Source organism: Lissotriton vulgaris, chromosome 9 (genome assembly GCF_964263255.1).
Source record: "Lissotriton vulgaris chromosome 9, aLisVul1.2, whole genome shotgun sequence".
In the NCBI taxonomy this organism is placed as follows: domain Eukaryota; kingdom Metazoa; phylum Chordata; class Amphibia; order Caudata; family Salamandridae; genus Lissotriton; species Lissotriton vulgaris.
Genome location: NC_141697.1, coordinates 208,912,089 through 208,984,177, shown reverse-complemented (window position 1 = coordinate 208,984,177; position 72,089 = coordinate 208,912,089).

Sequence of the window (72,089 nt, the reverse complement as noted above, 5' to 3'; positions counted from 1 at the left end):
ACCATCCAACCCAACTAATAATACACTTTCTCACAGTAATGCCATTTTCTTCAGCCACAAAATTGTTTTGCAATTTCCTATCATTCCTTGATAAGTATAGGATCAATTCAAATTTTTCAATGTTACTTTGTTTTGGGATTTAGAAATTAGGTAAATCATTGATTCCAGCGCATATACATAATGATGAACTTTTTGACAGGAAATCAGTGCATTTATTGCAGGATTTAGCTCCTTTTACTGAATAGAAAACCATAGTTTTGTTACGAAAAACGAATTTTCCTATACCCCTTAACTTTAATGTGGTATAATTTTTTTAATATTATGCGGGGGCACACGGCCCCCCTGCAGCCCCTGGGACAGGCACCTCCAAGGGGCTTCTTTAAAAAATCTGCTGCCCCGGGGACCCCCACTTCTGAAAGCTTTTTAAATAATATGAGGAGCACGCGTCTCCACAGCCCGGGGACCGCCACCTCCCTGGGGAAATTTTAAATTAAGAGTGGGGGTCTGTTGCAGACTCCGGCCCCGGGGACAAACATCTCCCTGGGGCCATGTTTACTTTGGGAGGGGTCCCCCCTCCTGGAGCCCTCCATGGCCCAGGGCCGGCTCTAGCAATGTCCTGGGATTTTAGCAATGTCCCGCGGTTTCACTGAATTTCCTTAAAACCTCTGTTGTGATCAGTGAGTTTCTAAGGTTTTTAAAATGTTATTTACTAACTATATTATTACTGAAACCTGTGGGTTTTGCAGTACATTTCTAAGAGTTTTTAAATGCTAATTTCAAACTATGCCTACACAGGTAGAACATGCACAGAAAGAGGAAGAAAGGCGCAGAAAGAATCAAGAGAAGTGCAATAAGAGGCACAGAAAATGCAGAAAGAGGCAAAAGAAGTCCTGAAAGAGGAAGAAAGGTACAGAATGAAGCAAGAGCATTGCAGAAAGAACCAACAGGGGTGCACAAAGAGGTCTACTTTGACCTTACCTTACCGCTGTGAGGGGAACGGCTTTTCCTTGCGCTAGCACACTCCGTGAGGGGAACGGCTCAAGTCTTCAAACATAGCGCTGTGAGGGGAACGACGGAGCCAAACCACAAGCCCCAGCAGCCCCTGCTGACAGCGACATCTTCCTCCTCCGTCCATTTGCGTCCATAAGTGCTATAAAAGTAACTGCCATGATGGGAACGGCTTTTCCTTGCGCCAGTACACTCCGTGAGGGGAACAGCTCAAGTCTTCAAACATAGCGCCGTGAGGGGAACGGCCGTGCCAAACCACAAGCCCCAGCAGCCCCCTGCTGTTTACAGAAATGCCTTCCTCCTCCCTCCACTTGCGCCCGAAGGCGCTTTAAAAGCAATGAGGGCCCCCCGCAGCGTGGGACGCCCTTACTGCCATGAGGGGAACGGCTTTTCCTTGCGCCAGAACATGCAGTGAGCGGAACAGCTCAAGTCATCAAACATAGCACCGTGAAGGGAACGGCCGGGCCAAACCACATGCCCCAGCAGCCTCCTCCTGATAGCGACGCTTTCCTCCTCCCTCCACTTGCACCCGGAGGCGCTTTAAAAGAAATGAGCGCCCACAGCGCGGGATGCTCTTACTGCAATTAGGAGAACGGCTTTTCCTTGTGCCAGCAGATGCGGTGAGGGGAACGGCTCAAGTCTTCAAACATAGCGCCGTGAGGGGAACAGCTGGGCCAAACCACAAGCCCCAGCAGCCCCCTGCTGACAGCGACGCCTTCCTCCTCCCTCCACTTGTGCCCGGAGGCACTTTAAAAGCAACGAGTGCCCCTGCAGAGCGAGGTGCGTGCAGGCGGCGCCCGGGCCAAGGTCAGGCCGTCCTTCCCCATCAGTGGCCGGAAGAGGCTGGGCTAGGCCATCCCTCTTGGCTCTGACATTTGGCACATGACATTTTGCTCATACTCTGGTTAGTGACCTTGCTTCCACCGAGTAGGTGTATAACTTAAAGTGCTGTGGTATCGCCCTTTTATGTGGGAGAGGTAGACTTTACTTGGGTTTTTACTGTGGCTATTCATATCTCTGCTGCGGTAAAACTGTTTGTGGTTATTTGTATCCCTGTTGTTAATCTATTGCAGGCCTTGGGGGCTCACCCTAATCTATAGCCATGGGGAGGCAGAAGACTCAGGTCTATCAAGAGGGGGCAAAAACCACAACTAGGTCTACTGTTACAACTATGGACGCCTTCTTGTCAACAGCCGCATCAGTTTTTGACAAGGAGATCGAATTAGTGCACCAACATCTCTCTAGATCTCCCTCTAACGGTCTTTTCACTTCCCGGGGTGGGCCAAATAAATCATCATGGGATACTGCCAGCGACATAGTGAGCACGTTTTCATCACAGGGGTAGCGTAATGTCTCTCAGGTTGTCGAGACCTTATCCCCTTGTTGCGTGTTTATCTAGGGTCCTGATCGATACTGTGACCTTATGCCCCTATTCGGCTATAAATCCATTTTATTCCCTATATTGGCATAACCGTTCAAGTGCGATATTCAGAAAGTCATCTCTGACCTCACACGAACAGAGCCACGTTCAAGGATATCTCTCTCTGCCACTTCCTTTGCGAACCAATTAGTGCAATGACAGAGCAGAAGTCACTATCTGATATTCCTAGATTAACACTCCGAGTTCTTCAACAAGATAAAAACTCAGCAAACTGGGAAATCTCCCTTGCTATGTTTTGATTAGTAATAGAACTCTAATGAGCAACTGATAGCTATCACTTCCTAGTGATATCTTTAATTGACGTCATATGTCCAGCAAACTTGCGTCAAACCCGGCACCTGTCAGGTATAAATACTACCAACGTTGCCTTAAGCAATGAGAGCTGTTGTGCACCCTGTTGTGCATACCGTTGCTGTTGCTGAGCACTGTAGCACTCTGTCGCTGCAGCCTGCTATCCCTGTGGTGGTGAAGCTACTGATACCATCATCGCTGCTAAAGCGCGAACGATGGTGCAGTACGCTTAGGAGCCGAACAGACGTCCCTCTGCGAAGAGCCTAGCAGATCCAGCTGCCCGCGGACGCTGTCCCCCGCCTCCTCCTCTCGACGCGCTGAAGAAGATCTCTGAGCTAGTTGGTAACACACCCAATTAAGTTTAGCATAGTCAGTGGAGGCCTGGAATATCCGCAGTTCCGCGTCGATACTACTGTTTATGTTATTCCAATGCGCAGGGCCTAGTGGGAAACTAGGAACTACACTACATGGCGCCCAACGTTTGGTAAGGCGATAAACTAACGCAAGACGTTAGAGTAACTCAGTCGTGCATATTTCACACAGACCCCTTTCTCCCGTAAATACTCCAATAGACGTCTGGAGTGGGTGAAAGGTTAAAATCCGCCCGACCTTAGTAGGAAGAGATTCCTATGTAAAGCTCTGGTTTATTCAATGTTGAAGGATACAGTGTTCCAAAATATTGTGCACCTAATCTTTGTCTCCTTGGAGACCTACTCTGCAAACTTCGCATTTTAACAAATGTCGGTAGAAAATAACGGAACCTCTGGGGCCGCAGTAGATGCGACTCAGCAAGGTCCCGAACAGGCTGACCCGGATGCTATCGACATCCCGGTCCACTTAAGAAGATCTATAACTTTAAAACTTATAGAAATCGGACTGACACCTCAAGGTGGTACAGTAATTTTCGTAATAGAGGCTCACGAGTATCGGCAGACAGAGGTATTCTATTCATGGATAAACTTTCCAGCGGTAAACGCTAGAACAAAAGAGTTTCACTATTACAAAATAGAGAAACCTCCGGAAGAGTACGCTCCTTTCGAGGAGATTGAAATTCCACTTAAATTTCAGGAGCATCTGCTCTGGTTTAATGGCGCCCTAAAACACAATGATCACATAACTAGGCTCGGTCCTCTAGGTAGACCAGGAGCCACGTGGCCGGTTCTAGCCAGCTACACACCACATCCTGACATTGCAAGAATGTCTAAGGAAGAGCTGTTAGCACAGCTCAAAACACTAATAAAAATACATAGGCAATTAGTCCAATATGTAATGCGGACTGCAACAGTCCAGCCAGCTGTTAATACACCACAGCTGACCCCTCATCAGGGGAACACAAATAAAATTACACCACAGAACATACAGTCATGTCTTGGTAAAACACCCGTAAAACGGGAACAAATTCCTTTCTGGTTAGCACAGAAAATCACTCAAATAGAGGCAGTATTTCCTGATACTACCCCTATTGAGAAACACAGAATCTTGACCATCTTCCTTCCTATGGCAATCGCACCAAACGTGGAGGACTGTGACACTTGGGGTACAGTCTTTGCTTCCATTTATACAAAAACACACGGTGTTCCGTCTATGGCGGTAATACCAGAAGTGCTTAAACAGATTCAAAATGAATTCGGTCCAGAGCCCGCTTTAAATCTAGGTATGAAATTACTGAAAGACTTCAAGCAGGTCTCGGCTATATTATTAGCCAACATAAAAGGGGAAGCAGCATCTGTGGCGATTCGCCAGAAGGTGAGGGAAACAGATATAAAAGATCCTGTTGAGCTTGCAAAAATCATAGAAAAATGCTATGAAGAATTAGGTAGAGACAGCTTGGGTGGGAAACCGGTAAAGCCCCAACTGCTCGAAAATCCTGAAAAATTATTTATTAAAAATAAGTTAAACACTCCTAAAAAGAGCTGGGATGGAAATAAACAATCCACTCCCAAGGAAAAAGTTTTCCAGTCCAGGGGAAGGTCTCCTCGACGGAGGGAAAGAACTCTGACTCGAGAACGCCAGTCTCCCCAGAGGGAGCCCTCTGAGAAAAGATATAACCTTAGAAATAGGGATAATCTGAAAAAACCCGATAGATATCAAAGTATTGATACACGTCCCTCTCGATCTTCTCCACAGAATTCGGAAAGAAGAGGACGGTCAGACCCAGGAGAGCACACCAAGTCCAAAGACAAGGAACCTGCTCAAAATAAGAAATCTCAATTTCAGAAAAAGAAGGTAGCCAGTATTAGAGTAATCAACCATGCCGAGAATACTGAGGACACAGTTGAAAAACGGGGAGTGGGCATTGACAATGTTGGACAGTGCAGCAGAAATCAGTATAGCACGCAAGATCTTGATGAGTCATCTGGAGACAGTGGACACGAATGAATACATTCAGGTTGAAACTGCCGACACCAGACTTAACGAGCCCCATAAAATATACGAAATAACATTGCGTATGGAGAGTGATAAGACTAGGAAAATTAAGGGTCTATTTTGGGATAAGCTCTCAAAAGGCGATGATATTCTGTTAGCTGAAAAAGATTGGCCCCCAGAGTTTGTCAGGGAGTGCCCTCGTGGCGAAGAAGTGATTATGCCTGCCTTCTCGAATCACATTCCGATTCACAAAAAATACACATATGCAAGGAAATGGGCAGTAGCCCAGGCACCTGCATTGTATAAAAATCATGTAGGATGGGATGAGGACTCTCCTCCTCACAAAATCCAACTAAAAAGTGAACCAACTGCCCAACGGCAGTATCCCATAAAGCAAGAAGCTAAAAAACAGGTCAGGGAGATCTTAGATCAACTTGAGTACCAGGGGGTGATTGAAACATGCACCTCTCAAATGAACAATCCTTTGTTTCCTGTCTCCAAGCCAGACAATTCATATCGTCTAGTTTTGGACTACAGACATCTTAATACATGTTGTAAAACTTTTGCAGTACAAAACTCGCATAGTGCAGCCCTAATGAATAATATAGTTAGGAAAAAATATAAAACGACATTAGACATATCTAATGGTTTCTTTTGTCAAAACATTGCACCAGAAAGCAGATATTTGACCGCTTTCTCCGCATTTGGGTCGCAGAAAAAATTCTGTCGACTCCCACAAGGGTTCAAGAACAGCCCAGGACTATTCTCAGCTAGAGTAACAGAGTTACTACAAATATATGATGATGAGGCATTATCTTACGTAGATGATATCTATCTCACAGACGACGACTTGGATACTCACTTGAAAAGAGTGAACACCATTATACTTGGGTTCGCAGCAGAGGGTTACAAATTCAACTTTAAAAAGTCTCGAATTGCCCATCTGACAGTACTATTCTTAGGGTACGAATTATCAAGTGAAGGGAAAAGCCTAGCGGACAACTTCTTAGAGAAGTGCGCTGTATTCCAAGCTCCAAAAACGCTGAAGAATTTACAATCCATTCTAGGTTTTCTGAATTTCGGAAGAACTTACATTCTGAATTACGCAGAGAGGGTTAAACCTCTCTACGAACTAATTAAACCCGATTTTAAACAAATAAATTGGACTCAAAAACACACAGAAATTTTGAGATCACTGCAAACAGACATGTTAGCAAAAACAAAATTAGATACACGTGACAACACACATGATCTTGTAATCCGAGTCATCCCAGGAAGATGCGGATTCACATACCTAACCTCTAATGAGGGAGAAAAGGTACCAATTTCAATTAAATCTCACTTGTACACACAAGCAGAAAAAACATTCAGTCACACAGAAAGAACTGTGAACGCAGTGCAAATCGCATTAGCAAATGAACGAGAACTAGCACATGGCAAAAGGATTAACATCCTCACAGCGGAATCTGCCTTTGAAGCGCTATTCAGCCCAGTAAACCTGCCTACAGTGTCACTGGATCCGAAATGGATACAGTGCATAGATTCTCTAGGAGCGGAAGACGTGAAATACTATTTCGCCCCACAATACGAAGAACTGAACGATTTAGTGTATGAAGAAGAATATCCTCTGCCAATCGAAATTCTGCCTCTCCCACAATATGCCTGTATAATCTATACAGATAGCTCTGTACAGCATTTCAACGTAGAGAGAAAATCCTACGATACAGCATGTGCGATCATTAAATGTCGTTGGCTGTGCGGTAAAATCAGACCGAAAGTAACAAAAACCGAGTCAGTAAAGTACTGTTCGGTTCAGAGAACTGAAATTAGATGTTTAAAGATGGCGCTTGAAAATGCAGAACGTGAATTCCCGACACTTATCGTGTGCGATTCTCATTTTTGCGTCAACTCTTACAATAACAAACTGCAGAGTTGGATTGAAAACGACTACAAAGATGACACAGGTGCCACAATAAAGCATAAATTGCTCTGGAACGAGGTAGCTCTTTTAAGTAAAGAACTACAAAAGACTCACGTGATTCACGCACAGAGTCTTCAACGTGATGGCGTTCACGTTGCAGGGAATTCATTGGCTAGTACAGCCACCGCGGAAGCAACTAAACCGGCTTCCGTAGCCACAAAAAAGCTTACAGATAAATATATTGACGGGGAAACAATGCTGGCAGTAAAAACGACCGTAAAAGGCGACTGTGTAGCACTACCCGTAAACTATCCACTCAATTATGCATACATAATCGATGCAAACTCCGTTCCTTTTGCTCGAATCCCTGGAGTGGGGGATAGAGTAATTCCAAACAGGAGCAGGAGGGGCTTCCTCTTACTGGAAGCACACATGGGGTTGGGTCTGAGACACCAAACAATCAAAGCCTCTCTGAAAGAATTACAATCAGAGTACTGGTGGCCAGGAATGAGTATAGACATTCAATGTTTTGCTCAAAATTGTGAAGACTGCAACAGAGATCACAGTAATGAACAGGCCAGTGTAGTTTCAGGATCCCTGCTAGACAGCATAAGGCGGTCTATCTGCGCAATCAAAGAAGAGAAGCGCGTCCCAGTGTACACCATTAAGACGAAAAGCACTTAAATAATGAGGCCCCAGCGCTCGGCTGACGCTAGAATGGTTATAAAAGATTTGTGAGTCTTTATCGGCACATACGCAATTACCACGTTCCATTCTGACCAGGGTCCTGCTTTCAGCTCTCGAGCTTATAAGGAGGCCATGGCTAGCATGGGAATTGGGTTGCGGTATTCTTGTCCGTCGCACCCCGAAGGGTACAGTGTGGTAGAAAGAAAAAACCATGACATAAAGCAATCTATAACAGTGAAGGTATTAGGTTCAGGCGCTGGGTGGGTCAAACATTTAACAAGTGTCCAGACTAGTCTTAATAACATGCCAAGAAATTCTCTAAAAGGTTTCAGCCCATACGAACTATTGTTCGGAATTAGAATGCGCGTTCAGGACCTCGATAGTCAGATGTCAGTGGTACAAGAAGAAACAACGCACTTTGATGTAAAGGATCGTTTGGCTGTTTTACAGGAACTGACCGAAACAAGAAAATCCTTAAGCAACACAAAGTTAAAGCAATAGCCACCTACCACTGACGAGGCACCACCAGCAACAGCCCCAGCAAGGCCTGTCTGGATTCCAAAGATTGGGGATCTAGTCAGAGAAAAGATTGCGGTTAAGAAGGAATTTGGGCCTTCTTACAGAAAAGCAGTACCTGTCTTGGCAGTCACCGGAACAAGATCAGTTGTGCTACCGCCCCTTGCTGGTAAAAAGGAGAACAGAGTCGTGTCTATCGATCTGGTAAAACCACAAGCATGTGGCCTATAATCAACAGTAGGCCCAGTGGACTCCCAAGAAATAACAGAATACCCAAACTTGCAACAATCCAAGAGGTTCAAACTGAAAGACTCATCACATTCGATCAGCCTGCAGTGCACAATGAAGGACTATGCAATAATGCCATGGAAGAAAATCTACCTTGTTTCCCCTTGGCTAGAGTTCTGGTTCGGTCTAGGTGTATTTTTCCTCCTGCTTTGGCTCATCATGGTACTGTGTTTGGGAAAATTCATTGAGGGAAAATATATTACAATGGACACAGCAAGTCAGAACATCAACCTAGTCCTGAAACCACACAGATCATCCCACATGAAGAAAAGAGAACTGTCAACAGTAAATGTCACAGCAATTCCAATACCTGGTGGGGTTGTATGGGAGAAAACAGACTATGAGATCTATGGTCCGGTCGAAATCCTGAAGTATCCTCATCAACTAAAGGTTTCCTTAAGTGACTTTGTGACACCTAGTACATTCTCTGATGATTGGGACTTTAACAGTATTAATGACATGATGTCTGATTTAGTAATGTCAGCCAGATTCATAGATCATGATTATTTACAAGGTTCATCTAGTTGTGAGCAGTTATTCTGTTACACCCACTATGGGGATCATTACTTGCACAAATCTGCACAGCCTAGAAATGTTTTTATGTATAATCAATGGGAACATTGTTCTACACCACCTAAAAGCAGTTCTAAAGCATTTTTTGAGAAATTCAAATACTTCTCAGGGTTTAACACCAGTAATGCAGAAACGTTTTATTTCAAACTGTTAGATAAAACAGGAATGAAAACAATGCTGACAAATTCTAAATTGATATATTCAGAAGCATTTTATGACAAAATGATGACATTTGGTTTTGATTATTGGAAAAATAATATTGAAACGAAAACAATCTGGGGTACAAAAGATTGGCAGGTGCAAGGCATTGAAGCACTATTTAGAACCTACATGATACCAGAACAAATGTTGTTTTTAAATGACACAATACACCAAACATCTTGTCTTGGCCTAGCTAAGATCAAAGACCTTAAAACACCGTCTATACCAAAGCCAATACCTGAAAATGCAACTGCAGATATTGAGTTGGACGTAACACAAATTTTAAATTTGAACAGAACACATCCTGATTGGAAAAAGTGGTTAATCTGGCCTACTGACACAAACAGCTGTCAAGATAGATTCCTGAATAAAACACAGGGGTTAAAAATGACCAGATTAGACTCGAGATATTCCCAGAGACAACATCCAGGGATTATAACAACATTCAGTGTAGGGAAACTCTGCCTGGAATGGCTAACTTCGTCCACACTGGCTGAAATTAAGCAACACTTGTCTTTACTAAAAGATGGTGCTGATTTGCGCGATTTCATTCTTGGACCACGCAAACAGCGTCAAAAGCGTTTCATAGCGACCAGTATCTATGCTGCTTACAACGAGGCTTGGAAAGTAAAGCAAATTGAAACTGCTGAAAAAATACGAGAAATTGATCGTATTAATTTGGAGAAATCACTTTCTGTAGTAGACAATGGGTTAATGACTCTGTCTTCCAGAATATATTCGTTGGACAATATTGTATCCTCTGCCTTTGATGTGATAGACAGAGATTTGCTTATGTTACAACATGGCCAGTCTCAATTACGCTCTATTATAGAATTAGGCTGGACGCTGCAAAATCTTCATTCAGGCTATGTGCCTTGGCGTTTAATCAACACAACGTCATTATTTTCCAGTTTTAACCTTACTGATAAACAGATCAGTTTGGCACAGAAAGGAGCAGACTATACAATCCTGAGCATCGAAAAACTCGAGAGATTACCATTGACAATGTCAGAGTCCTGTCATTGAATGGATAATACACGGAATTATCACAATTCCGATAACAACTTTCCAATTTAAAAAGTGCCTTGAGTACATACCTGCTGGCCAGTATGAACAATTGGGTAAAGGATATGTAAAATCTGAATGGAAATTACCATACACTCATTCTTGCTATAGTGACAGCGACAAAAATGTATTTCTTAGTGGTAATAACTGTAAACATTCACTAAGCTGTATACTTTTGTGTCAGGGTATTAATTTACACGGAGCATGTGATGGAAATTCTAACAACCTTTCATGCCACCAGCTAGTCACACCTGCAACTCAGATAGAGCCCTTCTTTATGCAACTCGCAAACGGGAGTTACATTCTTAGAACGGATCATAGATGTTGTGGCCTCGTGCCAGGGAAAAGTTATCTAGTAGAAGTAACATCCATGGTCAAATGCTGTATGCAAGCATTGTTTCTGAGTGGGGCTGCAGACTCAGTGACTCCCATCTGGCCTCGTCTGAATCTCTATTCTATACGAATTGATACTTTAAGCAAAGTTAAATCTGTACTTTTACAGACAACAGTGCCTATAACGTCATCAAAAGAGACGTATGATCTTCTAGTTGCAAGGACAGCTACTGAAGTTCATGACCTTTTATCAACAAATTGCCCCGTGCATTTCATACAAATGCTAAGCCAACTCCTTAACATGTCTAGTGCCACAAGCGTCCCAGGCATATTCAAGACAGTCTTTACGAGACTGCTAACGCCTTTTCAAGCAATTTTGGGAATCGTTCCTAATTTTGTGCACTCTGTTTTTGGCGGCATACCATTATTTTTGGGACTTGTAGCAGGGATTTTATTTTTGACCCTCCTACTTCGTTATGGCAAGCCTCAGCTCAGACATAGCTCCCATGGGAATGGAAGAGACAATCCTAGCAATGCGCTACCGGGACAGGATAACTAACGTCCTCGGATTGGCCAGGCTGAGAGATCTAAACATGACCTGGTTCCTTTCATTCAGACCTGTATGGCAAAATTGCATTTTACCTGTGCTACGATGTATGCTTTGCGGCGATGAATGCGTGTTGGACATCTGTCTTTCACTTCCATCAGCAGTACCAATGGACGTCGATACTTTGCTCAGTCCAATAACGGCTCACGCATTGTGTTGTCCCCAGCGGCTACCAATCCTGATGACGGCATTTGTGGAGACTCCTGTGCTACAACCAAGTGGTAACAGTGGAGCGAGTGACAAAAGCAACATCATCCAGGTACAACGTTCAGTGAGCATTACTGATCCTGCCTTCGATGACAGCAATCATTCTCACACTTGCCAAGTTACTGAATTTGTAGACCGATTCTTTGCGAGCCTGTCTGATATGATGTTCCCACCATACAGAAACAATAACTTTGAGAAGCTTTCCGACACACAGCGTTCCCATGAAACTCTGAATTCGGCCTTCACTTCTAGTCAACAAAGACTGCTAGCAGCGTTGGAACTCTGTTTCCCCGTTCAAGCATTAATTCTCTTTGGATTGGATATTTTTCAAATATTGACCTTTTTTTGGCACGAACAAATCTTTGCTTGAGGTAAAATCTATTCTTAAAGAACAGAAGTTCATACTTCTATTTTTTACACACACCTAGAGACATAACAACTTACATTAGCCTCTAGCACACATTTTGCAAATGCATTTATATGTGATGATTTATCTCGCCCTTCTTCTGTCAGAGATACTTCATGTGTAATTCTGTTTGCATAATCGTTCATTGATTTCATATGCAATAATTTTTGAATGATTTCTATGCTTCAAAAACGTACAGTACCTAAATTCCATGTATTACAAGTACGCCTATTTCGAATGCATTTATGTATTTTGGGGTGGGCAATGTTACACATGCATCCTATTGCTTTAGTTTTAGTAATTTGATGGACATGTAAACGTGGAGTGGGTGTTGCGTGTTTATCTAGGGTCCTGATCGATACTGTGACCTTATGCCCCTATTCGGCTATAAGTCCATTTTATTCCCTATATTGGCATAACCGTTCAAGTGCGATATTCAGAAAGTCATCTCTGACCTCACACGAACAGAGCCACGTTCAAGGATATCTCTCTCTGCCACTTCCTTTGCGACCAATTAGTGCAATGACAGAGCAGAAGTCACTATCTGATATTCCTAGATTAACACTCCGAGTTCTTCAACAAGATAAAAACTCAGCAAGCTGGGAAATCCCCCTTGCTATGTTTTGATTAGTAATAGAACTCTAATGAGCAACTGATAGCTATCACTTCCTAGTGATATCTTTAATTGACGTCTTATGTCCAGCAAACTTGCGTCAAACCCGGCACCTGTCAGGTATAAATACTACCAACGTTGCCTTAAGCAATGAGAGCTGTTGTGCACCCTGTTGTGCATACCGTTGCTGTTGCCGAGCACTGTAGCACTCTGTCGCTGCAGCCTGCTATCCCTGTGGTGGTGAAGCTACTGATACCATTATCGCTGCTAAAGTGCGAACGATGGTGCAGTACGCTTAGGAGCCGAACAGACGTCCCTCAGATCCAGCTGCCCGCGGACGCTGTCCCCCGCCTCCTCCTCTCGACGCGCTGAAGAAGAGCCGCTGCCTTTCTCGTGCAGAGAAATCCAGCTCCGGCGTTTCCGGTTTACCCTCGCGGGTGACAGGGATATCGAGCTTCCCCTGAAGGAGATACCAAACCTCCATCATTCTATTCAGAGGTATGGTGCTGACTAAACCCTTAAATGAGAATTCTTGAAACAAACCTTGGCAAAACCAACTTAACTTAAAGCTACTTACTTACTCCCCTTTCACGTGTTAGGCTTAGGTCAGGCACACTGGGGTAGGCTTAGTTAGAAGCACCAGTTGAGTATTTTAGCCTATTGTAGATATGACTGTATATATGTTTTATTACTTTTAAACCATTGTATGGCTAAGAAACCATATCAATGATTTTACAGTATTATTTCGCAATACTTATCTTACTGTACGTACTTTTTATCATAACAAGTTTTGCAATTGTGGCAATACATTTCTCTTGTACGAGAAGAAAGACTGTTCAATAAATGTTAACCCTTTATTGACAAACGCCCGTCTCTCTATTCTCTACATCTCGTGAAAGTAAACTGCACTAGACTGACTGAGTGAAATACATGTCTATTGTTTCACACGACCCTAGAGATTGACTCTTGATCTGAGGAGCAAAGTTGTCATGTTGCACGGTTGTCGGAAAGCTGAATCCCTTCTTGTCTGTGCCAGGGAAGCTGATCACTTCCTATACAGAGAAGAAAGTTTCCAGTGACCTCTGAGATAGTTGGTAACACACCCAATTAAGTTTAGCATAGTCAGTGGAGGCCTGGAATATCCGCAGTTCCACGTCGATACTACTGTTTATGTTATTCCAATGCGCAGGGCCTAGTGGGAAACTAGGAACTACACTACACCCTCTACTAGAAACTCCCTGGGAGGTACCACCCAGGCCACTGCCGCCTGTTGTGATTGTGGGGAATAGGAAGAGTGGCATCCCCTCTCTTACACTGGGAAATGAAGGGACGGGTGGTAGATTTGACTTCACAACAGCGAAAGCCCTCAGTGTTGATGACATCCCGCAACCTCCAAGGGTGTCTCCAATGCCCAATGTGAGTCTGAAAAGAAAATGTATACCAATGGGTAGCTAAGCTAAAAAGACCAAACCTAATGCTCCCACTAAACCCATCATTAAAAACAAGGCTCCTGCATTTCTTGCCCCAAATTTAGTCAATATGGCCATGCTGGAGGCCCTTAAATCTACCATTTGTGGCCTGTTGGATGCCAAGTAGACCCCTATCTTGGCTAAGTTAAATTGTATTGAGCAAATGTTAGCTGCTCAATACAAGCCTTCAGAACCCACTAAGTCCTCTCAACCGGTGGTCCCGGACCCGTCCAAGGTTTATATAATCACAGACACCTTGCCAGTTTCTGGGGCAGCCGCCGTTATTCACTCTTCTGACAGTCCCCGTGCATGTGGTAAAAATGGGGCTCTAAGAGATCCAGGGGGGTTGGCCGTTGGCCCAAGCTCAAGTACAAGGCAGGTTCTGATGGGTTTTCTCCCACAAATTACCAGGGCCAGTCTATTAATAAACCAGGTTTATTATCGAGCGGAGTATTATCTCGTTCTTAACAAGTAGGAGTCTAACCTTTAGGCTCTTTATTGTAGTTCCTGCGAAGCGCAGAACCGATCGATGATAAAATAAACGTGGGAAACCGAGATAAGAGAAAAGGTAATACAGCCATCCTTACAGGAGATTTGAATAAGCATTTGCTGTCACACTTAGTCTGGAGATTCTTATAAAATAAGATAGAGTAACAATACAAGGGTATATACATTGCTTGAGAAATAGCCTAATTTTTATTTTGAAACGTGGTGACAGAACTAAGAGCCTCTTTATATCGTTCCAGACATTGTTAATTTGATTTAAATATCCCCCTGGTAGGAGTTTGAAATTGATGGAAACTTTATTGTTAATTAGGTAACTTACCACCATATTTACTGAATTTGGCAATATTTTCAGACTGTTTTGTTGACTTTACTTATCAGACACCGGGACTGTCACATAATGTATTTTTATTGTATTTTTAATGTGTCACGAGATTAAGGGTACTATGTTTTCCTTGCACTTAGGTGGTGACCTGATTTTAGGTACTTTTCTAGTTTGATTATTGTCAGTATATTCATTATTATTTTATCATTTTGGCTTGCAGCCCTGATGAAGTTATGTGGCATGAGATTAATGCCCTACGAAACACGTGTTGGCTGCAGTGATTGTTTTTCCTTGGAAGTTTGAATATTGTTTTGAACATTGCACCTAGCATTTTGGATGGAATTGTGACTTTGGATCTATGAATTTGAACTTGGACTGAACTTTGAGAGTTGAAATTAAAATACGGATCAGCGTATTACTAGACCCGGGAATCTGGAAATTTATTGGATGAGACTTTGAACTCTTGCTTTCATACTTGCCTTATGAAATTTGTAAAAATAATATACATGTTGTTTAGAAATATCGTATAATAACTCTGATTGCTCGGGAGGAATATCGACAAAGTTTTATCTTGGATAACTTCAGGATACCTAAGGGGTACAGGTAACATCCCTTTTCCAGCCTAGTAGCAATTAATTTAGATACTTTTGAATTTTACACTTTAGCCATACTCTTAGCTGTGCGCCCTATTTCCCTGTTACCTAACTAGTTTGTTCATTTATTACTTGGGTTGGGCTGCCGCCAGTGGCTATTGGATTAACTATGAATAGAGAACAAGAAGCATTGGATTTATTCAAAAATCTTAGTACTGGCTCATCTGTTAATGTAGCAGTAGCCTCTACCACACCAGCAAAACAGGAAGGTCTTAGAGCCAAATTCATTAAATTAGAGAAGCTCAAGAGAGCTGAGCTTAATAAATGGTGGGATGCGGTAACACTTAAACAATATCTTAATTTGAACCGCATTCCGAGAGGTCTGAGATCAACTATAATGCCAACATATGAAGACTTAGAGCCTGATTTACTGGACAAATGGGAGCGTGAGTTAACCACTAGTTCCTGTAACTTGATAAGGATACTGATTGATAATGCGGAACGCAAAATTGAGAAACTCCTTATAGAGATCAAAACATGTGAAGATGAAATTAATCTATTGAATCTACCTGAGGCAACTATGAAAAATTATAATATGTTGGATGAGATTTTGACCAATCTTCAGGCAGATATCAAAAGGAGAAAAGCGCGTAAACTAAAAAGAGATGAACAGGATTATACAGCTGGTAGGGTGTTTACCTTTGCGCGTAAATTTGATTACCTTTTTCAAAAAGGGCCAGGGAACAGGAGAAATATTACACCCCTTAGCTCAGCTGTAAATACTTCATCGAGTAGTATATCTACAGATGGAGGTACTACAGATGCTTCCAATGCCCCAAGTGGAGATGCCACGAATAATAACAATTTTTTAGTAGAAGTACAGAGATTCAAAAGAGGGAGTCGAGACACAGGAGGAAGATTTGGCAACACACAAACAACAAGACAAGGAGAGGGAGCCGTGGCAGACGCAGGAGAAGTGGCCCCAGGGATGAGAGAGAGACTCAGGTCATGGAGGAAATGATTTCAGTAACTAATGAGATTGATGTGATCAACCTATCTTCTGTTGAATTGTCTGTAAGTATGAATAATGTGCTTAAAAAAGGACTTGGATATTGTCCAACCAAGAATATAGATTGGTATGAGACGAAAGTTGATCTGTATAAATTTGTTCGTTTGCTGAAATTGAAAAAGTTTTTTTCGCAAAAAGATAATGTCGGGGTGAATCCTGTGAATAAACCTACACTTACAGATATTACTATCCAAGATTTGCATGACACAAGATTATTGTTATCTCTTACTGAATCAGAGGATGACCCAGTGACCATGAATTCTTTATTGAGAGATCTTGAGATTAATCCTGGTGCTGCACCAGGAAGTGGGTTTAAAGACAAATCAAAATGGACACCACACCTGTCCACGGGCAATGTTATTGATGCATTTTATAAAGCTGTTACTCTTGAGATTGACAACATGATTAAGAAAGAGCGGTATCACAGGAAAACTTTTCCAGACAATTTAAAAACAGAAGAAAGGGAGGCGCTTCGACAATTGACTGACCATCCTGGCCTAATAATACGTAGTGCTGATAAAGGTGGCAACATTGTCGTTATGAACCGTATTGATTACAATAATGAGGTTCTATCTCAACTGGGAAACAACAAATATTATGAGAAAGTAACTGTTAATCCCTTAGAGATAGTTAAAGACAAACTCAAAGAGTGGTATGTTAAGTGCTTATTGGACTATGATGAATATCTTTTTCTTAAAATCCAATCACCCAGAGCCCCATGTATGTATTGTTTACCCAAAGTTCACAAGGATAGAGATAGACCACCCGGGAGACCGATTATTTCGGGTATTGGAGGGCCCACGGAAAGGTTGTCTCAATTTGTGGACTCATATCTGAGACCATTTGTACAGAACCTACCATCACACATTGAGGACACTAAACATGTCCTCAATATAATGAATGATGTGACATGGGACAGTGATATGATTTTGGCTACTCTGGATGTAGTATCATTATATTCAAATATCGAACATGAAAAAGGTATCTTAGCCATAGAGAGCTTTTTGAACAACAGATCAGCTGAATATTTGGACCACTCATCTATGCTACTTGAGATGACGAGACTGGTTCTGGAGAACAACTACTTTCTCTTTGAATCTACCTGGTATAAGCAAAAGACTGGGACTGCGATGGGATCCAAATTTGCTCCGTCCTTCGCGAACCTCTTTATGGGGAGACTGGAGGCGGAGTGGATTTGGGGTCCCAGGGGCAGCCAATGGATAGACCATATATACTACTGGGGTAGATTCATTGATGACTGTTTATTATTTTGGAGAGGTACGACAGAAGAACTTGAGTCCTTTTTTAATTTCCTTAACACCAATGATTTAAACATGTCATTTACAACACAGTATGACAAAGAGAAATTGACCTTTCTTGACATAGAACTATTCGTAGATGGAAACAAACTGTACAGTCGCATGTTTCGTAAGGAGACCAGCTGTAATGCACTACTTAGAGCAGACAGTTGCCACCCCAGGAGCCAGATCAATTCTATCCCCTACGGGGAAATGATTAGAGCAAGAAGAAATTGCTCCAAAGATACAGACTTTGAAGCGAATGTTAAAGACATGGTAGTGAGGTTTAAAAATAGAGGCTATGAGAGCACAATTGTTAACAAAGCTGTTAACAAAGTACAGAAACTTAAGCGAGATGTAACACTGAGACCTAAGAACAAAAGTGAGACTAGGGGTAACATTCAAAAGCTCAGAATGATTACAAATTTTGGTACTGGAAGCAACAAACTCTATAGTATCATGAGGAAATATTGGCATATGTTACACTCTGACAAGGATCTTAAGTCTTATCTAACGGAAAGGCCAGGTATTACCTTCAGGAAGGGATTATCCATTGCCAATATTGTAAGCCCAAGCTATCCCAAACTAATTTCACATCAGGGGCAAAGTGATTGGTTACGAACTCGTCCGAAAGGTTTCCACTACTGTGGAAAGTGTAGCTCATGTTGGTGGGCTAAAAGAAAGGTCTTGAAATTCGAATACAATGACACAGGCACTTTCCACATAGAATCTTTTATTAACTGTGAAACCACATTTGTAATTTATGTTATAGCTTGCCTATGTGGAAAGATATATGTTGGAAGCACAGTTAGAAGACTTAAGGACCGGATGGTGGAACACTACCGGGCACTTAAGAATGGTGACACAAGGTACCCCATAGCCTCACATGCTATTCAAAATAGACATGACTCTGTAAAACACAAATTTTCATATCATGGGATTGAACAAGTAGTTCTGGATAGACGTGGAGGAGACAGACTATTAAAACTGAGACGCAGAGAGGCACGATGGATTATGGTCCTTCGTGCTGTGGAAGATGGGCTCAACATCGATACAGAATTACAGTATTTTTTGGGAGATTAGTTATAATACAATTTTACTTTGATGCTGTTAATGTAAGTGATCTGGCTCTTTATCCTGTATAATTGTTATTTTGTTACACTAGCTGGATACTTCCTAAGTTGATACTTGGGGAACTTGAATGCCAATGCCACTACTCTCTCAAATGATTATGTATTGTGGTTAAATACATAGGAATGACATGGGAAGCTCAATGCAATGTCACCACATATGAATGTAATACCTGCATTAAGCAGAAATCAGGAATGCTAAATTACATTGATATTATGAATTAAGATTATATATGAATTTGGGCAGGCTGCAATTATGCCCTACGTGACTATGCAGGAACTATAATTATTAGTTCCTGTTTGTTTAGCAGACAGATCTTTAGTGTAAATTTTTCCTTAGTAAGACGATTTCATAATGGATTTCCCTCCAACTAGACAGGTTTTTCCCCCTTCCCCCCCCTCCCTCCTCCCGTTTTTTCAATAATGATGACCGATAATGTGATTAGCAACATGATTCCACCGCCAGTTATTTAATAGTTACACGAAGGTGGCAGTGGACAGTATATAACTTTTGCGTTAATAGAAAATAAACTTAGCCCATAGTAACATGGCGGCCGTAAACATGCCGCGTTTCGAATAAGTGGCTCGTTATATATAATTTTCAGTGATGCCTTTATTTACTCGTTTAGATAAACGTTAATAGTACTAGTATGAAAAGAATAGCCCTTTCCGCCAAATATTGTGGTGAATATGTTAATATACGTTGCAAACAGACACAATTGGTCACTCTAAGATGGCGGCGATATCGCGCACGGCAGCTCTAGGCAGTAGAAGACAAAATATCCGGGTTCTTAAGCAATATGGCGATTACAACAAACGCCGACATTCGATAGAGCCAGGAGTAGATACACGGAGTCCTAGATATAGGGACACAGGTAAGGGGGTCTTCGCGTATTAATAATTTTGATACCTTTGTTATATCATACAAGAGTGGGACGTTGAATCTTTGGTTCTTTTACTTTTAGAACCTGTATTGACGATATGGTGTAGATTACGAGATTACTTAAAACGGAAGCGGATTGCTACACGTCTTTACTGATAAATAGGTAAGGGGAATTGGTTATCGAGCGGAGTATTATCTCATTCTTAACAAGTAGGAGTCTAACCTTTAGGCTCTTTATTGTAGTTCCTGCGAAGCGCAGAACCGATCGATGATAAAATAAACGTGGGAAACCGAGATAAGAGAAAAGGTAATACAGCCATCCTTACAGGAGATTTGAATAAGCATTTGCTGTCACACTTAGTCTGGAGATTCTTATAAAATAAGATAGAGTAACAATACAAGGGTATATACATTGCTTGAGAAATAGCCTAATTTTTATTTTGAAACGTGGTGACAGAACTAAGAGCCTCTTTATATCGTTCCAGACATTGTTAATTTGATTTAAATATCCCCCTGGTAGGAGTTTGAAATTGATGGAAACTTTATTGTTAATTAGGTAACTTACCACCATATTTACTGAATTTGGCAATATTTTCAGACTGTTTTGTTGACTTTACTTATCAGACACCGGGACTGTCACATAATGTATTTTTATTGTATTTTTAATGTGTCACGAGATTAAGGGTACTATGTTTTCCTTGCACTTAGGTGGTGACCTGATTTTAGGTACTTTTCTAGTTTGATTATTGTCAGTATATTCATTATTATTTTATCATTTTGGCTTGCAGCCCTGATGAAGTTATGTGGCATGAGATTAATGCCCTACGAAACACGTGTTGGCTGCAGTGATTGTTTTTCCTTGGAAGTTTGAATATTGTTTTGAACATTGCACCTAGCATTTTGGATGGAATTGTGACTTTGGATCTATGAATTTGAACTTGGACTGAACTTTGAGAGTTGAAATTAAAATACGGATCAGCGTATTACTAGACCCGGGAATCTGGAAATTTATTGGATGAGACTTTGAACTCTTGCTTTCACACTTGCCTTATGAAATTTGTAAAAATAATATACATGTTGTTTAGAAATATCGTATAATAACTCTGATTGCTCGGCAGGAATATCTACAAAGTTTTATCTTGGATAACTTCAGGATACCTAAGGGGTACAGGTAACATCCCTTTTCCAGCCTAGTAGCAATTAATTTAGATACTTTTGAATTTTACACTTTAGCCATACTCTTAGCTGTGCGCCCTATTTCCCTGTTACCTAACTAGTTTGTTCGTTTATTAATAAACCAGGACATACCTCGGCTGAGCGACAGGGATATTGATCCTATGTCCCCTCGAACCCAGTGGTCATTGATCTTCCAATCCAATCCACACCCCTGGTAGTAATTTTGGGGAATGTCTCTCCGCTTGCACAAGGCACCCAGGAGGATTTGACTCAACTTAAAAACAAGGTTACACATTGGTTATCCCGTAACACCCCTGTGGGGCCAATGGTGGAACACAATATCATAATGGTACACTGTGTGGGTTGGATTGGTAGCTCAAGGAAACTTGGTGGGGGTGACTGCATCATTGTGAATTTCAACAGCCCTCTTCTTGCTGGGTGAACAACCAGGTTACTTCACCAACAGTAACCTGCTTGTTCACCATACAGCGTGGTAATTTGGATCGACACAATTGAGATCTTGCATGAATTTCGATCATTGATTTAGTGCTTCGTAATACGGATATTCATCATGATTTGACCACTTGGTCTGTATTGATTCAGATGAAATGTTAAAATGGCCGACACCTTTACTGGCATTCTATGCGATCTGCAAAGTAGTCCTATGTCTATGTTTATGTCTTTATGTGTAGATTTAAATGGCACTTTTGTGATGAGACGGTTAGCGTGATCAAGGCTTAATCGCCAAAACAGGTTGTGGTTGCCAATAAATCGAGTTTTGTAACTGCACAAGAAAGGTGTCCGAGCAGTCTGTCTTGATAAATGAAGCTGACTTTGAAAAACGTGTTTGGGACTTCCGGTGCCCTTGCTCGGACTGCCTGCTGCCAGCAAGTCCGACTTTACCGGTATTCGTGGAGAGAAAAAAAAATATATATATATATTACCTACTGGCGGTCGCCAGTAGGTAGTTATAGTTAGGACCGGCTTTCCATAGGAAATCCTCAACATTCTATTTGGCCCTGGTGGATGAGTCTTTGCGAATTTCTCAAAGAAGATGGCTCGGTCCGCTGCGCTCCTTCCCTGAAAGTTTGGGGGGGATTGGTTAAGTGGGGGCTGAGATATAAGGGGGGTCCCAAAACGTGTTTTCTCCATGTTATTTTCCATAGGACCTTTAGACACGGCTACAGGTCGAACGGCTGAATGGATTTATAAGAAATTTGCCAAAACTGTAGAGTCTTGTTCGCAGATTACGCTTTTTTTGGAATGGTGTAAATCCGTTCAGTAGTTGTTGAGAAAATTAAAGTTAAAGTCAATTATATATCTATAGGCGCGCACACGTGCGCGCACCCAAGCGGCGGCTGCGCGTGAGCGGAATTTTTTTTGCTGCGTGACGTCTGTTAACGTTCGATTCGAAGGAAATCAGGAAGTTTTGTCCGCCATTTTGTCACTGCGAGTAAATATATTGTTCATTTCAAAGCATTGAAACATGGAAAGGGGAGAAGGTAGAGATTGTCTTGCCGCGTAGGTTTTCTCGGGGTGTGCAGTAAGGCCCTTGAGCGCGAAAAGATATTTTTTTTTCGGGAAAAAAATACGGGGTGCGCGCACCCGGTCGCGCACACCTATTCACAAGAGTGTGAAAATGGAGATAAATCAGAAGTTTAAGTGCTTAGATATAAGGTGGCTCTGAAAAGAGCCCTTGTGTTAATTGAGTTTTTTCTGCATTTATAAGTAAGTACCGATGCAGAGCCTGATGTTGCAGATGAAGATTCTGTTTCCCTCATCCGTGAAATGAACACCATCTCTCCTATAGATGTCTTGCATGTGGTAACGCAAGTCGTTGTGGTAAATAGAACCCATGCTATAATCTCTGAGGAATGCAGAAACAGATTTATTTACATGTCTCCTTGCTTTCTCAATTTGTGCACAATGTTGATTGGACCAATTCCATTTCTGTCTTTAGCATATATTGGAATATACCAAGGCAGTTCGAGTCATCAATTGTTGAAAGGTGTCTTTTAGAAGCATTTCCAGACCTACCTCAGTCAATGTGCATAGATCGTTCCCACCACAGTGCACAATTATAAGGTGTGGTTCTGGGAGATGCATACAAGTTTTCACCAATGGGATTAATTGGTGACATCTCAATCCTCTTTGGCCAATCCACGTTATTTGCACATTTGGTAAATCAAGGTTGGAAATTCGTCTGCTTGGTGCATATTTTCCAGTCCAGTGAATATAGCTGTGTCCTAAAAGCCAAACCTTCATTTTCAAGGCAGATGCACTCGTACTCCGATGGGTTCTGGAAGTGGAATGGCAGTTAGAAGCTGAAAGTCAGGATAAAAAAATGGATGAGGCTTGGTGTGGTTGAAAAACAAAAAATGATTGGTTGATTCTAATACGTGAAGATTGAAGACTACGTTGCATGTTAATGTTATGTAAAACTAAAAGTACTATTGGGTGTGAAAAAAATGACATGTAACAGAGCTGTGGATAGGCAGGTGTTTCTGGAGGGAAAACAGTGTTGTTACTTTGCTGTAGAACGTTGAGATATGAACTTTTGACCTGTGCCTTCAGCCAGGTGCAGAATGAGGTGTTACCATGGAAACAGCCAGAGATGGCAGTGGGTGATGGGTGACTTTTATGTGGCATTGAAAATATTGTGAGGGAGAACCAACTGAAATGTAAATGCTTACGTTACGCGCTCCGCGCCGCGCCCCGGATTGCTTCCGGGAAGCTGCGCTTCGCGCCTCGCGCACCGGAGCACTTCCGGGTGCGCTAACGCGGCGCGTCATATGACGGATTACGCAACAACGCGATACGTCGTTGGGGCTCCACCGGAACTGATCGAATTGGTAGTCTACAGTGTTTCTGGATGTTTCAGACTGAAGCTGGCGTCAGCATGAGAGCACCCCGTGGCTACGTCGTGGCCATTCCGCGAGCAATCATGGCAGTCGCTCCCCACCGGAAGTCTGCAGGAGTCGGGGGCCTCGGTGACTCTTGTAGAATCTTCAAGGCTGAGGGGACGCTTTTGGGAATGGGGCTCATGCCCTAGCAGTCAAGCGTCCGAGTTCCAGGGTTGCCCAGAGCCATCCTTGCAGGCCAGGCCCAAGTCTGTGGAGCCGACCGCCATTTCCTGAGCTCCGTGGCAGCCGCCTGTCGCTGTATCGGAAGAGTGGGTGCAATTCAGCCGGATGGCGGGTGAGACGCTGTAATAGCAAGAGCAGGCGTAATTCAGCTGGCTAAGCGAGGCACTGTGCCGCAGGAGCAGGCGCAACTCAGCTGGCCGAGTGAAGCGCTGGGGTGTAGCTAAGAAACCTCCACCTGGTGAGGTGGGAGAGGCTCGTTCGCGCCGCCTCTCCCTTCCAGTGCACCCCACGCCGTCTCCTGGCGCAGGTATATGTGATGGTCGGACCAGGGCACCGCAGGACGTGTCTTCAGGTCAAACGGATTGTGGGACAAGGTCCAGAATGGAAGAGGCATCAAAAGGCAACAAGTTCCGCCTGACCCCGGGAGCCGGCCGCCTATGTCGGGGGCGATCTCAGGCCATACCAGGGGAACAAGAGTTGGGGAGGGGGCAGGAGCCAAGCGCCCCTCCGAGTCCGCGTTTCTTGGACCCTGAAGTATGGCACTCAACATCCAGAACTTATGACATTTGTGCACATCAGGGACATCGAAGCCTCTCAGGGACCAAGCATATCCAGAGTCCTTCCTACAGAAGGTAGTGGGGGTGGCGGCATTAGCAAGGCATCCCCCCACACAACTTGTCGGACCCTGAAGTATGGCACTCAACATCCAGAACTTATGACATTTGTGCAAGGCAGGGACATCGAAGCCTCTCAGGGACCAAGCATATCCAGAGTCCTTCCTACAGAAGGTGGTGGGGGTGGCGGCATTAGCAAGGCATCCCCCCACACAACTTGTCGGACATCACCTCTGGATGTACTGGGTGTTCAATTTCAGAATTGAAACTACTAAGAAGCAATTAGAAGTGTTGTTTTCATGTTGCAGCAGGCTGCCATGTAAATAGTTATTTAATAAAACGTTTTACCCTGTTACTTTGCTGGTGTGTTGTATATATTTATAATATTTGCATAGTGTTTGTCGTTATTTTGGGCGGGGTGGGCGGCGGAGCCGAGCTGTCTTGCAGCTATCATGGCGTCAAGCTCGGTTCCTCTCACTAGTTTCATGTTTTTTCTAACGATTTATATGTTATAGTTTGCTAGCACGATGCAGTGGATAGTCCGCATTTTATATATATGTCCTTTTTATTAGGGGGGTCCTCCGGTGGAGTCGGACGATCTACCTGTAATAAACGGTCCGGGTTGAACCAACTACCAACAAACGGGGCAGAGATAGGCATGACGGGTTACAAAGGGGACAAAAGTGTGCACTACCTATCCTTCACTATCTGCAAAAACTAAACAGAGTATTGCAACTCTGTGCTTATTTGTGAACAGAGAATGACCCAAAGAGAACCAATTTCGAACAATCATAGGCTATTGGCAGTGGGCAGAGAGGCCATGACACAGAAAATGGCTGTTACTTACGTGCATGATGGGGCCTAAAAGGGACTAGATGGCGTGGCCACTGTTTCGCGACTTTCACTTTACTTTTAACAGTGGCTGTGGTGAACATAAATGAACGCCGCTTATGTATACCTAATTTTAGTCATTTTCCACAAAAAAGCTTTTGATATTTGCTATTAAAAAACCAAAGAAATTCACTGAAAAAACCATAGGTTATAGACCATATATAGTTAGGAATTAGCATTTACAAAATCTTGAAAAATCACTGAAAAAACCATAGGTTATAGACCATATATAGTTAAATATCTGAAGTCCATCTCTGCACTCGATGGAGATACAGGTCGTCGATTAGAAGATGTGCTGGCCACCTCTAATGGTAATAGCGTGGCCAGGGCTCTTGTCGTTGCCTCTGCAAATTGCACAGGGTGCACTTGTTTGACATGCCGCACCATGGTATGTATGGAAAAGGAATATTTTTTTGTTGGATTTCTTCTTGAGAGAACCAAGTCACATATCGTGCAGGTTACTTTTGGTGCATTCACTTTCTTTTGATCTTCAGGATAAGTGAAAAATTGCCAGATGAAAGATTTATTTTTTCTTATTAAAGGTAGTCGATCATTTTGGTCAGATTCGGAAGATGAATGAGATACGGTAGCCATTTCACCAAAGTCTTCCGAAAGATGTAGGACGTTGTTCTCTCTTGAGAATAGAAAAGATAGTGAGGGAAGTGGGTGGAGTGCTGCGTGTAAATTCCAGAATTGAAACTATTAAGAACCAATTGAAAGTGTTGTTTTCATGTTGCAGCAGGCTGCCATGTAAATAGTTATTTAATAAAACGTTTTACCCTGTTACTTTGCTGGTGTGTTGTATATCTTTATAATATTTGTCGTTATTTTGGGTGGGGTGGGCGGCGGAGCCGAGCTGTCTTGCAGCCATCATGGCGTCGAGCTCGGTTCCTCTCACTAGTTTCATATTTCTCATGAGGGGTTGTTCCTAATTTTTCTATTTTATCGAGGTCAAAAAGAGATCCCATCAGTGGCCTACTGATTTTGCTCGATTCCTTTTGTTTTTTCTAACGATTTATATGTTGTAGTTTGCCAGCACGATACAGCGGCTAGTCCGCATTTTATATATATGTCCTTTTTATTAGGGGTGTCCTCCGGTGGAGTCGGACGATCTACCTCTAATAAACGGTCTGGGTTGAACCAACTACCATCCTGATTTTGTATATCTTCTGAGCTGTATTTAAGCACACAATTGTTAAAGTATGAAACGTTTTATATTTCTAAAAAAAATACCAAGGTGTGTACATCCGGTAACGCACGAAAGTTTAAAAAGACATTCGGCTCCATTTACTGAAAAGTTTCATAAGAATAAAAAAGAAGTCTAGGTACAGTCTCTTTGACGTACTATAAGTTCTTTGAGGGGTGTATGAAGAAATTCAATAAGTTCAAATTGCAAAGTTTTCACGAAATATATAGGCAGGTGCGCGCACTCGGTCGCGCACGAAAGCCTGGAAATGCGATATCCATTTTATTGACAACTGTTGCCGAGAGTGCGCACACCGGGTCGCGCACGAAAGTTTAGTAAGGCTTTTTTTATTTACAGACAAATTTTAATGTGTTTAAAAAAAGGCAAGGTACAGACTTTCGAATTCTGTATCGCTTTACAAGGAGTCTCTATGCAACTTGAACAGTGAAGAAAACAGCTTGTTTTCGAAAAAAATATTGCCAGAACTTTATTGACAAAAGTATAGGTTGCATACACGACATATTTCTGAATTAGCATTTTAAAAACCAATGAAATTCACAGAAAAAACAATAGGTTTTACACACGTTATAGTTAGGAAGTAGCATTTAAAAAACCTATGAAATTCACTGAAAAAACCATAGGTTTGACACATGTTATAGTTAGCTGGAAATTTTACTGATATAAAACCAATGAAATTCCACGTTATAGTTAGTTGGACTCACTATAACTTGCACGTGCAATGCACTGCTGATGATGTCACATATTACATCACTCATGACATGGTCAGTGACATCACTCATGACATCACTGATGACACCATCCTTGTGACATAGTGACAGACATCCTTTCACTGTAATGTAACCCTTGAAACACATATTCAAAAATAGAAACTGAAATTTAAAAAAAAATGGAGATACCCATATCAGTTACAACAAGCAATTCAGTAATTCCACCATCTATATACACATCCACTCATTCACCAACAGTTCTATATAGTCACTCATACATATACTCACTCATCATATGAAGTGATACACCTATACATCCTGTTACACACCGACAGTCATCCAAAAGTTACTCACACACATACTCACACGTGCAAATAAACTATTGAACATCCATTTATTTGAATATAGAGTTATACACACACTTCCACCTTACTTCTATTGAAAATTACACATATTTATTCTCTTAAACAATCACTTATAGAAACACATACTTATTTAAACAGGAACTCTTACAATCTCTTACTCTCACATATACTCACTTATATACATCAATATTCACATATACTAGATTAAAACATATGTAGTTACTGATAAAGACACTAGTGAGACAGTCATTCACTCACTAACAAACACATATACACACTCATCCACCCATACAGTCCTGCACATATGCTGTCTTCAAAACACATATAAACAGAGAGTCAGTCACTCATGCATCTATGTGCTAAGTAATACCCTCACCAAACCATATAGACACTCATACTGATACTAAGAGAAACATCTAATAACCCATATACATACGCATGTAGCTACTTACCAACACATGTAGCCACTTATACACAAAGTGAAACACTAATATATATATTTAAATATTTAAACATTACTCACTAATATTTATTTTTCAGAAAGACACATATTCACTGGATGGTGTCATCAGTGATGTCATGAGTGATGTCACTGACCATGTCATGAGTGATGTAATATGTGACGTCATCAGCAGTGCATTGCACGCGCAAGTTATAGTGAGTCCAACTAACTATAACGTGGAATTTCATTGGTTTTATATCAGTAAAATTTCCAGCTAACTATAACATGTGTCAAACCTATGGTTTTTTCAGTGAATTTCATAGGTTTTTTAAATGCTACTTCCTAACTATAACGTGTGTAAAACCTATGTTTTTTTCTGTGAATATATATATATATATATATATATATATATATATATATATATATATATATATATATATATATATATATGAGGTACGTGGCGCTCCTTAGGCAACTCACAGCATTCAGCCGATCAGAAGACACAGGAACCAGCAAGACCCGTAGTTTGGTGCATATATATATATATGAGCTATTTTTGCTTCATATGATCAAACTATAACACTTGTATGTATTGCACAAATTATATATTCTTGCACTAAGTAATATTGAAGCAACAACCCAAGTCTGTTTACCATTTCCATTGAGACTATGATCAAGTGAAGCACTGCAAAAAATGAGCAATGTCACTTAAAAAAGTTTCCCACAGTACAAACATTTGTCGAGTGAACAAGCGGCGAGAGGCTGCGAAACGTGTCTTTGACTTGGGAATAAATAAAATTTTGCACTTACCCTGTAGCACGACACTTTCAGTCACACCACTATAGTGATGAAATCAAGCTACGAATGGTGGTGATTGACAATGTTGACCTGGGGATGAGAGGCGGAAATTGTGAACTATCTTTACGCAAACTTGAATCAACTTACATTTTTGATTTTGAATGCACTGTACCGAATGGACTTAATGTTAATGAAGAATTAGCAGTACACCTACACTGAGCATGAATTTGATTTTTTGATAGTTTGTCATAGCTGCTTTTTATAATTTGATTTTTTTATTTTCAGGTACATAGGACTGTTTGGCCAGATAATGCTTAATATGTACGAAGTTTGCAATAATCAGAATGCACAGGACACTTGTGATGTAACGATCCTATGATCCGCCCACTTGGGCAAAAACTGCTATTGACCATGGTTGATGGAATTAGCCCACTGGGGTGGGACTTGTTGGTGAAGTAACCTGCTTGTTTTTTTACCAATATTATAGTAGAACACCAAGATCCCAAGGAAGACTCTCTCAAAGGTCTGACCACCTCAAGTACATACATGGCCCTCATCAGCCATAAGACACTGGATTTGTTTGAACAATTAGTCAAACAGGATTTAAACCAAATCAACTATCGAAAACAAACAAAAACCAAGAATCTTACACAAAAAGAACATGCCATTCTCAAAACAATAGCAAATAACCCCACGATTATTTGCCAAAGAGCGGACAAGGGTGGAGCTCTTGTTATCATGAATAAGGACTACTACAATTCACAAGCTTCATTACATCTACAGGATGGAAATACATATATGGAACTCAACTCTAAACCAACAAAAGAAATACAAGCAGTACTTCAGACCATCATCACAGAGGCCATGACAAGAGGAAGTGTAGATGACAAAATGAAGAAATATCTCACAATTGATCACCCCAAAGTACCGAAATTCTATCTCACACCAAAAATTCACAAAGATCCCATTAAGCCTTCTTCCCGTCCCATAGTTTCGACTTGTGGGAGCATCCACGAACCTGTGGGTAAATTGATTGATAAGTACCTTTAACCATATGTCATCACGATGGGCTCCTATATTAAAGACACCACTGACTTTTTGATCAAATTAGATAGCTTAAATCTTGAAACTGACGAAGAGATCATCATGTGTACCATTGATATTCAAGCTCTATACACCTCCATACCCCACATGATGGGGTTAGAAGCAGTAGAAGAAGCATTGCTTCATATGGAATATGAAGAAACAATGAAAGTGTTCCTACTGGAATTACTTAACTTTACACTGATGCATAGCTATTTTAGATGGGAAAATAAGTGGTATCTGCAAAAATCAGGTACTTCCATGGGAAATCCTGCAGCTCCTTCTTATGCTAATATCTTTATGCATCAATATGAGAACACCCACATCCTACAAAAAGAACATTGGAAACAAGGTCTACGTCTATATCTCAGATATATCGACGATATTTTCATATTGTGGAAGGATACGAGAGAAAGCTTGATCCTCAACATCCAACAACTAAATCAGATAGATCAACGGATACAGTTCACCTATGAAATTCATGACAGCCAAATTAACTACCTGGATGTAACAATTAAAAAAATAGGCAACAAAATTGAAACCACACTTTACACCAAAACAACTGATCGCAATAACCTACTAACCTACCAGAGCTTCCACCCTACTCCTCTCAAACAACATTTACCATATTCACAACTCCTTCGAGTGAAAAGAATTGTCTCAGACCCTGAAGAATCAATGATGCAATCACAAATCATGCTACAAAAATTCAAAAAAAGAGGATATGCAGACGTGGTGCTAAATTCAGCTCTAGAAAGAGACCAATTAAAAGACAGAAGAACATTACTTTTAACACCTAAAACCAAAAAGGAAACCAAAATAACATGCGTAAGTAAATTTTCCACAGTGAGTCTGCTATTCAAAAAAGTCATCAAAAAACATTGGCGACTACTACAGACTGAACCAGACTTCAACAGAATTTTTGCGGATGAACCATTATTTGCATTCACTAGAGCAAGAAATTTAGGAGAAATCATCAAGAGTGCCACTGAAACCAAATCCAACATAAAATTCAAAGGCACAATCCCATGTAAAAACTGCAGCAATTGCAATAATATAATGGAAGGTAACACAATTACCCACCCTATGAAAGGGAATAAAATCAAGTTAAAAGTCAACGGTACTTGTGACACAAAAAACATCATTTATATGATGAAGTGCCCGTGTGGAAAAGCCTACGTTGGACAAACGGAACGCAAATTCAAAATCAGGCTAACTGAACATTAAAAGTAACATCAGAACCAAAGTCCTAAAATCAGCGGTAGCTACCCACTTTGTTGAGCATAACCACCAAGTGAATCAAATTAAGGCTTGCATATTGGAAGTTGTGGAAAAAAATGAAGAAACAGACAACAGAAAAGCCCTTTTAAAACGAGAAAACCACTGGATATACCACTTACAGACTTTAAGCCCCCACGGGATTAATGAACGGACAGAATTCAGTTGATACCTATGAACATCCCATATATAATGTATTAATTCATACCTTGAGCTGTGCTAAATACCGATATTCCACATATGTCAGTAATTTGCAGTTTATACGTCACTTTTAGTTTCATTGTATATTTGTAAATATCATGTTCACCTTTAGACTATGTTTATCTACATTTACTAAGTTGCACCTTCAGAATGCGTCGCTTTATGATGCGTCACTACACATTATAATGCATCTCATTGTATAGTCCCTTTAAATCTCCCAGCATGGTTTCTTTAAATAACGCACGCGCAACCTTCGCTTAATCACACCCCTAATGCGTCACACGCGAACATCTCTGCAGTGAAGGCAGTACACCAGGCAGCGTGATAGAACGCCACGAGTAAACCGATTCCGGTAAGCAGCCCGCGTGGAGAGCTACATTCTAGAACTGAGCGCGTAGCGTTTTAGAATATGTGGATTTAGACCATGACTAGCCTGATGTTACATCCCCAATCCTCACAGTTACTTGTAAATTGACCGAGTATAACAATCACGCGCTAGGGCGTTTCTTTAAAGATACGATCCAACAGCAAATATAAGACATAGAGTCATCAAACTAAACAGTTCCCTACTTGATGGAGTAGCGATTTGTTCGTTTAATTTTCAGTTCAGTTAAAATGACGGCATCATTTAACATCTACGGATACTTTATTGAATCATATTTGTACATTGCAAAAACGTATTGTTTACTTTATTGATATATATTTGTGAAATTCAAAAGAGTGATAGATACATGCTTTGTTTCACAGATTTCCCCGATGAAGGCCCCACGGCCGAAATGCATTGGAATGTTTTTGAAAAATAAGTCGGATGAAAGGAATGTTTGTTGAAAAATAAGTCGGATATACATGATCCATTTTGAACAATTTATAAATATGATCATGCATTCATATTGAACAATCTCTACGAGTATGAATAAAATATTCATGAAAAGTCAAAGAGCAAAACTTTGTTGAAAACTTTATTGACCACACGTTTGCCGGTTATCCCAGCACCAATTCGTCAGTGCCCTAGGAGACACTTGCACATCTAGTGCTAGTCCTGTCCTCATAAGTAACCTGCTTGTTCACCATACAGCGTGGTAATTTGGATCGACACAATTGAGATCTTGCATGAATTTCGAACATTGATTTAGTACTTCGTAATATGGATATTCATCATGATTTGACCACTTGGTCTGTATTGATTCAGATAAAATGTTAAAATGGCCGAAACCTTTACTGGCATTCTATGCGATCTGCAAAGTAGTCCTATGTCTATGTTTATGTCTGTATGTGTAGATTTAAATGGCACTGTTGTGATGAGACGGTTAGCGTGATCAAGGCTTAATCGCCAAAACGTGTTGTTGTTGCCAATAAATCGTTATTTGTAACTGCACAAGAAAGGTGTCCGAGCAGTCTGTCTTGATAAACGAAGCTGACTTTGAAAAACGTGTTTGGGACTTCCGGTGCCCACGCTCGGACCGCCCGCTGACACTAAGTCCGACTTTACCGGTGTTCGTGGAGAGAAAGTGTTTGCCTGTCGGAAAGCTGACCCCCCTACCTGCAAGGCTGAAGTCGTGAACAAGGAACTGTTCTGCCGTACTTGACGTCCGACTCACCACTGATTGCGGTGCGTCTACCAAACCATCGACTTTGCTTCAACCAGAGGGGACGGAAACGCCCAGCGTGAACCCGACTAGTTGGCTAGAGGTGAGCGGTTCATTGCCGTAATTACATCGAGCCCAGCGAGTGCGGTCAGCCGCAGCATGGCACTGTGTGGGGCGCGCAAACCTCCTGCTAGTCGGACTATAAACGCAGCAAGTAAGGGGCAGGGAGCTGGTTTTGACTTTGAGTGGTCGCGCTCGCATACCGGCATTTCTTGTGCATCGGAAACCTTTCCAATTGTTAATATGTTGGCAAATGCTCTCGAGTCTCGCAGAAAACAGACTGCTGACAAACTATTTTTTGTCCAAGATGCAACTGGCAAAGTGACTGCTAACAGTACAGTGTGTATGACGGAAGAAATTAAAACCCAGGCTCTGTTAAACAATCTTGAGAAACTGTACAAAAAAGAACTTATTAAATGGTGGGAGGCTGAGTCCCTCCACCGATACATTGATGTTAAAAGAGTTCCACAAGGGCTGCGGATATTTACAATCCCCACCTATGAGGACCCTGATTTCGAAATGTTGGAAGAGTGGTCCAATAACTAGGCGTCCTGCTCACTAACCATGATGCGGATTTTGGTTAAATATACCATTAAAGACAGAGCCAAAATCCTGTTGGAAATAGAAAAGATAACAGATGAGCTTGGCGCACTGGTAACCAAGGAAACACTGGATGAATTTATGAAAAATTTGACACTGAAGATGGATAAGCTTGAAATGGAGATAACTGCAAAAAACAGAGAAAATTCCTAAGGGATTTTAAAGACTATCAGTCTGGACGCACACTGACATTTCATAAAAAATATGACCACCTATTCGACAAGAATCAAGGAGGGGTTAGAACGAAGCAACCCTCACTGTCTGTGGTGGAAATCAGTGAAAGCGATATATCTGATTGCAACTTATCAGATGCGTCAGTGTCTGCACTCAACCAAGAATTAACACCGGATCCTCAGGGAATAAAGAAGAATTTTTTGTTACAGTTCCAGATGATCAACCAAACAAGGACAGAAGACCACGATCAGGCCGCCCAAAGGGGCAGAGGGAGAGGAAACAGAGGAAAAACAAGAGGAACCGCAAGGCAAAAGCAAGGAGGAAGAAACAAGGAGAGTGCCCCCATGGGTGTGGAAACACGGGGCAGCAAGCAGCAGAAAACACAATGACTGTAGTCAATCTTTCACAACGCCAACTGTCTAGAGATGAGTGTGATGTTCTCTCTCTAGGCCTTTCCTTTTGCCATACCAGCAACATGAATTTTGCACGAACCAGAATTGACCTGTTCCTGTTTTCAAGAAAACTGAAACTCAAGAAATGGTTCAATACCAAACCTGGAAAAGACAATAAGGACAGAGCACTGGACACTGTAAGTAACCTTAATGTTGAGGACATAGTACGGTGTAATAGGATGCTTAATGATACCCAGGACACTGGGGATAACCCTGAATGGAATGAATGGGGGATAGAGACTGATGGTAATCCAGGAAGTGATTTTAAGCCTAAATCGACTTTTCTTCCTAATGTACAATGTGAGGCCATAGATCTCTTTGAGAAAGGTGTCCTGTCAGACTTGAGAAAACTAAGATCCACGAAGACCCCCATTTACCGTAAGCACCTTACCCGTGCCCAGATTCAGGCGATTGACAACCTTAAGGCAGATGACAATATTGTCATCCGTTATTCCGAGAAACGGGGGAACGTGGTAGTCTTTGCCAAAAAGAAATACCTGAAAGAAGGTATCCGTCAATTACAGGACACCTTGTGTTATGCTAAGTCTGATATGGCTGAGGTACTGCAGTCCAATGTTGCTTACAGAGAACTGTTGGTGGAATGGAAAGAAAAAGGTCAACTAGAATGGGAGGAATGTTACTATTTGTATTGCCCAGACCCCCGCATTCCAGTTCTCTACCTCCTGCCTAAACTACATTAGAACCAACTAGACCCCCAAGGGAGGCCTATAGTGTCTTCCATGGGATCGCTCTTAGAGAATACGTCTAGATTTATTGACTACTTTCTAAGACCTTATGTACTGACATTGCCATCGTATTTAAGAGATAGTACCCACTTTCTAACCAGCATCAATGGGATACACTGGGAAGATACCTTTGTCCTTATTACCCTTGATGTTGGTCGTTTATATACCAGCATCAAGCACCAACTAGGACTTAATGCAATCAGACACTTCTTCAAGACCCGTTCCATCTCAATGCTAGACCATTCCAACATGATCATCAGGATGATTGAATTTTGCCTGACTAACAACTTTTTTGTCTTTGATGGTGGCATTTATAGACAGTCACAGGGCACTGCAATGGGCACCTGCTTCGCCCCCAAATACGCAAATTTATTCATGGGCTGGAGGGAGGAGCAGGTAGCCGCATGCATGGAGGAATTTGACATCAAGGTTGCCCTGTTGCTGCGCTATATTGATGACATTTTCGTCATTTGGAATGGTTCCGAACAAACGGCTACGAACTTTGTAAAAAAGCTCAATGACAATGACCTAAATTTGGGTTTCACTGCTAATTTTAGCAAACAGGAAATTGAGTTTCTTGACATCGCAATCAACATCAATGGCCGCAACATCGAAACCAAATTACACCGCAAGACAACGGCAGGGAATAGCATCCTGAGGGCTGATAGCTCACATCCCCGAAAACTTGTACAAAGTATTCCCTACGGGGAATTACTGAGGGCTAAAAGAAACTGCAGCACCACTGAATCCTTTGAAGTAGAAAAACTGATAATGTGTGGCAGATTTAAAGATCGTGGCTATAGTACCAAAACCATATCCACTGCATGCAAAAGGGTAGATGACATTGTAAGAAATGATCTACTCTACCCAGCCAGGGAAGTTAACAACTTGAACACTGTGAAATTCATCACTATTTATTCAGGCCAGGCCAATAAAATAAGGAACATTTTCAACAGACATTGGCACGTTCTGTTGAGTGATGAACACCTTAAACCTGACTTGGGATGCAATCCTCAGATCATTTTTAGAAAAAGCAGATCATTAAAAGATGAACTGAGTCATAATCATGTCACACACAAAAGACAGGGATCTCCTGCCACTCAGGTAGGATACAAATGTTGCAACAAATGTAAAGCCTGCAGAGGAAGTGTTAATTGTGATGAACTGTCATTTCCACACACAGGTAAAGAATCTTGAATAAGTAAACATCTAACCTGTAACACCACTTACTGCGTATACATTTTGATATGCCCCTGTAACAAATGGTATGTAGGGAGTACCAAACACACCACCAAGAAAAGAATCCTGGAACACATCAGAGCTATTAGGAACAACAACAAAACTTACCCTGTAGCACAACACTTTCAGTCACACCACTATAGTGATGAAACCAAGCTACGAATGGTGGTGATTGACAATGTTGACCTGGGGATGAGAGGCAGGAATTGTGAACTATCTTTACGCAAACTTGAATCAACTTACATTATTGATTTTGAATGCACTGTACCGAATGGACTTAATGTTAATGAAGAATTAGCAGTACACCTACACTGAGCATGAATTTGATTTTTTGACAGCTGCTTTTTAGTAATTTTAATTTTTTATTTTCAGGTACATAGGACTGTTTGGCCAGATAATGCTTAATATGTACGAAGTTTGCAATAATCAGAATTCACAGGACACCTGTGATGTAACGATCCTATGATGCGCCCACTTGGGCAAAAACTGCTATTGACCATGGTTTATGGTATTAGTCCACTGGGGCGGGACTTGTTGGTGAAGTAACCTGCTTGTTCACCATACAGCGTGGTAATTTGGATCAACACAATTGAGATCCTGCATGAATTTCGAACATTGATTTAGTACTTCGTAATACGGATATTCATCATGATTTGACCACTTGGTCTGTATTGATTCAGATGAAATGTTAAAATGGCCTACACCTTTACTGGCATTCTATGCGATCTGCAAAGTAGTCCTATGTCTATGTTTATGTCTTTATGTGTAGATTTAAATGGCACTTTTGTGATGAGACGGTTAGCGTGATCAAGGCTTAATCGCCGAAACGCGTTGTGGTTGCCAATAAATCGTTATTTGTAACTGCACAAGAAAGGTGTCCGAGCATTCTGTCTTGATAAACGAAGCTGACTTTGAAAAACGTGTTTGGGACTTCCGGTGCCCCTGTTCGGACCGCCCGCTGACAGCAAGTCCGACTTTACCGGTATTCGTGGAGAGAATATATATATATATATATATATATATATATATATATATATATATATATATATTACCTACTGGCGGTAGCCAGTAGGTATATATAGTTAGGACCTAGTTTCCATAGGAAATCCCCAACATTCTATTGGGAATAACTTTGGCGCTGGTTCATGAATCTTCGCAAATTTCTCAAAGAAGATGGCTCGCTCCGCTCTACTCCTTCCCTGAAAGTTTGGGGGGGATTCGACAAGTGGGGGCTGAGAAAAAAGGGGGGTCCCAAAACGTGTTTTCCCCATGTTAATTTCCATAGGACCTTTAGACTCGGCTACAGCTTGAACCGCTGAAGGGAATTACACCAAACTTGTCAAAATAGTAGTGTCTGGTACGCAGATCACGCTTTTGGTAAAATAGTGTGAATCCCTCCAGTGGTTCCTGGGAAAATTAAAAGAGAAACGAATTATATATCTATACGGGTGCGCGCACCCCCGCGATTTTTCAAATGAAAAAAAATTTGGGAGGGGGGCTTGGGGGGCTTCTCTCTTTCATTTTTTTGTTTATTTTTTCGATTTCGAGGGTGCCCACTCCTCGTTTTGCCCCCCGAGATCACCGCCACGGCCCGAGCCGCCTGAAGATTGCCGCCGCCTGGTTGTGGGCGGGCCGGGAGGACGTGGTTTCCGCTTCCCCCTGCCTGGGGGAAGCCTTCGATGTCCGGACCCGTCTCCCGTGCCGAGGGGGAGACCGGGTGATGCAGGCCTGAGGAGAAGTGTGGGCTGGTATGGGGCTCCCGTGTGCGGAGGGAGCCCCGGGAGAAGAGGAGACGCTTTGGCCGAGCAGCAGCGTAGGTAGGTTGGTGCAGGGATTGGGTGCAGGGTGCAGGGTGCGGGGTGCGGGCAGCGGTAGAAGTGGGCGGGCGGGACGGAGAGAATAGTCCTACTAAAAGCGTGCATTTTTTTTCAGCTTCCAGGGGCTGCTCGCATTCTCTGTTGAACTCCAGAGGCTGCAGCAGCCCCTCCCTGAGCTCGCGCAGACCGAGGGCGGCCCATTGTCATTCCGATTGAGGCGGATTATCCCCTTTGGAATGACAATGCGCCCGCCCGCTGCCTGCCTTTAGCATATGCCAGCGAGATCTGCATGAGGTGTCTCTGGTATCTGGGTGCAGGTCATGGCTCGTTGTGCAACAAATATACAAGATGGGTCCGCAAATGTGTAATCAAAACTTTAAAACAATCCCGCTGGGGCGTGAGAGGTGCGCTGTGGGCAGTGTAATCTGCTGTTTGGAAAACACAACCCTGACGTCCACGACGCTGAGGAGGCGAGAAAAAGCATTACATCCGATCAAGCTATTTTTTTAGACAGTATACTTGTAAAAACACTTGTGGCTGTCAAAGGCGTGCCCGAAGGTGCTTGCTTCTTCTAATGCGTTTTATGGAATATATATTTTGCCTAATGCTTTAAGCTGTGTTTTTAAAAGTGTGTTTTGCTGCTCGGTACGTGATGTATTAAAGGGGAAATCTGGCGAATATTTCATTAGTCTCAACACCCAGCAGTCGTAATTGAACAAGGGAACATCGTGGGATGCCTATTGTTGGGGATTGTTCGAAATACAGGTCTTGATAAACAGAACGGGGTTTTCCTTTAAACTGCCAGACCACTTTAACTGGAGGACAACGTGAGCTTAAGCCCTCCTCTGCGATCCTGTGGCCTTTAAGGTGTGAGGCTCTGCTCAGGGGAGAAGGCAGAAAATCAAAATGCCCCGAACTTTTAACTACACTTATAATGGCAAGCAGCACGTGATGAGAGTGTCATTTGCACTCCCTAAAAGAGCGGCCTTCACTGCTCCATCCAACCAAGGGAGTAGTCAGAAAATTAGAATGCCCCCCATTTTGCAGAAAACCTCTGATGCACACCAAGCAAAATAAGTAAATGTGCCCATCCTCCACTCGAAGAAGTGACGGGGACAGGAGAAGTGACGGGACAGGAGAAGGAGAAGTGAAGTGAAGGGACAGGAGAAGGAGAAATGAAGTGAAAGGACAGGAGAAAGAGAAGTGACGGGGACAAGAGAAGGAGAAGTGACGGGGGCAGGAGCAGTGAACGGGGCAGAAGTGAAGGGACAGGAGAAGTGAAGGGACAGGAGAAGTGCTGGGACAGTAAAAGTGAAGGGACAGGAGAAGGAGAAGTGATGGGACAGGAGATGGAGAAGTGACGGGACAGGAGAAGTGACGGGACAGGAGAAGTGATGGGGACAGGAGAAGTGAAGGGACAGGAGAAGTGAAGGGACAGGAGAAGTGAAGGGACAGGAGAAGGAGAAGTAACTGGACAGGAGAAGGAGAAGTGACGGGACAGGAGATGGAGAAGTGACGGGACAGGAGAAGTGACAGGAGAAGTGACGGGACAGGAGAAGTGATGGGACAGGAGAAGTGACAGGGGCAGGAGAAGTGACGGGGACAGGAGAAGTGAAGGGACAGGAGAAGTGAAGGGACAAGGAGAAGGAGAAGTGACGGGACAGGAGAAGGAGAAGTGAGGGACAGGAGAAGGAGAAGTGACGGGACAGGAGAAGGAGAAGTGAAGGGACCAGGAGAAGGAGAAGTGAAGGGGACAGGAGAAGTGACGGGGACAGGAGAATTGATGGGGACAGGAGAAGTGACGGGACAGGAGAAGTGAAGAGACAGGAGAAGTGACGGGGGCAGGAGAAGTGACGGGGGCAGGAGCGGTGACGGGGGCAGGAGCGGAGACGGGGGTAGGAGAAGGGAGGGGCAGGACTGTTCCCATTGGGCGCAGAATCTAGACTGATTTGCATATGGCTGGGTCCAAACTGGAATGGCATGATGAGCAAAGAAACAATGGATTTAGGCCCAGATCTCTGTACTGGGGTGAATGTGTAATATTGTTCTGCATTCAGTTGTTCTTTTTGCTATATTAATTTATGATTGAGCAGCTAGCTGGCGACATGAATATGAAGGAGCCTTTGTGTTTTTTTTTTACTTTTTCGAAACAGTGATGACAGGTAAACCTGTCAGTAGGCAGATGTAATAAGAGGTTTTGTCTATGTCCTGCCTTCCAGTACTGTGGGGGGGGAATCTGAGTTGTTTCGCTCTTTTTGGAATTATTCATAGTCTTTAAGTATAGATATATATATTATCTTTTAAAAAACCAATGAAATTCACTGAAAAAACCATAGGTTATAGACTATATATAGTTAGGCATTAGCCTTCAAAAAACCTTGGAAATTCACTGAAAAAACCATAGGTTTTAGCCCTTATATAGTTAGGAATTAACATATAAAAAACCATTGAAATTCCTCCTATATAGTTAGCTGGACATTTTATTGATATAAAACCAATGAAATTCGACATATAGTTAGTTGCACTAACTATATATTTCGCGCATCCGCAATCCAATGCTGATGATGTCACATATTACATCATTCATGACATGGTCAGTGACATCACTGATGACATCACTGATGACATCTCATTTAACATCAATGATCACCCCACTGATGATATACTTCATGTGATAATACAATGCACCTCCTTACACTCTAATATAACTTCTGTTACACCTAGTGTAAAATACAGAGTATCATTTTTTAAACTATTGACACACCAATACCATTTACTACATACGCACTCACTGATTCCTACGTCTACACACACATTCATTCATTCACCCATAAGGTCACTCGTACATACAGTCACTCATCATTACAACACTATCATATGCACTCATACACCTATGCAGACACTCACACACTGCCACTCATCCATGGAGTTACTCACACACCTAGTCAGTTCTGTAAAGAAGCAATCACACTTTGATTACTTAATCTATACTGTTAAACACAGAACAGCTTACATTTTCAGAGATATACTAACACATACTTACTCACTTATACAATCAAATCCTTCATCCATACTCTTATACATCCACTCATTCTTCAATATGTAAAACATATTTAAACTTTTCAAAAACACACAGACACTGGAGGATGTCATCAGTGATGTCATCAGTGATGTCATCAGTGATGTCACTGACCATGTCATGAATGATGTAATATGTGACATCATCAGCATTGGATTGCGGATGCGCGAAATATATAGTTAGTGCAACTAACTATATGTCGAATTTCATTGGTTTTATATCAATAAAATGTCCAGCTAACTATATAGGAGGAATTTCAATGGTTTTTTATATGTTAATTCCTAACTATATAAGGGCTAAAACCTATGTTTTTTTCAGTGAATTTCCAAGGTTTTTTGAAGGCTAATGCCTAACTATATATAGTCTATAACCTATGGTTTTTTCAGTGAATATATATATATATATATATATATATATATATATATATATATATATATATATATATATATTACCTACTGGCTATCGCCAGTAGGTATATGTAGTTAGGATTTATTCCCTATGGGATTTTTGAAAATTCTATGTCTAATAACTTTGGCGTTTGTGGACGGAATCGGCTGAAATTTTCAGGAAAATGGCACATTTTGTTTCTGAGCAGCCCTTTAAAATTTGGGGGGGTTTTGTTGAGGGGGGGCCGAGAAAAAAGGGGGGTCCCAAAACGCGTTTTTCCCATGTTAATTTCCATAGGGCGGTTGGACTCACTTTTAGCTCGAACGGCTGAATGGATTTGCACGAACCTTGGCAAAATTGTAGGGACTGTTAGCCCGATGTGCCTTTGCTAGGTCTCAATATATGTGCTCCAGTAGTTTTTGAGAAATTAATGTTTAAAACAAGATATATATCTGTAACAGCGCTCCAGGCTGCGCTCCGGTTCGCTTACTTTTCGCGAAACGGAACTTTGAGCGCAGAAAGCTGATTGGCTCTCCGGTGTCTGTCAACATTCTAAACAGTCCGGAGCGGCCGCCATCTTATCTCTCGGTAGGATCGAGAGAGAAGAAGAGGTGAAAAACGAAGGGGGAATTTAATGAAAGGGGGCAAGGTATACCCCTCTTGACCCCCTAGGAATGTTGTTGGGGTTATTAAAGGGTCCCGTGAGGAAAATAAAAAAAAAATGATTTTTCACGGTAGAAGCGCTTCACGGGCCGCGAACTGGGCCGCAAACTGGTAGCGAAACGGGAATTCGCCATTTTGTGCTTCGTTTTAATTAAATTACTAGGTATAAGGGGGTGCGGGAGACGTATCCTAATCCCCTATGTTTCATGAGGGTGGCTGAGGAGGCTCATATATGTTGATACATCTCTTCCAGCGGCTGTGCGTGAGCTTTTTATTTTTTTTGCTGCGTGACGTCTGTTAACGTTAGATTCGATGGAAATCAGGAAGTGTTGACCGCCAATTTGTCACTGCGATAAAATATTTTGTTATAAATGAATCCTTATTGATAAACATTGTCTGCGCCATCTTGCCTTTTTTGCAATGCCACAATTTTGTCGTGCACGGCAGCCATTTTAGATGCCAGGCTGGTCCCAGGCTATCACCTACCCCTGCGGATGTAGTTTATGGCCCCAGCTGTAGAGAATCCAGACATGCCAACCCTCCCGATTCAGGCGTGAGACTACTGATTTCAGTGCTAGTCTCCCGCCTCCCGATTTCTGCAAGCAAAAACCCGGGGGCATATTACCAAAAACTAGCGATAATTTTTGTCTCTAACTTGTTTAGAGACAAAAATTATCGCCGCACATCGGCGATTTTTATCGCAGATAAACCTTGCTATTAGCAAGGTTTATCGCAAATGCGATAAAAAACGGCCGCAATGCATGAATATCGCTGAAAAGTCAGCGATATTCATGTATTATCGAGCAAATGTTCTTAGCCATGTTATCCACCTCCCATTGGATAACATGGCTAAGAACTGCTCAGGGCACTATCACTGACATGCAAAGCGGGGCCCACGATGGTCGCTATCTCCTTTTAGCTGTCACTAACTGGTGTTAGCGACAGCTTGGTAATAGGGAGATAATTTTATCTCTGCTTTCTTGGCTTTTAAAGCCAAAAAAGCGGAGATAAACCCCCTTGATAATATGCCCCATGATTCCTCGGGGGTTTCAGCTGACAGGGCTTGGTATTGTGTTACGTGGTAATTCTTCCAGGAAACGTCAGAGGGTCGATGCAGGGGTTCTAGAAGGGGTGATAAACCATTTAAGCCTCATAAACAAGCGCATGGTCTTTTAAAGATCTGTGAAGTACTCGGGGCGGCAGTGTGTGTGTGTCCTCTTTCAGGAGCGGGCGGGGGGGGGGGAATGCCAGCAACTTCCAGGCTAGGCAGTGTTCAACACTTGCATCACCCTTTCTCTGCCTGCTATTGCGCTCCATGCTTCGGAAAGGTAAGAAAAAGAACGTGCATTTGAGTTTGAAATGTCCGATCCTGTAGCAGTACACTTGCAAAGCCCACACATGACAATAACCCGATTCAAGGCCCCATTCACCCGTTTTAAAAAAAATATATAACATTCCAACAAAGTAACATTATAAAACTTTATTAACTTTTAAATATAATGAACGGAACAAAAACTGTAAAAACATTTAAACATTTTTCACCAAAAAAAGCAACAATTGTCAGAAGCTGTCTTTTGTGCAAATAGTCCCAAGGCAGCACAACGTGCTGAGTTCTGGACGGCACCCAGGTGATGTCGCCTGGGTGCCGCACTGGTTTTGGTATCCTACAATGCTGCTCCGAAAATTGGCGTGGGGCGTCCCGGGTGGTGCGGGGGGAGGCCTCGTCAGTAGCGGTCTGTTGTGCGAATAGTCCCAAGGCAGCAGAACGCGCTGAGATGTTGATGGCACCCAGGTGATGTCCAGTAAACTGCCGCACTGGTTATGGTATCATGTGACTTGTTTAAAAAACTTTTCATTGGTTCATTTTACTTTTGGTTTCCTAATGATGGAAGGCTTGGTCATGTGACCTAAAAATAACACTTTTCATTGGTTTAGAACATTTTTTTTCCCAAACGATGAAAGCCCCACCTTGTGCATGAGAGCACCACCATCTCGTGGCTCCGTCGTGGCCATTCCATGAGCAGACATGGCAGCCGCTCCCCACCAGAAGCCTGCGGGAGTCGGGGGCCCCCAAGACTTTTGTAGAATCTTCAAGGCTGAGGGGACGCTTTCGAGGATGGGACCCAAGCCCTATCAGGGAAGCGTCCGAGTTCCAAGGTGTCCCAGGGCCATTTTAGTGGACCAGGCCTAAAACCGAAGAGCCGGCCGCCATTTTGAGAGTCCTGTGGCAGCCGCCTATCGCTGCACCGCAAGAGCGGGAGCAACTTAACTACATGGTGAGCAAGACGCTGTAGTCGCAAGAGCGGGTGGTAAACAGCTGAATGGCGGAAGAGGCACAGTGTAGCAAAAGCGGGCGGAATGGCAACTAAAATGGTAAAGGGGCGCCCCACTACAGCGTGTCTTCAGGTCAAACGGATTGTGGGACAAAGTCCAGAATAGAAGAGTCATCAAAAGGCAAAAAGTTCCGCCGGACCCCGGGAGCCGGCCGCCTATGTCGGGGGCGATCTCAGGCTACACCAGTGCTATAAGACTTGGGGAGGGGGTCGGAGCCAAGCGTCTTCTCCGAGTCCGTGCCATCACACCGCCCCTCGGGGGCCTCCGTCAAGCGGTTTAGGGAGGTACCATATAACATTGTTTTCAAATGCAGTCAGGTCCACAAACGACCCTCACTTACTTTGAGAATAGTGAATCTGCAGTAGGTGGAAATAAGCTTCAGACAGTCTTACAAGCACTGCTTTTGTAAACATTTTTTGATTTTTTTTGTATTTTTGCACAGTTTTATATATTTTTTTGTTTTTGATGGAGGGGAAACAACAAAGCACAGGCATTGAAAAAGGCTCAAACTCAGAACTCTGAACTATGGCACCCAACATCCAGGACTTTCCATCCGGATCTTGGCGCCTTGTGCTACTTCCGACCTATTCACACATCAGTCCACTACTGACCTCATCTTATAAACCAACGTTATGTAAATAGTTATTTAATAAAATGTTTTACCCTGTTTCTTTGCTGGTGTGTTGTCTATATTTTTAATATTTGCATAGGGTTTGTCGTTATTTTGGGCGGGATGGGTGACGGAGCCGAGCTGTCTTGCAGCCCTCATGGTGTGGAGCTCAGTTCATCTCACTAGTTTCGTATTTCTCATGAGGGGTTGTGGTTAATGTTTCTATTTTAGCGAGGTCAAAAAGAGATCCCATTAGTGGCCTACTGATTTTGCTCGATTCCATTTGTTTTTTTAAACGATTTTTCACTATCTGCAAAGACTAAACAGAGTATTGCGACTCTGTGCTTGTTTGTAAATAGAGAATGAACCAAAGAGAACCAATTCTAAAACAGTAAATGCTTGGATAACAATCAATCAAATGGAGAGAGAAGCAGGCACGACGGATTACAACGGGGCAAAGGCCTGCGTTAACTACCCTTCACTATCTACAAAGAGAGAGTACTCCTCAGAGAAAAGAGAGGGGAAGGGGGGTGCAGCGTTCAAAGCACATCAGCGTGCATAAATACGAAAATGTTTTTATCTATCACGTACTTGACATTTTAAAGCTTTTCATATTTGCTATTAAAAAACCATTGAAATTCACTGAAAAAACCATAGGTTATAGTCGATATATAGTTAGGAATTTGCATTTACAAAACCTTGAAAATTCAATGAAAAAACCATTGGTTTTAGGCCATATATAGTTAGGGATTTGCATTTACAAAACCTTATTTTACTCGCATAAAACCATTGAAATTCCATATATAGTTAGATGCGCTAACTATATATCGCGCACCCGCAATCCACTGCTGATGATGTCACATATTACATCATTCATGACATGGTTAGTGACATCACTGATGACATCTCAAATGACATCACTGATAACATCTCATTTGACATTACTGATCACATCACTGATGATATCATTCATGTGATAATACGATGAACCTCTTCAGACTCTAATATAACCTTAGATACAATCAGTGTAAACAGACACTCACAGACTGTCACTCATCCATGGAGTTACTCACACACCTAGTCAGTCATACAAAGAATCAATCACACCTCCATTTCCTCAACTATACAGTTATACACACCTTACTTATTCAAACATATACTAACACATATTTTCTCTCTTATACAATCCCTGATACAAGTTCACAATGATCCATACAGCCACTCACACATTCACTGGCTCTTATGCACAGTTATTTATATATGTCAACTCTCACATGTACTATGTTTTACATATGTACTTACTTTGACATGTAGCACTGAGATATCCATTCACTCACCAATACACTCATGCACACAGTCAACCGCCCATACAGCTGTTTCCACATGCACTTTTGAAACCAATCATCTAGTGAATCAACTGCTCACACATCCATGCACAGAGTCCTACACCTCCCAACCACCCACACACACACTCAGTCTCCCATACAAATACTTGGGCAACCAATCAATAACCCATATAGTTACTCATATAGCTACTTATCAACACATGCAACAGTTTACAGAACAACAGACATAATGATGCACAAATTAAGACAGTTTAGTCACTAACCCATGCACTCAGTGAGACACATTTAATCACTCACTCATACAGTCAGTCATGCACCTACTAAATCCTTCATCCAGACACTTATACATCCACTCATTCTTCAATATGTAAGACATATTTTAACTTTACAGAAACATACAGTCACTGGATGTTGTCATCAGAGATGTCATCAGTGATGTCATTTGAGATGTCATCAGTGATGTCATCAGTGATGTCACTAACCATGTCATGAATGATGTAATATGTGACATCATCAGCAGTGGATTGCGGGTGCGCGATATATAGTTAGCGCATCTAACTATATATGGAATTTCAATGGTTTTATGCGAGTAAAATAAGGTTTTGTAAATGCAAATCCCTAACTATATATGGCCTAAAACCAATGGTTTTTTCATTGAATATATATATATATATATATATATATATATATATATATATATATATATATATATATATTCACTGAAAAAACCATAGGTTATAGACCATACATAGTTAGGAATTCGCATTTACAAAACCTTATTTTACTCACACAAAACCATTGAAATTCCATATATAGTTAGTTGCACTAACTATATATCGCGCACCCGCAATCCACTGCTGATGATGTCACATATTACATCATTCATGACATGGTCAGTGACATCACTGATGACATCACTGATGACATCTCAAATGACATCACTGATGACATCACTGATGACAACATCCAGTGACTGACTGTATGTTTCTGTAAAGTTAAAATATGTCTGGATGAAGGATTTAGTAGGTGCATGACTGACTGTATGAGTGAGTGATTAAATGTGTCTCACTGAGTGCATGGGTTAGTGACTAAACTGTCTTAATTTGTGCATCATTATGTCTGTTATTCTGTAAACTGTTGCATGTGTTGATAAGTAGCTATATGAGTAACTATATGGGTTATTGATTGGTTGCCCAAGTATTTGTATGGGAGACTGAGTGTGTGTGTGGGTGGCTGGGAGGTGTATGACTCTGTGCATAGATGTGTGAGCAGTTGATTCACTAGATGTATGGTTTCAAAAGTGCATGTGGAAACAGCTGTATGGGCGGTTGACTGTGTGCATGAGTGTATTGGTGAGTGAATGGATATCTCAGTGCCACATGTCAAAGTAAGTACATATGTAAAACACAGTACATGTGAGAGTTGACATATATAAATAACTGTGCATAAGAGCCAGTGAATGTGTGAGTGGCTGTATGGATCATTGTGAACTTGTATCAGGGATTGTATAAGAGAGTAAATATGTGTTAGTATATGTTTGAATAAGTAAAGTTTGTATAACTGTATAGTTGAGGAAATGGAGGTGTGATTGATTCTTTGCATGACTGACTAGGTGTGTGAGTAACTCCATGGATGAGTGACAGTCTGTGAGTGTCTGTTTACACTGATTGTATCTAAGGTTATATTAGAGTCTGAAGAGGTTCATCGTATTATCACATGAATGATATCCTCAGTGATGTGATCAGTAATGTCAAATGAGATGTCATCAGTGATGTCATCAGTGATGTCATTTGAGATGTCATCAGTGATGTCATTTGAGATGTCATCAGTGATGTCATCAGTGATGTCACTGACCATGTCATGAATGATGTAATATGTGACATCATCAGCAGTGGATTGCGGGTGCGCGATATATAGTTAGTGCAACTAACTATATATGGAATTTCAATGGTTTTGTGTGAGTAAAATAAGGTTTTGTAAATGCGAATTCCTAACTATATATGGTCTATAACCTATGGTTTTTTCAGTGAATTTTCAAGGTTTTGTAAATGCTAATTCCTAACTATATATGGTCTATAACCTATGGTTTTTTCAGTGAATTTTCAAGGTTTTGTAAATGCTAATTCCTAACTATATATGGTCTATAGCCTATGGTTTTTTCAGTGAATATATATATATACATACATATATAAACATATATCATCTGTATATCTATATAAATACAAACATAAATGCATGCATACATATACTTATATGCATACAGATGCATGGTATTTACATGAAAGTTGAAAAAACACTAATAAAAGCAAAGCTAAAAAGCCACCTCATTACAAACAGAATGGCTTTAACTTAAACGAGGGCGAGATCTATTGCATTTTCAATGCTTGTTTACTTTGGTTCCATCAAGAAGGCATTCAGATGTGTCACACTTTTGCCATAAATTCTGAATGTTAGCACTCTAGTTGCACATTAGATCACTGTAGTAAAAATACTGCTCACCAGGGACGTCTGCTGCTGGTATTCAAAGTGCATGTTTCAGTCTGCATGTCAGAATTTTTTTAATGAAATAGAAGAGGATTTGAGAAATCACTCAAAATGATCCCTAATTTTTCTTTCTGAAGCACTAATCATACTTTCTATGGCAGAATTAACCCCCTCATGTTGTTCCTTTTTAAATTGAGTGTTTTCAGACTTACCACTTCATTCCAATCAAGATGGCTTCTGGTGTGCCATACTTTTGTCATAAGTAAGACTGTTAGCGCTCTAGTTGTTCTTTAGAACACTCTGGGACATTCTGTCATTGGGCTATACTTGGGGTACATCTGGGTGATATTTGGGCTACATTTAGGCTCTTTTGTCTCTGGTGGCCATCTTGGGAGACTGTATGTCAGAATTTTTTAATGAAATTGAAGAGGGTTTGAGAAGTCACTCAAAATGTGCCCTAATTTTTCTTTCTGCAGCACTAATCATAATTCATATGGCAAAATGTACCCCCTCATTTTGTTCCTTTTTAAATTAAATGTTTTAAGAGTTACCACTTTATTCCAATCAAGATGGCTTCAGGTGTGCCATACCTTTGTAATAAGTAGGACTGTTAGCGCTCTAGTTGTTCTTTAGAACACTCTGGGACATTCTGTCATTGGGCTATTCTTGGGCTACATCTGGGTGATATTTGGGCTACATTTGGGCTCTTTTGTCTCTGGTGGCCATTTTGGGAGACTGCATGTCAGAATTTTTTAATGAAATAGAAGAGGATTTGAAAAGTCACTCAAAATGTGCCCTAATTTATCTTTCTGCAGCACTAATAATACCTTCTATTGTATAATATACCCCCTCTTTTTTTTCCTTTTTAAATTAAATGTTTTAAGAGTTACCACTTTATTCCCATCACGATGGCTCCAGGTGTGCTATACCTTTGTAATAAGTAGGACTGTTAGCGCTCTAGTTGTTCTTTAGAACACTCTGGGACATTCTGTCATTGGGCTATACTTGGGCTACATCTGGGTGATATTTGGGCTACATTTGGGCTCTTTTGTCTCTGGTGGCCATTTTGGGAGACTGCATGTCAGAATGTTTTAATGAAATGGAAAAGGATTTGAGAAGTCACTCAAAATGTGCCCTAATTTTTCATTCTGCAGCACTAATCATACTTTCTATGGCAAAAAATACCCCCTCATGTTGTTTCTTTTTAAATTAAATGTTTTAAGAGTTACCACTTTATTCCAATCAAGATGGCTTCAGGTGTGCCATACCTTTGTAATAAGTAGGACTGTTAGCGCTCTAGTTGTTCTTTAGAACACTCTGGGACATTCTGTCATTGGGCTATACTTGGGCTACATCTGGGTGATATTCGGGCTACATTTGGGCTCTTTTGTCTCTGGTGGCCATTTTGGGAGACTGCATGTCAGAATGTTTTAATGAAATAGAAAAGGATTTGAGAAGTCACTCAAAATGTGCCCTAATTTTTCATTCTGCAGCACTAATAATACTTTCTATGGCAAAATATACCCCCTCATGTTGTTTCTTTTTAAATTAAATGTTTTAAGAGTTACCACTTTATTCCAATCAAGATGGCTTCAGGTGTGCCATACCTTTGTAATAAGTAGGACTGTTAGCGCTCTAGTTGTTCTTTAGAACACTCTAGGAGGCTGCAGTAGAACACAAAGGAATCAACTGACAGTCTCTGTCCTTGTTGGATGTACATGTTTTACTGAGAATGTCAGACTTCATTTTCACATGACTGAGAAAGATAATGTGAATTTACAGAAAATATGCTTTCAGTTTAGCTTATAGATCCCCTTCCAAACCACTGTGGGAAAATCATGAGATATTAGTTTTCTTTCAAACAATATTCATGATATCACAGCAGAAGGTTTTTTCACATGGTAAAATCACCTTAGAACCCACCACAATTCCTAAAACGAGTATGGTACCATCAACAAATGATTTATAATGTAACTAAAGTCCTAAAACCCTCTATTAACTACAGTGCTTTTTAATGAGGTGCTATCATGTATATTGGTCCCAAGATGGCTGCCAACACTTCTTGGATGAAGTGCTGACAGCCAATCAGATCAGATGTGTGGTTAGGCTCCGCCCAGATATATATCTTTTTTTGAACCTAAATTACTCAAAATCCACTGGAGCACATATATTGAGACCTAGCAAAGGTACATCGGGCTAACAGTCCCTACAATTTTGCCAAGTTTCGTGCAAATCCATTCAGCCGTTCGAGCTAAAAGTGAGGCCAACCGCCCTATGGAAATTAACATGGGAAAAACGCGTTTTGGGACCCCCTCCTTTTCTCGGCCCCCCCTTGATGAAACCCCTCCAAATTGTCAGGGGCTGCTCAGAAACAAAATGTTCCATTTTCCTGAAAATTTCAGCCAATTCCGTCCACAAACGCCAACGTTATTAGACATAGAATTTTCAAAAATCCCATAGAGAAAAAATCCTAACTATATATACCTACTGGCGACCGCCAGTAGGTAATATATATATATAGATACATATATATGAGCTATTTTTGCTTCATATGATCATACTATAACACTTGTATGTATTGCACAAATTATATATTCTTGCACTAAGTAATATTGAAGCAACAACGCAAGTTTATTTACCATTTCCATTGAGACTATGATCACGTGAAGCACTGCAAAAAATGAGCAATGTTAAAAAGTTTCCCACAGTACAAACATTTGTCGAGTAAACAAGCGGCGAGAGGCTGCGAAACGCGTCTTTGACTTGAGAATAAACAAAATTTAGCACTATAATATGGGTCCGTGTCCTGCTTGATGTGCGCATCGCGTGAGTAACTACGCGGCGGTAATAAAAAGGACTTTTCGATATATATATATGACTCGTGAGCAAGGGAGACTATCCCGAAACGCGTTGAGTTTATCTGTTGCCGTTTTTGCTAAAATAAAACGTTTGGATGCACTTGGGCTCGTGTTTTTCATACCTGGAGGAGCATGTGGAAATACGACATGGTTGCAGGGCTCGCCACCCAGCACGAGCCCCCATCGTGAGAGGTTGGGTCAAGGCGACGTTTCAGCGTTTGCGGAAACCAAATGATTTAATATATGTGTATATATATATATATATATATATATATATATATATATATATATATATATATATATATATATATATATTCACTGAAAAAACCATAGGTTTCACACCAGTTATAGTTAGGAATTAGCATTTAAAAAACCTATTAAATTCACTGACAAAACCAGTTATAGTTAGCTGGAAATTTTACTGACATAAAACCATTGAAATTCCCACGTTATAGTTAGTTGGACTCACTATAACTTGCGCGCCTGCAATGCACTGCTGATGACGTCACATATTACATCACTCATGACATGGTCAGTGACATCACTCATGACATCACTGATGACACCATCCTTGTGACAGAGTGACAGACCTAATTTCAGTGTAATGTAACGCTTGAAACAAATATTCAAAAATAGAAACAAACATTTTCAAAAAAATGGAGATACTCAAACCAGTAACAACAACCAATTCAGTAATTCCACCATCTATATACTCATCCACTCATTCACCAACAGTTCTATATAGTCACTCATATATATACTCACTCATCATATGTAGTGATACACCTATACATCCTGTTACACATCAGCAGTCATCCAAAAGTTACTCACACACATACTCACACATGCACATAAACTATTGAACATCCATTTATTTGCATATACATTTATACACACACTACCACCTTACTTCTAAGGAAACTTACACATACTTACTCTCTTAAACAATCACTTATAGAAACACATACTTATTTAAACAGGAACTCCTACAATCTCTCACTATATATACTATACTCACTTATATACATCAATACTCACATATACTAGATTAAAACATATGTCGTTAGTAATGAAGACACTAGTGAGACAGTCATTCACTCACTAACACACACATATACACACTCGTCCACCCATACAGTCCTGCACATATTCTGTCTTCAAAACACATACAAACAGTGAGTCAGTCACCAACCCCTGCAGCCACTTATACACAAAGAGAAACACTGATACAAACATTTAAATATTTAAACAATACTCGCTAATATATGTATTCACTAAGATACACTTAATAAGCCAGTTAACCAACCAATTTTTGTTAAAAAAAACATCCATTTACACACTTATTTAAACATTTATTCTTCCATCGACCTTTACAAATACATATATAAAACAAATTTATTTTTCAGAAAGACACACATTCACTGGATGGTGTCATCAGTGATGTCATGAGTGATGTCACTGACCATGTCATGAGTGATGTAATATGTGACGTCATCAGCAGTGCATTGCAGGCGCGCAAGTTATAGTGAGTCCAACTAACTATAACGTGGGAATTTCAATGGTTTTATGTCAGTAAAATTTCCAGCTAACTATAACTGGTTTTGTCAGTGAATTTAATAGGTTTTTTAAATGCTAATTCCTAACTATAACTGGTGTGAAACCTATGGTTTTTTCAGTGAATTTCAAAGGTTTTTTAAATGCTAATTGCTAACTATAACTGGTGTGAAACCTTTGGTTTTTTCAGTGAATTTCAAAGGTTTTTTTAATGCTAATTCCTAACTATATAAGACCTGAAAGCCCACCAGGAATCTCCAGTATGCGCCAGGGGACTGCATTGCAGAGAGGTGTAATGAAGCCACAACCCTTTTTACACCTCTCTGCAACGCAGCCCCCGTGCATGTTTGTAGAGGGGGGACTAATTCCCCTTGCATACTGGGGGTCCCTGGATCATATCTGCCCAAACACCGATATTCCGAACGATTGTAAATGACTTTTCTTGAGAAACATTTGGATTTGGATTATCATGTCCTATACTTTGGAATTTTTGAAAGACTGACTTTGAGGATGCTATAAATTACTCAAGTCTGCCCGAATTGTGTGGGTAAAATTGATACCTAGTCACTTTTAATAAGAATATACTTATGTCTCGTCTAACATTTGGAAGAAATATCTAGTTATATGACAACGGGATACCGACATAACTTGAAGGAAATAAGAACGCCCTGAAGAAGTTCTGTTGTACAGAACGAAACGTTTCGGCTGGCGGTGGTACATAAACTTAAGGAAAATAAAAGCATTTGAATATACACCAAGATTCAGCGCTTCAATAAGTACTCTAAGTGATATGATTTCATTGGACTCATTGTGAAAGTGGTGCTGTGCCAAACTTTGGAATATTCTCCACTACTCTCTACTACTTACTCTCTCCTACTCTCTACTACTCACTCTCTACTGCTCTCTACTACTCACTCTACTACTTACTCTCTACTACTCTCTACTACTCACTCTCTACTACTCTCTACTACTCACTCTACTATTCACTCTACTACTCTCTACTACTCACTCTGCTACTCTCTCTACTGCTCTCTACTACTCTCTACTACTCACTCTCTACTCTCTATTACTCACTCTCTACTCTCTACCTCTCTACCTCTCTCTTCTTCTCTCTCTACTAATCTCGACCTCTCTACCGCTACCTCTCTACCTCTCTACCTCTACACCTCTACCTCTCTACCTCTCTCTACACGCACACATATAGACATATATGCATATATATATGTGCATATGCATTTATATATATGTATGTGTATGTATAAAAAAAACAACTAAACATTTTTTTTTCTAAACAGCTACTTTTAAAACTGTCATTCTTTTTTCCCATGGTACGCTCCCGGGTACGCGCACCCGTGCGCGTACCGGGCGCTCCCCCCGCGAAAATCAAAAAAAAAAAAATTTTTTTTTTTGCCTTGCGGGGCCCTTTTATGGCCCCCACATCAAACCTAGGGGGTCAGGGGGGGTCTACTCTGCCCCCTTATGTTCATTTCCCTCTTTGTTTTGGCCACCTCTTGTGTCTCGATTTTACCGAGACACAAGATGGCGGCCGCTCCGGACTGTTTAGAATGTTTACAGACACCCGAGAGCCAATCAGCTTTCCTCGCGCAAGTCGCGTGGCGCGCACGGTACGCGCACCCGTGCGCGTACCCGTGCGCTGCTATAGATATATATATTTTTTTGAACCTTAATTACTCAAAATCCACTGGAGCACATATCTTGAGACATAGCAAAGGCACATCGGGCTACCAGTCCCTACAATTTTGCCAAGTTTGGTGGAAATCCATTCAGCCGTTCGGGCTAAAAGTGAAATCGACCGCCCTATGGAAATTAACATGGGGAAAACGCGTTTTGGGACCCCCCTTTTATCTCGGCCCCCGCTTGACGAATCCCCCCCAAACTTTCAGGGAAGGACCGGACCGCCATGAGACCATTTTCCTGAAAATTTCAGGCAGATTCGTCAACCGGCGCCAAAGTTATTCAAAATAGAATGTTGAGATTTAACATTGAAAATTATCCTAACTATAACTACCTACTGGCGACCGCCAGTAGGTAATATATATATATATATATATATATATAGACGAGTCTCCAGGTGAGCAGGATCACCTCCAAAGTACAGCGACAGGAGGAACACGACCGGCTTGCTGACAACGTCAGGGCACCACACAGTGTGCTTGGTACATAGACACTGAACTATGATCACAGCCTGGATGAGTGTTTTGCCTTTGTTGTACTTCGTGAGAAAGAACGCATACTACTAACTGAGTGGGGGCTTGGAAGTGTGCGAGCTGAAATGGACCCAAACTACCAGCATGCAGTGAGAGGCACCGACCGGATCCTGCAGTCCGTTTTCTGTGGCCGCACAATAGCATCCAATAGGATCAAGATACTGGACTTTCAAAAGACCCTCACCAGTGAACCCTGTCACACTTAACTGGCACTGAAGAGGCAATCCAAGCCGAAACGCGTCTGCCAGAGGGACAGTGATGGCGACGGACCATTATCAGTAATATGCCCTGAAGGTGATAATAAAGCTTACCTGAAGTATCGTCAAGCATGTGTCAGCCCGTTTTGAACGGAAGCGGGATTGGTGGAATATATATATATATATATATAAAGTATGAATATTACAAGCCTCCCGCCTTTGGAATTCACTTCCCCGTAACCTACGTCTTGAACCTCAATACCTGCGCTTCAGGAAACTGTTAAAAACCCATCTCTTCCCCTAACCTGTACACCTCCCCTCCCCCTTTTTTTGCTTCTGATCCTCCTTCCTATCTCAGTTTCTTGCTCCGCTGACTTGGTGAATTCAGGGTTCCTCAGCGCTGGGATACCTCCGGGTGACTATCGCGCTTTATAAAAATAAATAATAATAATAATAATGAACTGCTTTTCTACGATGACATTATATATATTTTACTAGTCTTTTGTCTATGTCCAACCCATGTGATGTATTTGAAATGAGGCACTAGCACGTTAAAAGGAAATGAGCACTACCTTCACGTTGTTATGTGATCAAGGCTCGTTGTGAGCAGAAACGTTATGGCGACAGCACTGAAATAAATCCGGCATCTACTATCTTGTGGTCTGTGTCTGTGTCTGTTCTTGCCCCAGGTTTGGGGAAGCTGCAGCGTGTGGGGAACGGAGTTCGTGCATATTTTCAGCCGATTGGTTTCGCTCGGCTGTACACGGGACCCTCCTAAGCAAAGAAGATTTTCAGTAAGGTCAGCGCTAATTGGTGAAACCACCTCCAGGCACGCTTGGATTAAAGTACTTCTGGCAGGAAGAGCAGCTTTTGACCCCCCTGACCTGGCAGTGTTTGGAAGAAGCGAAGGTGAATCCACTCCGTGGCGGCTGTACCGGAGCACAAAACGCTGAGAAGCTGGGGACGAATTACGGGACCCTACAACACACCAGGTATTTCAAGGGTCAAGAGAATATCGGATGCGCACAAACTTCCTTACCAATAACATTGGAGACATCACAATTGGAAGTTTGTGCAAGAAATAGTTAAGTGCATAACTGACATGTCTGCCGACAACGTGAAAGAAAGGGAGGCGCGGGCTAGTATTATGTTTTCCAACAGCCTCCCAATACCCAACAACATCTGTGACAGATTGGACACTGCTGGTTCTAAAAATAGTACACTACAAGAGAAGTAAGGTAGTAAGACAAGACGGGGTAATGCTTGCTGTACCGCCACCTGTAGTGCTGCCCTCGGCTGCTACTGTGTGCGCATCTCATTACTGCTTGTAGCAGCAACCCGCCTTTTAATGCCTTTTTTTCCCCTTCTTTATTTCTAAGTTCCGACAGGTCTCGAACACACCGGCAGAGACCCCTGGAATTTTGTCCCCCATAGCTAGGAGTAAGCTTTGAAGATGTGTTTATCTCGTCCTCATTACCAAGGCATATGGCCCCCGCTATCAGATATTAGCACCTTATACCGCATAACTTGCCTATTCAGCTATTGCCACGAATCGCAACTACAGCCTGAGCACTGACATCATTATCGACTTACACTCTAGGCACCTGACGCCTTGTCACAAATCACGTGCTTTAATATCTACATGTACTGAAACCATATTTTTCTGTGTCTTGTCCTTTCCTCCCTAACAGGTACAAATGGAAAGGGGCGACCACTCGGTCCCCCCGAACGTATGGTGGAGTACCCCGATCTCCCCGGGAAACCATTTTGGGCGGGAGGCGTGTCCCGGCTGGTATGCCCGAAGCGGCGTAGCTGGGGCGCGCCTTTTCCCGCCCAAGAGAGGGTTGTCCTAGACACCGACACCGCCAGCCACGCCCGGGAGGCGGATTGGAGGAGGGTCTACGCCTGCCCGAAGAAGGATAAAAGGAGCGACAAGCCAAGGAAGCATCCTCTTGTTCCTGTGCTCTGAAGCTGCACCTCCTCGTTGCACGTGAGCTCGAGACGGAACGAAGAGCCAATTTTGAAATTTGTAATTTCTCTTTTTTCTCTTTTAGCGCTAGAAGTCTTGTCCAGGACCTTTCATCTATCATGAGGAAAATGCCGGGCAAAAGGGTCGCAAAGAAGGTTAGCACCGAGCAACTGCTCCGTATGCTGGTGAAAGACATGGCGGAGATGAAGAGGAAAATGGCGGCCAGGGACGGCACGGGACGGCCTAAAAGAATCATCCCAGGGGTGGTCCCTGCCGGGAGAGGAAAGAGGGCCAGGAACGGGGCAAATGGAGACGAGGTTCCAGTTCCGGAGGCTCCCCCGGCGAGCCCTCCCAGACCGGTGGAGGCTCCTGTGCCGATTCCCGACGCAGGGCAGCCGATCCCTGTCGTAGTTACCCCTGTGAACGAAGGGGATATGCCACCGGAGTTGGCCGCCCAGCTGGCGGCATGGTTGGGCAGAAACAACGAGGGTTCCGTTGCTCCGGGGGACACGGCCGAGGAGGCCAGACTAATAATGAGGCAGTTGCGGCAATCCCGAGATGCCGCAAAAGCACCTTGTCCTTTTGTTTCCCCGCAGGCTCCCGTGGGTCAACCAGGATCGGGCGTTTGTACGGCGGGGTCTATAGTTACGACGGCAGGTTCAGGTAAGCAGCCATTGCCGATGGTGGGGGAAGGATCGGTACCTTCGAGGAGGGAAAAAATTGTTCAGCATATCCCGATTGAGGTGAAAGAGAGGATATGGGCAGACAAATATGTGAACATATTTTCCTTGTTGACCGATCACTACGAGATCGAGCATGTAAAAAATCAAAAAGAGTTTCTACATCCAAGTGTATGGCGAGCCAGGATGGCCGGTTTTAGAGTCGATGAATCGATAGGCAATTGGGGCAGAGCGTTCGGAATGTTCATTGCAATTATGGGGGAACGTAGGCCCGAATTGTTGGGGGAATTGGCCGTGTATCAGACACGTATCATGGAATTTTATGAAACTTATGGAGGGAATCAATGGTTTTCGTATGATAATATATTTCGTAAATCCAAGGAACATGATTCATCCCTGACATGGGATTGTTTTGAATCCATTTCATGGCAAAAAATGGAAAAGCCAGGCGTGGGGAAGTCACCATCGTTGGGGGGTGATGTGGTTGAGTATTCCCGCCATTCGTCAGGGGCGCCCTTTCGGGCAGGTTCAAGTAATGACCGGAACTCAAGGAATAGTGGCAGCTCAGGAAAAAAAGGGGTCTGCTGGGGCTTTAACAGAGGGAAATGTACTAGGCCACAGGGTTCTTGTAAGTTCAGGCACGAATGTTCGGGGTGTGGGCAGTCCTCCCATCCTGAGAATATGTGCAGAGCCAAGGCTAGTGATACGGGGAGTAGAGGAAGCACCAAACAGGTCTGAAATAGTCCAAGGGGCGCCTCTGCCGACCCCGGTTGATATCATGGCAATGATCCCTTGGCTAAACGAATACCCAGATCATATCTCCGCTGGGGTGTTGCGAGATGGTTTCTCATATGGTTTCCACATCCCGGCGGGGGATTTTCAGGGTGAAGCACATTGTAAGAATCAACTATCGGTGCAGCAGAACGCGGCGGTGGTACAAGCAAAGATTGGTAAGGAGGTGGCCCGAGGTCGGGTTGCTGGACCATATGACAACCCGCCAGTTGCTAATTTTGTTTGTTCACCCCTGGGTGTAGTCCCCAAAAAAAGATCCGGGGGAATTCAGGTTGATACATAATTTGTCAGCTCCAGGGGGTCTTTCGGTGAACGATGCGATTGACCCGGGAGTTTGTTCGGTGCGGTACGCATCTTTCGATGAGGCCGTCGCCATTTTGAATCGCCTAGGGCCCGGAGCGCTGATGGCTAAATCAGATATCGAGTCAGCGTTCCGGTTGCTCCCGGTACACCCAGATGATCAGCGTCTCCTTGGTTTCATGTTTCAGGGTCGCTATTACATGGATAAATGTATGCCAATGGGTTGCTCCATCTCTTGTGCGTATTTTGAGAGATTCAGTTGTTTTTTGCAATGGGCTTTCACAAAAACCACAGGGTTTACACATGTGATGCATTATCTTGATGATTTTTTATTCCGGGGGGCAGCCGGGGACATAGAGTGTGCACAAGCTTTGACTGAATTTTGTGATCTCATGAGACGCTTTGGCGTGCCATTGGCACCCGGTAAGACAGTGGGGCCGTCTACTTCGCTCGAGTTTCTTGGAATAGAGCTCGATTCCAAAGAGGGGTGCTTCTGCTTGCCTAAGGAAAAGGTGACGAAATTTAAGGCATCGCTTGAAACTTGTATTAGCGAGACGAAAGTAAGATTGCATCAGTTGCAGCGGGTTGTGGTTCAACTAAATTTTGCCCTGAGAGTAATGCCAATGGCGCGCCCATTTTCCCGCTCTATTGCTCAGGCCATGGTTGGCCTTAATGAAGGCCACCACCGCACAAGGCTCTCGGCAGAGGTTCGCCAGGACATGCGCATATGGTTGGCATTCCTGGCGGATTTCAACGGTCGAGTCGTGTGGAGCAAACCCGCGGTTTCCTCTGAGGAGCTGGGGTTGTGGACGGACTCGGCAGGGAGTGTTGGATTTGGCGCAATTTTTGGTAATCATTGGTCAGCACAAACATGGCCGGCATGGGGGCACGAGAATGGGCTCACAGGTAACATTGGGTTTCTCGAGCTGTTCCCTATTCTGGTGGCCCTGACAACATGGCCTGAGGGGTTTCGTGACCGCTCTGTGGTGTTCTGGTCGGATAATATGACCGTTGTTGAGTGTATCAATAGTCAGGCTACCCGCTGCAGATGGATCTTGAGATTGCTGAAGGAAATTGTTCTGCTGTGTATGAGGCTAAACGTCCACTTTAGGGCAAGACATGTGCCAGGGGTGTTAAATCAGGCAGCTGACGCGCTTTCTCGTTCCCGTATGCAGGCCTTCTGGGGTTTCCTACCCTCAGCGGACCCGGTGGCGGTACCATTTCCCGAAGCTCTCTGGTCTCTCGGTGCCCCGGACTACAAGACCTCGTGGGAGAGAGTTTAGCGCCCAGGACAAGGAAGGCATACGAAGGGGCGTTCCGTTCCTATTGGTCCTTTTTGGGTTCTGCTGGGGGGGAGCTTTGGGGCCAAGAGGAGTATGTCCTGAAGTTTCTGTTATCCTTGCATCAGGCAGGCAAATCAGTGGCCACGGCACAGAGGCACCGGGCCGCCATTTCTTTCATGGCACGGGCTCATGGTATCCAGGACCCCACAGCGTCTTTTGTGGTACAGAAGGCGCTGCGAGGATGGCAACGCCTTGAGGGTCGCAGAGTGGACGAAAGGCACCCGATAGGTCTGGAAAGGTTGGCCCTGTTAATGTCCGTACTCCCTGCAACATGTTCGTCTCAATCAGAGACAGTACTATTTCAAGCCGCTTTTTCTTTAGCATTCCATGGGGCTATGCGGGTAAGCGAGCTGGTAGCACAGAACAAGCAGGATACGGGGGGGTCTGTGCCGAGAGCACATCCAAATTAGGGGGGAAACAATGGTAGTCTCGTTTGCCAGGTCCAAGACCGATCAGGGAGCGAACGGGGACTGTGTAGTAGTCCAGCGGATTCCCGGATCTCCCATATGCCTGGTGGCATGCGTTGAGGAATATTTGGCGCAGAGGGCGGCAGCATGGGGGGGAAGCTTACTGAGGCACGCCGACACCACCCCACTCACGAGGTTTCAGTTTCAACGGGTGCTTGCGATGGCAATTGCAGCCGCAGGCTTGAACCCGTGCGAGTTTGGGACCCATTCCTTCCGGATAGGGGCTGCTACTGAGGCCGCAGCCAGGGGTCTGAGTGTCGAAAAAGTAAAACAGTTGGGGCGTTGGTCCTCGAACTGTTATAAACGGTACGTGCGGTTGCACATGTTGTGAAGCTAATGTCATGAACTCACGCTTCTTGTTTTTGTTTGGTTTACAGTTCCGCAAGCTTACGAGGCGGGGCAGACTGTGCAGTTGACCCGACACCTGGGGACCAGCGGTCAAAGAACACCGGCTGAGGAAAGAGTGGTGTGGGTCGTGGGACACTCATACGTGAGGCGTGCCGCAGACGTATTCAAAGCAGGTGACATGATTCACATGGCTGGGGAATACGGGTACAGGGTGACCTTCTACGGAAGGGGCGGGCTCTGTATTGACCAGTTTCAGAATTTTATGGAGGGTTTGTTAGGGCGGACGAGGTCACCGCCATCTAAGTGCATCTTGGGGGCAATGATTTGGTGACCATTGGTCGACGAGTACTTCTCGAGGTGATATTATCCACTGTAAGTTGGTTGGCGAGAAGGGTCCCGGGGTGCACAATTGCATGGTCCCACATGATCCCACGGAAGGTGTGGCGGGGGGCTAATTCTGTGTCTGCTTTAAATCATTCTGTGAAGAAAGTGAATAACAAACTTGGTAGATTGTTTCGTACAGATACATTGCATTCTATTTCGCATGGGTGTATCAGGGGGGATCAGATGTATCTAGAGGACGGGGTTCATTTGTCCCGGGTGGGGAATGCTTTACTCATAGGAGACTTCATAGCTTGGTTGAGGAATCTGTAGCCATGACCTTTAAGTAGGAGTTTTTGTGGGGGGTCCGGATAGCCGGTCAACTATCCGGGTCTGTGGCGGTAAGGTCCTGATCGGTGAGCAGTAATTGGAAGATCCCTAGAGGTTTCGGCGTCACCCATTATGGATGGGAGCGCCCGGGGGGAGGCTGCCATTGGCCCCTCAAACGGGAGGCGGTCCCCTCTAAGGATGGGGACGCCGAAAGGGAAGGCGGCCATAGGCCCCTCCCTGGGGAGGAGGGGCTACGGACCCCTCCTCGGAATTTCCCGGGGCCCTGCGACGGCAGATGTGGTAAGTTGTGTGGGGTGGGAGGGGGGTCTACGCTACCTTCTAGACACCTCACACGAGTCCTCGGACGACCACTAAGATGGCGTCGAGTTAACAGGGGGCCCCCGCTAAGGCAAGGGAAATTGGAAGTAAGCACAGAGGTACAGTCCGCTGTGCGACCGCCCCTCACAAGTGAGGGGGGAATTGGTATTGGGGATCTGACACCGGTTACGACCTTGCCGTTGGCCCGTAACGTTAGGATCTACAATTTCAATGTTCAGAAATGCATTTGCAGGATGTTTAGTTTCGGCTAGGAGAACCTTTGTATTAGAGATGTGTTAAGGTCAGCCAAGAACATCGTAATGTGTAAATGAAATTGTACATGATATGAAACTGTTATTTTAATGTTTTAATTTTGTTTCATATTTTAATAAATACGGCCGGGAGGGTAACTCCCTCCCGCCTTCCAAAAGTTCAGAACCGTTTCCGTCTTCACATCCTTGGGGATTTTGTGTTGAGAGGGGGTGGCGGGTATCTCAGCCATATGGAAAGGGGCGACCACTCGGTCCCCCCGAACGTATGGTGGAGTACCCCGATCTCCCCGGGAAACCATTTTGGGCGGGAGGCGTGTCCCGGCTGGTATGCCCGAAGCGGCGTAGCTGGGGCGCGCCTTTTCCCGCCCAAGAGAGGGTTGTCCTAGACACCGACACCGCCAGCCACGCCCGGGAGGCGTATTGGAGGAGGGTCTACGCCCGCCCGAAGAAGGATAAAAGGAGCGACAAGCCAAGGAAGCATCCTCTTGTTCCTGTGCTCTGAAGCTGCACCTCCTAGTGGCACGTGAGCCCGAGACGGAACGAAGAGCCAATTTTGACCCGCCCACCAGCCCCTGTTGACAGCGATTTGTTTGAATAAAGTTGAATGACGTGATATGGTTTCTCTTACAGGTTGTTTTTGAATAAAGTTGGTAATGTGTTATGTAATAAAGTGATGATTTTCGTTTCAACATGGTTTTTCTCAGCAGAAATGGTTGCAATTGAATTAAACAGTGATGCTCAGTAGAGTTTATACTTTGAATTGCTTAAATGTGATTGTTCTTTCCTTCTCGTTAGCTTAGATTAAATTGTCGTATTTATTTTTGGTCGGGCGGTAAGGTCATGATCGGTGAGCAGTAATTGGAAGATCCCTAGAGGTTTGGGCGTCACCCATTATGGATGGGAGCGCCCGGGGGGAGGTGGCCATTGGCCCCTCAAACGGGAGGCGGTCCCCTCTAAGGATGGGGATGCCGAAAGGGAAGGCGGCCATAGGCCCCTCCCTGGGGAGGAGGGGCTACGGACCCCTCCTCGGAATTTCCCGGGGACCGGACATCTGCGACGGCAGATGTGGTAAGTTGTGTGGGGTGGGAGGGGGGTCTACGCTACCTTCTAGACACCTCACACGAGTCCTCGGACGACCACTAAGATGGCGTCGAGTTAACAGGGGGCCCCCGCTAAGGCAAGGGAAATTGGAAGTAAGCACAGAGGTACAGTCCGCTGTGCGACCGCCCCTCACAAGTGAGGGGGGAATTGGTATTGGGGATCTGACACCGGTTACAACCTTGCCGTTGGCCCGTAACGTTAGGATCTACAATTTCAATGTTCAGAAATGCATTTGCAGGATGTTTAGTTTCGGCTAGGAGAACCTTTGTATTAGAGATGTGTTAAGGTCAGCCAAGAACATCGTAATGCGTAAATGAAATTGTACATGATATGAAACTGTTATTTTAATGTTTTAATTTTGTTTCATATTTTAATAAATACGGCTGGGAGGGTAACTCCCTCCCGCCTTCCAAAAGTTCAGAACCGTTTCCGTCTTCACATCCTTGGGGATTTTGTGTTGAGAGGGTGTGGCGGGTATCTCAGCCAAATAGGAGAGGAACCACCTCTCACAAATATAGCACCTTAGTGTGTGCTACACATACAAGGCACTGACAACACTATAGACCCTATACCACCCTTGCACATAAAATGGTCCTGAAAAAAGCCAGTTTAGAAAAAAGGCCTGGCTGAAACTAGTAGACCACACTGGACGTGGGAGACCATAAGTCTATGCCTAAACGTCCTAAAGCCTTTGTTTTAACCCTGCCAGGGGCCCACCAATAGAGTATATGTTTGGGACCCTTCGGACAGAATGTTAATACCTCACGCAACGCACCAACACCCACACTCACATAACAAAACCTGCTCTGCCTTAGTCAGGCGTGGTAGCACACCTGAGGTACACTCGGTACCTCGGGTGGGGCCTGATGATGACGCATGCCACCAACTAGGTTGGTGGGTGAGGGTCTTCATAAAAAAACAACTGGCTTTTCCTCTGCAGACACTACACGTGCATAGTCATAGTAGCTAGTTTTTCTTGTTTATCTGATAAACCCTAGAGGAAATGAACTAGCTACTCAAGTTCCTCTCTCTCCCTTTGATTGCCTAAACCTTGCAAAATATGACAGCCCAGCTGCCTTCAAGGAAATAAGCTGTGGGTTCATTCCGATGCTGCAAAGCTGCTCAGACATGCTCTGGGATTAAGTTAAATTTGGGGATGAATCAGTGCTTACATTTTTAGGTCTTACCTCTACGAGGCATCAAGTAATCAGTATTACTATTAAAACTCCACCCATTGCATTTGTCTTTGATTTGTTGCGTGCCTCTTGCTGTGCGCTGCATTGCCCATCTAGAGTGTGGGTTTATTTTCTACCTTACGACCGACTACAAATAATTCCACAACACGTCAGGTTCAGCAGCCTTTTTTGGTCATTTTGCTACCCCATAATTTCCTCATTACCCATGTGCTTGCAAATTCGTGGCTCACGTTGGATATGCTCGTCCCCTTGAGCTATATGGGTGCTTGTATGTCAAGAAATCCAACCGTGGTGAGGACAGTAGATTAAATCAATCAGCTGGGATCTGCGTTATCGGGATTTGAAATTTGAAGTTTACTGCGTGTTAAGGTTGCGTGTGTGCATCACGATTTGCACATTTGCATCATTTGCACTTATTAGATTGTCTGTTTATTATGGTATTTAGGTGAAAAGATGATGTACAATGTTTGATACTCGGCATGTTGTGTTATAAATATCTGAAGCAGATTTACTTCGAATTTTGGCGGCTGTTGATCCACATATTTTGATGGATCTGTGCCGTAATCTTATTGGGGAGTGCGTCTGAAGATCTTAGAGCAGCTAAAAACCGATGTAGCATAAGTTAGCAAAAACATGAAGCTGCTGTAGGGGTACCTTTTCAATATCTAATGCCAAATTGAATGTCATGGGCCATATTTTGGTGGCCCGAGTACACGCAGCGTTAACTTATGGGTATAAGGAGTCTCTTCAGTAAACATGGCTCGTGCATAAGTAATACACCTGACCCAAAAAAATAGCGAGCTGTCTTACCTGAATGGAGCCCCACCAGAAGATTTGCGTGTTCGTGGTGGTCCACCTGCCCGTGGAAGAGGAGCCCTCCCTCCCCCACCACCTGCATCTGTTGCAAGGTAATCAGATCTTTTTTCACTTTAATGTTGGAAGCTTTGCAAGTTAGTTGCTTATGACGGATGCTATGTTTCGGTTTGCGATGTATTTAGGTAATAGCTATCCCAAATAGAGGCTGGTCTTAATGTTTTTTTTATTTGTTTAATCTTTTAGGCGACGCGGGGTTCCACCACTGCGGGGAGGTATGGGACCCCGCGGAGCACCACCAGGTAGAGGAGGTCTACTCCCAAGAGAAGGTAGCGTGGGTCGGGGTGCCCCCCTTCACCTTCTGGCGGAGGCATGCATTCAACCCGTTCCAGACCACCAGGAATCCAGAGGATACCGCTCCCACCACTGCCAGCAGCAGAACCCTACAATGATTATGTGAGTGCTTTGCACAGACAACTTTTTTTGTGTGAAATGCTGCTTCAGTTTTCTATCCCTACAAGTAGTGTCATCACTGTTGCATAGTCTGGATACAATAATTGGCAGGGATGGGAGTGGGTGCAGAGGCGGTTCTGGTTTGTTTTGACATAATACATGTTTCCTAAGTAACCATATTACCTTGGACAGACTTAAAATAGCTGGTGCCACTTAGTCCAGTCAATATTGTACAGTGTTAATACAAGACTGTGTTATCTGTATTCTGGGGCACAACGCTTTTCCCGTTAGGCAGCTATTGCTCCCTGAACGCCTGCTGCTTATTCTGCAAGTAGGAAGGCCTAGGACCATGCATGTATTGGTAGACGTAGAAATTATTGTATCCCTCCAGTGCCCGCACACTTCCTGTCTGTGTTAGCTTGCATCACACTGTCCTTTCCATTACAGGCTGTGAGGATACTTATGCTGAGCAGAGTTACGAGGGGTACGAAGGCTTCTACAGCCAGTGTCCAGGGTGAGTGAACTCGCAGGGCTTGAGTCCCATACTCCATGCTGTATTCATAACTTCCCCTCGCCTCTCTGGATGAACAATGTCCAAGGATTTAGAATGTCGTGCCGCCCACAACCTTGTACACAAGCACCTTTTATAGTTTGCTGCTAGTGTGCTTCAATCGGTTTTAAGACTTGAATAAGTTGTACAAAAGCGAATTCCACAGCCTTTATGTCGTAAGTAGGGACACCAGTTAAATGTTGGATGAAGATGTTTGTGTTACTGAATGTGTTTCCCTTTTATCATACACTATCGTTTGTGTAAACTGAAATCTTACTAGTCCCCTTTCTTGCTCGTAGAGATACAGCAGAATTCTATGACTACGCGCATGGTGAGACACCAGAATCCTACGACAGCTACGGTAGGCCAGAAGGTAGGCCTTTTTTTTTTCTCTTTGATTTTTTGTAAGTAGGGTTTGGTTTAATCCGGTTATGTATTAGACGCAATTTTTGTGTCAAGACGCACATGGCTGGCGGAGATGGGTAACAGGTGATGGTGTTTGTCACCCCTATAGCGCAAAAATCACACAAAGGTATTATAGGAGCAATTTACAATAGTAGCGGTCACTTAACACAGGGCCACCATAATTTTTGTAGGCACATGGAGATAAGTAATTTGACCGGTGCTGAGACTCTAACCCAGTTCGCCAATTCCAAAGTCTGCAGCTCTGCCCCTTAAGCGAGCTCCCTGTGTATACACGTTTTCCATAGGCTGTCCACCAATGTCGTACTTTCTTGACCTGAAAGGGACACTCGTGCTGCCGGTCGGTTCATAGCCCAGGGCAGCACTTCAAACACAAACACAACAAGCATTTGCAATGCAATAGGTCTTACATTTTCGAAAGCTGCAAGCAGCGTGTAAACATGCACTTGTAGTTATAGTTGTTGCTTACAAAAAGGTTGCTTACAAAAAGCAAAGCTGGCAGTAACTGCACCTCTTTTACTGCTAACCGTGCTTCTAGTAAGAAAAGACTATAAATACAAACTGTGTAATTACACTCTTGCAGATTTTAAATATACCTGAATAAAAGGCATTGTGATTTACAATGCCAATAGCTCAAACTCTCTCAAATGTGAGACCTATTGCATTGCAAATGCTTGTTTATGTGAGTTTCATAGTCCACTAGCAAGATGTTGGGGGCATCTTGCTGGTTGTTGGGTGCCAGCATTACACTTTTTACATTGCCTGAATTGCCTTTGGTCCTTGAACTTTAGCATCTCGTGGGATTGCTACCATCAATTGGCTTCTTCTTTTCATCTCTTTCTAATAGGATATTCCTATATATTTACCTCTTATTTTTGTGGATGTGTTCTTTCTTTTGATTCGACGTTTAGCTTTGAGGTCCAGGGCAAAGTGGTGTAAAATTGTGGGCACAGACACACGTTACCCACCATACCATAAATTCAGACATCAGTAAACAATTTACTATAACCCCATAGTTTGACCCATAGAAACTATATAACCACTTACAAATCTTGAGGTCCTCCGATAGATCATTGTTAAGAGCTAATAGGGATTCAGAAAATGAGAGATGGAACTCATTCCTTCAAGATGGCCTGTAATGCCTATCTAACAACAATAATCAATAACCATATAATATCAATAATATCATCAATAACATGGCAAAACTCTTAATAGTTGTCAAGGCACTTTTATCCAAAGTTCAAGACTAATAGTAAAAAACACAAAAGTACATTTGAATTTTCATTACTTGGTTAATCAATTGAATACAGGTAAAATCACAACACAATTACAGTTCAAAGTAAAATACGTCAACAATCAAATCAAATAACTGGTGTGAGGGGAGAGATAACAAGAGAGAAAGAATACATATTTCAATTTCAGTTTGCAACTCAAGAATCATATGAACCAAAGTTCAGCTGTAGATTATCTGTACTGAGACGCAAGAATGGACTAAAGCTCATCTTGCAGTAGCCTGAATAACTACCCCTCCAGTTGAAAGGTATAACCTGCCCAACTTCACCAGCTGAAGAAGTACAGGGGAAACATCAGGAGAGTTCAGCTCAGGATAGTCGGAATTCAGATTGACAGCATGTCACGCCCAAGATTTAGAAGAGTAATAGCAGCGCACATCCTTTTCCCAAGGGGCAGTTATACTTAGAAATGTTTCTGGTTCCTGCCTACAAAGTAGCTTTGTACAATTTTGCACAATTTCTATTGAAAGAGATCCATGGAGTGATTGTGGAATGATCATTTTCCGCACAAAACGTCTGGAATCCTCACATAATATCTTTGTTCATTGTTTGCTGTTTTCTAAGAATGGCATTATCAAAACCACCTCTGAAATAGGAAGCACACTTGGAACTTAACAAGTCCACACACTCGCTTCCGAGTTAGCTTGCAACAAGGTTGACACAATTTATTCAAAAGGAGAGTATATTCAAATTGTAAGAAAGAAACTTTGATGATAATACTTATAACCAGAGCAATCAAGTCTACATTTTATTGTTATTCGAAGGAACAAATGAAGGACGAAATACATTTCTCTAAGGCCTACAATGGAAAGACACAGTTCGCTTTAAAGTCTACTTGGGAAAACTACAACAATCAGCATTTTCTGAAGGAAATGTGCTAACATTAAAACATTTGAGAAATATAAACGTATAAGAAAACCAATATGTAAACATAATTTCACTATTTTCATAAGTATAGTCTATTCATATTTGATTATTAAACAGATAGATTCTCTTTGCAGTTTTAGATTTGCGTTTTCATATTTTGCTAAAAACCCACCCACTGCATTCTTTTTTTCTTCACATTATTATCATAACACATTAGTACATTTTCTCTCTTATAGTATATGTTTCAACTTCACCAGTTTGCAACCTTTTCTGCATGCTTTTACAATGCAGTTTAAAATCACTAAGTGTTCAACAAGACTCAAGGTTAGTCATGTTTTTTAAGTATGTTTTAGTAATACACACGCAATGAGCAGGATTTGACTATACAAAATAATTTTTAAATTATCATGCGCCATCTATCCCTCCTTTAATAGTGAATCAAGCCATCACACAATCTCGATTAACCTTATTACAAACTGATTATCTTAGGACGCACCGGTTTACATTTGTTTCAGACTAACACCTTGTACATCCTTTAATACTTCACAATAAGCACCCTTTCTATCTTCTAACTCTCTCGTTTTTTTCAACCCCTCTGTTTTGAATATTCTACATTGCATTTACAACAGCTATATTTCAGTACTACAATTATTATGCCAACAGCAACAGCAATTAATGGTGTTCGTATTTCCCCTAGTTAGCTGTTACTCAGTGCTGCCAACAAATTTCCCACCCAGTAAAAGCCCTTACTACGCACCTTCAACTTTTTGTTGATATATATTTCAATTTTTCTTTTTTTATATTTCAAACACCTTTATTGAAAAAAAATTGCACTTCAAGGTTACAGTATATGCAGGCGGAGGTTCCGCGATCAAAGAAGAGAAACACAGTTATAACAACATCAGATGAGACATCAGAAACAAATAGCTCATTGCAATACACAGAGGGAGAGATTGTGAGCCAAAGCTGGGGAAGTGGGCGAGATTGCCAAGGAAATACCTGGTGCAGATAGAAGAAGGCTCGGGGGCAAGCGGAGTGTGTGGGTGGGGAGGTTTGTGCCTCACTTGCCAATTCCGGTGGCTGTGGTGGGCGGAGTACTGGTGGGGAGCGCAGGAGAGGTCACAGAGTGCAGGGAATTCTGGTGCAGGAGGAAGGAGACAAAAGGACCCCAAATATCAATTGGGAGGGAAGTGGCCAGCATCAGGTCCCAGAATTCATATAGAAGTGTTTGACAGCGTGTTGCGTCCTTGCGCCAAGCGCTAACCTTGAGCACAGACTTTCGACCCCAGCACATGGACACCAATGAGCTGCGTGAGAACAAGCCGCATCTCAGTCAGCCGACATGTTGCGTCTGGGCAGAATTTCACAAAGCCTAAGAGGCAAAGCAGAGAATCCGGCTGAACCAGCGTTGAGCTGATCTCAGAGATAGCGGTGCATACCTTGCTCCAGTATGCTGAGACTTTGGGGCACAGCAAGGCATGGTGGGAGAAGTGTGCCGCTGGAGTGGAGCATCGCAATCATTTGTCACTGGGGATGAGGCCCATTTTGTGCAGCTGAGGGGGGAGGGGTAAAGAATATGCACATATTTAAAATGAATCAGGTGCAGGCGTTAGTTTGGGGATAAATGTTTGGTCTGGTTGCACCAGAGGAGTCAGACCTCCTGGGAGAGGTCGTCGCCCAGATTATCACTCCATGCCGCATGCACTCGGTCAGTTCAGATTGGGGAATCAGCAAGCACAAGGGCATAGATCTTGGAGACCAGCTTGTGGGGGGAGGGCATGTGTAGCGAAAATTGAGGGTGGCCATTGAGGGGGCTGAGGAAATGTGGAAAGAGGGCCCTGAGTTAATAACAAAGCAGAGTGCACATGGGGCTGGACTCGGCAACAAGAGTAAAGAAAGTATTTCTGGGTAAAGGTCGAGACCACAAAGAGCCCCAAGTGGGTCGTGTGTCTAACTATTCCATCCATCTGTAGAGAGGGAAATGTCGAGTTATGTAAAATGGGCATGGCATTCATGCAGAGAATGCTAGAGCCGGAGTATCTCTGGAGCCAGTCGCAGACCCATCACAAAGTCTCCACCATGTCGATCTCTCCGTGCAGGAGCTTTACCGGGGTGAAGAGAATAGTCAGGAGCGGCCAGGGGGCCGCAAGGTTGGCCTCCACCACAATGTGTGGTTGGAAAGGTGTCGGAGGAGCCG